At 37.0% G+C, this 72,089-nt stretch overlaps 4 protein-coding genes across 4 annotated transcripts; 3 read left to right on the forward strand and 1 right to left on the reverse strand.

Moving 5' to 3' along the window:
• Positions 1-18,747: 18,747 nt before the first annotated feature.
• FCER1A (Fc fragment of IgE receptor Ia) lies at positions 18,748-24,290 on the forward strand. Its single transcript, XM_032260779.1, has 5 exons — positions 18,748-18,842; positions 19,270-19,290; positions 20,353-20,607; positions 22,048-22,305; positions 23,814-24,290. Exons 1-5 carry the CDS (start codon positions 18,779-18,781, stop codon positions 23,996-23,998), a joined length of 783 nt encoding a protein of 260 aa, XP_032116670.1. The 5' UTR covers positions 18,748-18,778; the 3' UTR covers positions 23,999-24,290.
• Positions 24,291-28,058: 3,768 nt separating this feature from the next.
• On the reverse strand, positions 28,059-31,202 carry LOC116538400 (olfactory receptor 10J3-like). The gene has a single exon (XM_032260780.1). It carries the CDS (start codon positions 30,605-30,607, stop codon positions 29,666-29,668), a length of 942 nt encoding a protein of 313 aa, XP_032116671.1. The 5' UTR covers positions 30,608-31,202; the 3' UTR covers positions 28,059-29,665.
• A 26,972-nt stretch (positions 31,203-58,174) lies between these two features.
• On the forward strand, positions 58,175-59,107 carry LOC116538402 (olfactory receptor 10J1-like). Its single transcript, XM_032260782.1, has one exon. The coding sequence runs from the start codon at positions 58,175-58,177 to the stop codon at positions 59,105-59,107; it is 933 nt and encodes a 310-aa protein (XP_032116673.1).
• Positions 59,108-68,023: 8,916 nt separating this feature from the next.
• Positions 68,024-68,993, forward strand: LOC116538430 (olfactory receptor 10J1-like). The gene has a single exon (XM_032260818.1). It carries the CDS (start codon positions 68,046-68,048, stop codon positions 68,991-68,993), a length of 948 nt encoding a protein of 315 aa, XP_032116709.1. The 5' UTR covers positions 68,024-68,045.
• The last annotated feature ends 3,096 nt before the right edge of the window (positions 68,994-72,089 follow it).

The raw sequence follows: 72,089 nt of genomic DNA on the forward strand, positions 1-72,089 counted from the left end.
GGAAAAATAAACTAGGCTTTTTAAATTTTAAAAGTGCTCATAGAAGGAAAATCATGGGTACAGAAGGATATAAATGTAAAAGTTTTTTTTCTCCTTCTCTACATTTTCTTGTCCAGAGGTAAAGATGATTCATGGGTTTTCGTTGTTGGTATTGCTGTTTCTGTCCAGACATATTTTATGTACAATCATGCATATTTTTGTATCATTTCAATTTTACACAAATGGAATTAGGCAGTACATACAATTCACAACTATGTTTTCCCATGTATTATATCTTGACTACTTTCCATAATAGTACAGTGATCTATCTCACTCTATTTCCAATGGTGCATACTATTTCATTATATAGATTAATATAGCTGTACTATCATCAATTCTATTTTTGATTACTTTAATTCTTAGAAAATATTAATTCCTATCAACTAGATATTTATCTCCTTGCAACTTACCACCTCCCACATCATTGCACTTTCTATTTTCTCTTCAATATGATAGTATTTCAAATATTTGAAGATCATTATTATGTCTCTGCTAAATTTCATGTCCTTCAATCCATTACCACAGCAAGGCAAGCATGAAGAAATATAATATTAATGGACATGAGATGCAATATAACCAATCAAATACTGCAAACTATACAGGGAAAATAGTAAGATTTTGAAAAATGCACATGGTATTTCATTTTCATTTACTTCTGCCAACAGCACTTGCTGCTTCTGACCTTGGCAATAGGAAGGAAAAGGAAGCACTTTCCAGATAGTAATCTTTAAAAGGCAGGAAAGGATTGAGTCTATTCAGAGAAAGCAGGTGAAAAAACTTTGTGTTCAAGAGGCATTTACAAGGGAAACACAAACACACAAAGTGAGAAAAATCCAGTTCTCTCTAACATCAAAGAGAGCCTCAAATTGTTGCTATGTTCCTTGAGGCCAGGGGCATTGGTTCATTTGGCCCGAGACGTGGCCCAGGGAAAAAAATACAGTCTCTTAAACTGCAGATTTCAGGAGCTGCATATATTTAATTTCCCGAAGGAGAAGAGAATCCCTCTTGCTCCAAGTCTCCTGAGACCATCCCTTTGCAAATTCCTCCCAGGCTACCAAGAGGTAAGGAAGATAGAACCTGAAAGGTGGTCTCAAGGGTTTCATTAGAAATGTGGGTCACTGGTGAAGATGTTTTCATTTGCCTACTGACTGTTGGGGATTGTTGGAGTGTAGAAACTAATACTGCATTGATGATGATGATGATGATGATGATTATACTTTAACTTCTGGGGTACATATGCAGAACGTACAGGTTTGTTACATAGGTATACACATGCCTTGGTGGTTTGCTGCATCCATTCCCCCCGTCATCTACATTAGGTATTTCTCTTAAAGTTAGCCCTCCCCAATCTTCCTGCCCCTTGCTGTCCCTCCCTTAGACCCTCACCCCACAACAGGCCCCTGTGTGTGATGGTCCCCTCCCTGTGTCCATGTGTTCTCATTGTTTAACACCAACTTGTGAGTGAGAACATGCAATGTTTGGTTTTCTGTTCTTGTGTCAGTTTGCTGAGAATGATGATTTCCAGCTTCATCCATGTCCTTGCAAAGGACGTGAACTCATCTTTTTTATGGCTACATAGTATTCCATGGTATATATGTGCCACATTTTCTTTGTGTATTATATCTTTGATGGGCATTTGGGTTGGATCCAAGTCTTTGCTATTGTAAACAGTGCCACAATAAATATATGTGTGCATGTGTCCTTATAACAGAATGTTTTATAAACCCTTGTGCATATACTCAGTAATGGAATTGCTGGGTCAAATGGTATTTCTATTTCTGGATCCTAAGGAATCACAACACTGTCTTCCATAATGGTTGAACTAATTTACACTCCCACCGACAGTGTCAAAGCGCTTCTATTTCTCCACATCCTCTCTAGCATCTGTCGCCTCCTGATTTTTTAATGATTGCCATTCTAACTGGCGTGAGATGGTATCTCAATATGGTTTTGATTTGCATTTCCCTAATGACCAGTAATGATGAACTTTTTTCCATATCTTTGCTGGCTGCATAAACGTCTTCTTTTGAAAAGTATCTGTTCATATCTTTTGCCCACTTTTTGATGGGGTTGTTTGTTTTTTTCTTGTAAACTTGTTTAAGTTCTTTGTGGATTCTGATTATTAGCCCTTTGTCAGATGGGTGGTTTGCAAAAATTGTTTCCCATTCTGTTGGTTGCCAGTTCACTCTAATGATAGTTTCTTTTGCTGTGCAGAAGCTCTTATATTTAATTAGATCCTATTTGTCTATTTTGGCTTTTGTTGCCATTGCTTCCGGTGTTTTAGTCATGAAGTCCTTGCCTATGCCTATGTCCTAAATGGTATTGCTTAAACCAGGAAGAAATCGAATCCCTGAGTAGACCAATAACAAGGTTTGAAGTTGAGGCAGAAATTAATAGCCTGCCAAACAAAAAAAGTCCAGGACCAGACAGGTTCACAGCAGAATTCTACCAGATGTACAAAGAGGAGCTGGTACCATTGCTTCTGAAACTGTTCCAAACAATACAGAAAGGGGGAATCCTCCCTAACTCATTTCATGAGACCAATATCATCCTGATACCCAAACCTGGCAGAGACACAACTAAAAAAGAAAATTTCAGGTCAACGTTCATGATGAACATTGATGTGAAAATCCTCAACAAAATACTGGCAAACTGATCCAACAGCACATCAAAAAGCTTATCCATCATGATCAAGTCGGCTTCAACCCTGGGATGCAAGGCTGGTTCAACATATGCAAGTCTATAAATGTAATCCAGCACATACACAGAACCAAAGATAAAAAAACACATGATTATCTCAACAGATGCAGAGAAGGCCTTTGAAAAAATTCAACAGCCCTTTATGCTAAAAACTCTCAATAAGCTAGGTATCAATGGAACATATCTCAAAATAATAAAAGCTATTTATGAAACACCCAAAGCCAATATCATACCGAATGGGCAAAAACTGGAAGCATTCTCTCTGAAACCTGGCACTAGACAAGGATGCCCTTTCTCACCACTCCTATTCAATATAGTATTGGAAGTTCTAGCCAGAGCAGTTAGGCAAGAAAAAAAGAAATAAATAAAGCATATTCAATTAGGAAAAGAAGAAGTCAAATTGTCTCTATTTGCAGATGACATGATTGTATATTTAGAAGACCCTATCATCTCAGCCCAAAATCCCCTTAAACTGATAAGCAACTTCAGCAAAGTCTCAGGATACAAAATCAATTTGCAGAAATCACATGCATTTCTATACACCAATAACCGACAAACAGAGAGCCAAATCATGAGCAAACTCCCACTCACAATTGCTACAAAGAGAATAAAATACCTAGGAATACAACTAACAAAGGATGTAAAGGACATTTTCAAGGAGAACTACAAACCACTGCTCAATGAAATAAGAGAGGACACAAACAGATGGAGAAACATTCCATGCTCATGCTTAGGAAGAGTCAATATCATGAAAATGGCCACACTGCCCCTAGTTATTTATAGATTTAATGCTATGCCCATCAAGCTACCAATGACCTTCTTCACAGCACTGGAAAAAACAACCTTCAACTTCATATGGAACCAAAAGAGAGCCTGCATAGCCAAGACAATCCTAAGCAAAAATAACAAAACCAGAGGCATCACGCTACCTGATTTCAAAGTATATTACAAGGCAATAGTAATCAAAATAGCATGGTACTGGTACCAAAACAGAGATATAGACCAATGGAACAGAACAGACCCTGGAGGCAATGCCACATATCTACAACCATCTGATCTTTGACAAATCTGACAAAAATAAGCAATGGGGAAAGGATTCCCTGTTTAATAAATGGTCTTGAGAAAACTGGCTAGCAGTGTACAGAAAGCAGAAACTGGACCCCTTCCTGACACCTTATACTAAAATTAACTCCACATGGATTAAAGACTTAAACATAAGACCTGACACCATAAAAACTCTAGAAGAAAACCTAGGCAAAACCATTCAGGACATGGGCATAGGCAAGGACTTCATGACTAAAATACCGAAAGTGTTGGCAACAAAAGCCAAAATAGACAAATGGGACCTAATTAAATTCCAGAGCTTCTGTACAGAAAAAAAAAACAAACAAACAAAAAAAAAAAACAAAAAAAACACACACACACACACACACACACACACAAAACCAAAAACCAAAAAACAATCATTAGTGTAAACTGGCAACCAACAGAATAGGAAAAAATTTTTGCAATCTACCCATCTGATAAAGGGCTAATATCCAGAATCTACAAAGAACTAAAACAGATTTACAAGAAAAAAACAAACAAACCCATCCAAAAGTGGGCAAAGGATATGAGCAGACACTTTTCAAAAGAAGACATATATGAGGCCAACAAACATATGAAAAATTGCTCATCATCACTGATTATTAGAGAAATGCAAATCAAAACCACATTGAGATACCACTCACACCAGTTAGAATGGTGATCATTAAAAAATCTGGAGACAATAGATGCTGGAGAGGATGTGAAGAAACAGGAACACTTTTACATTGTTGGTGGGAGTGTAAACTAGTTCAACTATTATGGAAGACAGTGTGGCGATTCCTCAAGGACCTAGAAATAGAAATTCCATTTGACCCAGCAATCCCATTACTGGTATATATCCATAGGATTATAAATAATTCTATTATAAGGACATATGCACATGTATATTTATAGCGGCACTGTTTACAATAGCAAAGACCTGGAAGCAACCCAAATGCCCATCGACGATAGACTGGACAAGGAAAATGTGGCACGCATACATCATAGAATACTATGCAGCCATAAAAAATGATGAGTTTGTGTACTTTGTAGGGACATGGATGAATCTGGAAACTATAATTCTCAGCAAACTGACACAAGAACAGAAAATTAAACACCACATGTTCTCACTCATAGGTGGGTGATGAACAATGAGAACACAGGGAGGGGAGCATCACACGTTGGGGTCTGTTGGGGGGGGCAAGGGAAGGACAGCGGGGGGGTGGGGAGGTCAGGGAGGGATGTGGGGAGAAATACCAGATGTAGGTGACAGCGGGATGGAGGCAGCAAGCCACATTGCCATGTATACCTGTGCAACAATCCTGTATGATCTGCACATGTGCCCCAGAACCTAAAGTACAATTAAAAAAAAAAAGACAGCAGCATATACATTAAGACCAAAAAATAAGAATTTAAAAAAGAAATTGTTTGGGCATGCATCTATAAAAAAAAAAAAAAAAGAGCAATGAACCAAAAAATATAGTCATTGACTTCAATAAGGATGTGATAAGGAGCTAGACCAGGAAAGATGCAATTTTCATTTATTGTGATGCACGCTATGATAAGGTAAGAGTGGAATAATATGGGAACAATAAGTAATCTTCTGGCATCCATTTTAATATATAAATTGCTTACATCCACCAGAAAGTGAAAGCCATAAGGAAATGACTGGTCTGGTACATTTACTGTTAAAAATGAATGCATCACATTCTAAGTTATTTTGTAAGTTTGAGTAATGTCTCAGAGACTGGTCAGCTCCAGTGAGTTTACCACCGAGATCTAGGGCTTGCATGGTACAGACACAGTCCCTGGAATCATGGGGGCTACACCAAGATTTTTCTAATTACTAAATTCATTGGGCTATTCTTAGTTCTTTCCCTACTTGATAAGCGATGCATTTAACACTATTAATCACTCTCCTTCTTAAAATGCTCTTCAGCCTCGGTTTTGTGACACTGCTGTCTCCTGGTGTTTCTACTGGAGAGGAGTTTACCAGATGTGGTCATTTAGAATGTCGTGTGCATCCATCAGTCTTCACGGCAGAGGGGATGGTGAATGTTATTTACTCTGGTGATTCGGTTAACCTGGGTTGTCAAAAGAGCCCTACTGCACTGTTGTCATTTCAGCATGTGATCAACCCAAATATTTAAGATAACATCCACTCACTTTATCACATCATTATCATTTAATTCTCTCTGTGTTACTATCTGGTATATTTTGTTCAATAATTTGTTCACATTTTTATTGCCTTTCTACCCGGGTTGGACTATAATAATCCTTAAAAGCGCTTGTCCTCTCATCCTTTCCTCAGTCCTGTATCTTCAACTAAAGCAGCCACAGAAACAACAGGAGCCTCATAATTTAGTACTGCATTTTCCAATAATTAATTGCTTAGATCTGTAATTCTCACAAAACATTCTGTGGGGTTGGGGCTTCTCAATCTCTAAAATGAAGCAATTTAAACTGATTATATCTATAGTATTTTCCTTTTTAAAACTTTTTCTATACTTTAGGACTCATGATAAAAACTGATTAGGAAACTGGAAATAACATGTCTTCCCCAAGTCACTTATAGCAAATATCCCATGGTTACCATCAATCCTACCATCTTTCCACTATTCTGCCTTCAACTCCTTTCTTTGATTTCCACTTTCAAATCTATCGGGACTTCCTGCTGCTCTTTCTTTTCTGCCAGCTCAGAGTCAGAAACACAGAAGGCAAGGTTACTATAGATCTTGAACTGTCAACCTGGCAGGCCAGGTAGGAGAATGAAGGACTCATCAACTAGCCAGCAGCAGTCACTGCTCTTTGGAAGCCACCTTGGGATCAAATTGTCCAAGTAACTGAGCTATTACCTTCTTGAAACCCTGCAATTCTAATAATCAGAAAACATCTGACTATTAGATGTTGGATCTGCAGAGGGCCTTAGCACACTTGTAGTACAATCTTTTCATTTCATACACACAACTATGTTGAAAGAAGTCTCAACTCGTGAGGTGTAAACATGAAATCCTCAATTTTTAAAATTACTGCTACTACTGTGGACCCATTCTTCTTGGATAGGAGTCTCCCTTAATGACTACTTAGACAAATTCCATAAGCTTTTAATCACTTTATGTTTCTAAAACAGTCTCATTGGAGTTCTTAGATGCAATCAAATCTAATTAATTCTGATTTGATAAAATTAATCCATTTAATTTTTCTTCTATTCAAAATTTTTTTCAGTCTCAGCATCCTCCACCCATCTACCACCGAGCATATGTTAAGTTTATGGCTCAAGCAACTTGTCATGTTTTGGGAGGTAAAGGGTGATGGCCACACTACTCACATGTCTCCCTCTTCCCAATATCAGCTCCTTCCTTGAGAGAATGAAGAATAAAGCAACTCTCCATGGTGTATTAGCTGCCAACTCCTTGTTTTATTTTAACTGCCATTCCTGTGTGTGAACACTACCTCATAAGTGGAGGTCAGATTGGGGTAGTACAACAGTTTTGCTAGTTGTCATCATTTCTCTAGCATTATTCATTGTTCTTTCTCATTTGGAGTGATTCAAATGTAGGTGCTCTCATGGGAATACCTTTACAGGTTCTTCAGAAGAACCTATGTCCTATGCATCTGCACAGCAAAAAGAATGACCTATTCTTTTATGTTTCAATCAATTCTGCTTTCCTTGGTTCTTGTTGCAGGCTGCCCACTCCACAGCTTCTTGTTATTAAAGTTCCTCTCATCTAAAGAGTGTCCCCTTTGAGGGAGAGGGACAAAATGGCTTAAGTTCTTGTCACTTTCCTTTATGCCCACCTAACCCAGGGGGTACTTAAGTAAGTGCCACACAGTGGAGGCTAACTTCTAGCACCCTCTCTCTCAGCTCCATCACTTCTAACCTGCCTTTTCATCCATCGCTAGCAATGTTAGATTCTCTATCAGTATCTTGCTTCATACAGCTTAAGGCAGAAGATGACCATAAGCACTCGACTTATTGGAGGGAATAAGTCAGTTATCCTAAATGTTGTGGCAAAAGTGTTGGAGCACCTTGTTGAATGACTTTCTTCCCCATGTTTAAAACCCCTACCATTCAGACCTCTAAGCTTCAAATCTTGGCTTTGCCATTCACTAGTTGTATAATCTTAACTTCTCTACCTCATTAAAAATAAGGATTTTAAAAATACGCTGATAGTACCTATTTCATAGGATTCCTGTGAGTATTAAATGGGATAAATGACAATTCCTGAATACAGTGAGTGTTCAAATAATATTAACAATCACCATTGTTGCTCTTCTGTGCTCATTTTTTTGTTAGAACACATCCTAGTTTCTCCATTATTATTTCTGCCTACAGAAATCAAGTTTTTAATAAAGTCAATGTGGTTTGGAGGAACTCCCTTTTTTTGCATTTTTGTATTCAATATAGTATTCCATATATTGCTATGCACATGGCAGCTGCTTAACAAATCAAAAAATACATTGCAGTTTCTCTGATATAATGCATGTTTCTGAAATGCAAATTAGCCTATATGCTATTGGCAAGCCAAGGAATAATGTCAATATAACGCTGAAGTTGGTTGAAACAAGATTTTTGTTTCTAGCAAGTTAATACTTTGGACTACCAAGGAACAGCTAACACAAATCTTACTATCACAGTGGAACATGGCAAGAAAGAGAATATTCTACACGATAACTATTCACTTCAAGGTTTTTCTTGCCTTAGTTTTACCACAAGTCTATCTTGAGCATGTTTATTCTATGGTTTTCCCTTGCTTTCATGTATTTTCTCTTTGTCATCTTGTTTCACCAACCATTGAAAAAGATCAAATCCTATATTTACTGTTAATTTTATCACAAATTGAACATATCTTTTAAACTGCATAGTTTATTTAGTAGAAATACTAATGTTTATGTTAGTGCTCTGGTTATAAGTTTTGCATAAACTATGATAGTCTTTTTTTCTCTCAAAGACTTGATATTTTTAGTGTATTTTTGCAGAATGCAAAACAACTTTAAAAAATAAATATGTGTTACATGTTATGGCAGAAACACCTGTGTTATGCTCAAGGAATATTTAAATTAGATCAGTGAAAACCACTTCTCCCTTCTTGATTATGCAAAGACTTAACTTCTTCAATTATTTAACTTATACTTCCCTCATTCCCTCTGTGCTTACTGAATTATTCCTATTAGGTAACAAATACAATCCAGCATCTTATATAAAACAAAAATCTCCCCTTATCCCACATCTTCCTATCCCACCACCCTATGGCAAAACTTCTCAGAATACTGTCTGCACATGTTGTCTATACTTCCTCGCTTCCTATTCACTATTTTTTTTTTTTAGCCCAGTTCAGTTTGGTTTTTATACATATTACTCCACTGAAATTGCCATCGTTAAAGTCCCAAAATCTTCCATATTGCTAGATTCAAAGGATACTTGTATTCTCTCATTTTACTTCCCCTCTCAACATGATTCAATATAATTAGCCATTTCCTCTAGAATTGTACTCTTTTCTTAGCTTTAGTGACATAATTCCCTGAGAGTTTTCCTACCTTACCAGTTGTTTTCTCTAGTCTCTGTTCTGGGTCTTCTGATACCCATTTTCAAGATACTGAAATTTCTTAGAGTTCTGCTCTGAGACTTTCTCTGTTGCTTAACTTACCTTTCTCCCTCTTCAGCTGACCTCATCTCACTCAGTGACTTTAACCTATGCCGGTGATTCTCTACTTTGTATCCCTAATGCAGACATGTCTACTGGCCTTCCAACTTTTTTTTTTTTTGTAACTTCATATTTAGCACAAACATTAGATATAATAAAGATGCTTCAAACTGAAATACTTTCAAACTGGAACACTTGGTCGATTTCTCCCCCAGCTCTGGTACTTCCCTTAAATCTAGTACTTCCTCAGATTTCACCACATAATTTTTGTTTACCCAGCTATTATAGCCAGAAATTTAGGAATCATATTTTATACTTCCTGTGCCCTCCAATCTGTCAATAAGTCCCATTAATATCACCCCAATATATATCTCAAGCCCATCAACTTTTCTTTACCTTCACTACCACTTCTCTAGACCATCTATCATCATATTTAGACTCTGAACCATTTCCCAATATCTGCTCAAAAAAATATATTACATGACTACATATCTAGCTATACATAGATAGATAGACATTGAGAGAGTGTGTGTATACACATATAATATACATATACATGTCTATGGTTTGAGTTTTCATACCCTCAAAGCTCGTGTTGAAACTTAATTTGCAATATGGCAACATTGAGAAGGGGGGCCTGTAAGAGGAATTGGTTCATAGAGGCTCTATCCTCATGAATGGATTAATCTATTTATGAATTAATTGATTGATTGAATAATGGGTTATCATGGGAGTAAGACTGGTGGCTCTAAAAGAAGAGAAAGAGAGACCTGAGCTCACGCACTCAGCACCCCCTTGCCATGTGATACCCTGTGCCACCTTGGGACTCTGCAGAAAGTCCCCACTAAAAAAGAAGGTTCTCACCAGATAGGACTCCTGACCTTGGTCTTCACAGCCTCCAGAAATATTTTTTTTTCTTTATAAATTTCAGTCTCAGGTATTCAGTTACAGCCATAGAAAATAGACTAAGACATACATGAAAGCTATCAAACTGTATTAAGCAAGGGAATATATATATGTATAGATATATATATACACACACACACTGTGTGTGTGTGTATGTGCATTATTTTGCGTCACACAGTCCGATGGCTCTTCTTTAGCCTTCAAATAAAATCCCAACACTTTTTCATGTTCTATCAGGCCCTCATGATCTGGTCCCTCTGTGTATCTCCAATCTCGTTTTATGCCATTGGCCTTCCTACTCGCTATGCTTCAGTCCTGATGTCCTTCTCTTAATTTCTACAATTCTCCACAGTCTGTCTTGTTATGGGGATTTTGAACTTCCCACTGCCTGAAATATTCTTGTTCCAGCCTTTGTCTTGTTTCATCCTATGAAGTCTCTGCTTAAAAGTCATTTTCATTGAATGGCCTTTCTTAACCACCCTATCTAAAATAAGTTACCCTGGTATGTCTACAGAGCAACATTATTTACTTTTTACAAACGTTAGTCACAAGCTGTCACTGTTCTGTTTGTTTACTTATTTTCTATTTTCTCCAACAGAAAGTCTACTCCCCAAGGGAAAAGATCTTGTCTGCTTATTATCTCTCTTGTATCACCAGCAAATGACCTAGTGCTCGGAATATAAGTATTTGTTGAACAAAGAAATGAAAATATATGATGAAGAATGTTCCTATGCTGAAACTAAATTTTTGTGTTAGGTTTAGTGATAGGAAGATTAAGTAACAGGTCTGTATCTACATTTAAGTCATTTCTTTATTTGTCCATAATTCAAGCTCAGGGATTGCCTGTTTGGAAAAGTATGTTGTAAAAAATGCTATTAATAAACTTCAAGACATAGTTCACTCATTCAGAAAATTTAGAAAATATAATTAGCCAAAATTCTACCAGCAAACTATGCTCATATGCTAACTTTAATAAGATAGCCCTTGATAATTCCGAATAGTTGTCTTTTTCTCTTAAAGATAAATTGGCATCATGACATTATTGAAATATATAGTTGACTGGTATACATTCAATTTAGGAATTGAGAATATAAAACATTATTTATTTTACATCTCTATTATAGACTTCTAATTAACTGTTGCCCCTTGGGTCATGCAGAGAAGATTTTCTTCATATATCTTTCTGCAACATGACTGTGCTATTACCTATGATAAAGAGAGTGGTTTTGTGTTTGGCAGCCTATTCCACAGCAGGCCCTGTGTCAGTTCCTTCTTCTGTGCACTTGGCTCTATTTGAACAACATTCATTCACAGGTGCAGCATGACTTTAACTTGTCAGTCACTAGAGGCAATTGTAAATTGCAAACAAAAAAAAAAGTAAATGTAGATGTTGAAATAAAGATGGAATTTTTGGTTATGAAATAGTCATCCAAATGATCCATAATATTTATATTAATTTATCACTAATAAAAAATTTACACATTTTCTAAGAAAAAAACTTACAAATTCCTGATTATAAGAAATACTCTTCTGTGGGAATAGCCACCAACATGTCCCAAACTTTTTGTCACTGCAGCTATTTCTAATACTCAGTCTAATGTTCTAATCACAGACACTCAATAGTCATTCGTTTTCTTGAACCTCTACGATAATCTGCAAGTGTTTCCTGCTTTGGAAGAGACAAAGGAAAAACTGTGATGAATATCACTGGAAACTGCATAGGCTCAGGACCTCTATTCCATCTTTCTCTGGCCCTTTTTTCTTCTTCAGAATTTAGCAGAGGTTTTCAATCCTATCAGATCACATTTGATAGCATGCATTTATTCCTGTGTTTGTAAGGCATAAATCTGTAACCGTACTACAAATAGTGAGAATATTGCTGTGAAATTGCAGATTCTATGCACCCCCAGCTACCAGTAATAGGAAATAAATGGTGATCAATGATGCTAGAGAAAAGAATAAATTATATTTCATTTCCCTATAAAAATAACATTATAATATCTCTGATGAAGAGGACATCAAATAGCATGTAACAACAATATGTTGAAAAAGAAGTGGATAGTGGGATATCTGGCAACAAATGAATGTTTACTTTTTGATGGATTTTATAATGTTTATGTCATTTGTTAGCTGGTATATTTTGCAATCTTTTGTGATTAATTTTCTTGTTCTAAATAGTAATTCTAATATCTAATATTGTATTCAACATTTTCTACTCAATTTTTTAAGGAGGACCCCTTAAATTGTAGAAATTTCAGCCCCTCAAACTGAATCCACCCCTGCTATCTACACACACATGTATTTTTTAAATCAATAAAATTCCCAGTTTTAATATAAAGAAAAAATAAAGTGAAATAACTTTATAATAAGAAACTATGTCCTCGATGAATGTGAGTGTTACAAAAACAGACTGATAGGAGAATGAGGTATTGGTGATGCAAATATCATGAACAGTGCAGCTACAGGTGATCTGATTTTCTGAAACAGTGAAAAATTCAAGGATATTGTTTCAGTAAAAGCCAAGAATAATCTTTCCTCAATATACATGGTAGTTTCTTTTCTGTAAAATCCAGTATACATGAGAAGTGCAAATGATGCTTTTGTGTTTATTTTTCAAAGTCATGTTTAAGGCTTAGATAATTATAAAATATCTGGCTGCACATTGAAAAGATGTGCAGAATCAGGCCAATTATTTAGTATGCAAGGCTGCCCTTGGTATTGCAGGGCATTTGTTTGCCTGCTAATGCTACAGATGTCTCCTGTATCCCCATCATTGAAACAAGCAACCCTCAATAAACACACATATTCTCACACATAAATTCATATTTCCTAAAGGCCTTTTGTAGGTGGTAACACAGAGTATGATTACAAAGGTTCAGAATGCCTCCTGCTCCTCCCACTGTTCCCACTCTCACTCATACCCTCTCTCACCCACTAGAAACACATGGGTCACAAAACCGTTTAGCCAGGGTCCTGAAAAATTAGGTCTTCAAAAGTTGCCTATTAAAATGCAAATGTCCTCGTCTGGGCTAAGACCTCTTGTCCTTATCTGCTAACAGCATAAAGGATTCCTTTAAGAGATGCCTGTTTCCATTTTGTAACTGTAACTCTGTAAAGAAGCATAAAATAAACCTGGCCTGTAGTACATTCGGCTTAAGGGCTGACTTAATGGAGATTTCTCTGTCTAGTACCACACCTGGAAATGACCTTCAAACTTCCTAACCCCACCTCTGCTGCAGGCATGCGTGTGTTGGAGGTGTGGGTATGGGTATGTGTGTGATGATGTCTGCCTCATTGACATGACTGCTGCTGTGTGATCCTGGCTGCATCCTGCGAGAACAAGGTTTTGCATTCTGGACCCACCAGTGGCCTTTCAGGTTCTTCATCCTAAGGACAGACCAGGAGCATGGGAAAGGAGACTCTCTCTCTGCTGCTCTCAAGACTAACCAAAGGCTTCTTGCAAAATAATTATAATAGTTGTGAAAACTAACATATGCTCTGTCTTAACCAGTTCACCATATTAACTCATTTTATGCTGACAACCACCCTTAAGGTAGGTACCATTACTATCTCCCTTTCACTGGTGAGAAGGCTGAGGCAAAGAGAGATTGAATAGTCACAGCTGAGACTCAAACTTGAGAGCTTATTCCTAGTCTGGACTCTTAATTAAGCTTGCACTTAATTTCTTTGAAAATATCTATGACTAAATTTTTATTTTTATTCTTTTAATTTTTAAAATTTTAATCTAATATTCTGGTTTTTTAAAAAAACTTTTTTAGCTGGGTATGATGGCACATCCCTGTAATCCCAGCTTCTTTGGGGGCCGAGGTGGGAGGATCACTTGAGCCTACCGGTCAGAGACGAGCCTGGGTAACATAGTAAAACCCTCCCTCAATTATTTTTTTTTTAAAAAGCAAAACTTTTTTATACTCCCACTTTCCTAAGGATCTTCCTCGGTGGGCTTATACTATTGTGCTCCCCATTCTGAAGAAAGTGTCAGCTCACTTAACATCTGTATCAGTTGGAAGACATGAAGGTAAGTTTGAAGCCCTTTGGGCTTCTTGGCTGGAATATACTATTTATAAGGCAGAGGTCATGATCAATTTGTTTGAGCCCACTTTAGTTTCAAAGTGTACCCTTAACTACAAGACACCCCAAAGATGCTTTATCGGCAAAGTGTGAGTGGCTGATTATCTTGAAGACAGGCAGCTGGATATCTAGATGCTCACACCTATGCACTATAAAAGAGTGTAGATTATGCTCAGTTATATGCCTTGGATGTTTTGTCCCCTCCAAATCTCATGTGAAATGTGGTCCCCAATGTTGGAGGTGGGACCTAGTTGGAAGTGTTTGGGTCATGGAGGCAGAACTCTTACGAATGGCTTGGTGCCTCCCCCATGGTAATGAGTTCACATGAGAGCTTGTTGTTTAAAGAAAACTAGTACCTCCCTTTTCACTCCCTTCTCTAGTAGTCCTGGGAGTTTCCATTTATTTCTTTTGGATTTATTACTTTTAGACCCATTCAAGTCAAGACAAGAAGTAACAAACATTAAAGCCATTGACTTTCTTGTGAAAATCTAACAGGCATTCAGCACCTGCTATTGATGCTCTTTCTTGAGCAGAAACTCCTGTTTAGGGTGGCAAAAGAAGTAAACGCAGCTGATACCATGCTGGCCCTAATAACATAAAGGAAAAAAACAAATTCATGTCTTCTTTCTTTTTTTTAGGCATGTCTATGAAATAGACGTAGCTAACATGCCAACAGTGCCAACATTGTGTGCTGAGTTGAGACGTCATTGCCTGCATCAACAAAGATAACTTATAGAACAGGAAGTTGGTTTAGATCAGTGATTTCTTATTTGTAGGTTATGGAACCTGGGAATCCAAGGAATTTCTGCATAAGGGCTATGAATCCATATGCACTTAATCACAATGTGTAGACTCAATGAATAAAGATATCTTTATCTTTCACCTATCTATCTTTAACCTGTCTATCTATCTATCTATCTGTCTGTCTGTCTGTCTGTCTGTCTGTCTATCTATCTATCATCATCATCTATCTATCTGGTCATGAGCATGGGCTCTTAAGCCATATTGCCAGGTTCAAATTCTAATTTCTTTACATGGCAACTGTGTGCCCTTGGACAAGATACTTAACCTCTTCACGGTTTAATTTCCTTATCTTAACTGCATAGAGTTGGTAGGAGGAAGAAAATAGATAAGACATGTTGCATAGTTAACCTTGTATTTGATCCTCAGGGAGAGATGAACGTTTATTAGATCCATAAACATCACGAGCAGACAGGCATTTTGTGCTTTCATCATTTCATATTCGATTTTATATGGACCTCACCTGGTTTTAGAGACCTTTGGAGTGAGAAAGAAGCCAGCAGATTGAATTGGGTTTTCTGCTTCCCAATTCTGGAGAAGGCCACAAAGGCCAACATACTGTATACCCTTAGCCTTGATCCTCCTTCTGCCAGCCATTTCCCAAAACACAGAAGTTCCTGCCAAAAGCCTCTCACCCTAGATCCAGCTGCAGGAGCACCTCAGAGTACTCAGTCCCTATAACTCACACACATCCATTTGTTTCATTTTTATACTGCTGCAAAATGAAATATAGATTAAGGCTTCCAACATCAAATCACAGGTCCAAGTTTGGGCATGGTGATGCCTTTTACGTAGTGAGCATATGTGTATCTAGAATCAGAAGCAAGAAGTGAAACTTAGATACACCCTATTCATTTCAGTGAACCCAGGATCCTGATGTGGACAGGCGGAATATGAGAAATTAGCAGCACGCTCCACCCAGATAACGGATATGAAGCTTGAAGGACTTTTAAAAAATATATATATAAGATTAAAAAAAAATGTGGAATTCAACTGTGTATCAACCCGTTCTTCCAGGATGGCATAGAGCTCTTGTTTAATCTTAGTGTTAATGTATTCCTTCTGAATTCTTGTTCTGTTCTTTTGGGTACCTGTAGTTATGTCCCATGGAGGTTAGGGTATGGCTCATTCTTTCTGATGCTGATGTTAACGGTTTGCTTTTTTTTGGGGGGGGGGGGCATGGGCTGGGAAGGTGGGTAGTTTGGTTTACTTTTTAGGCTTTAATGAGCTGGTTTTATTGGAGTGCTAAATTTTTGCTGTTACAGCTGCCAAAGCACTTCCTTTATTTCAATACTGGACACTTAAGCAAAAGCTTTGGAATGATAAAGCCAAAGTTTCAGAAAGCTTTAGAAATGAAAGTGTCCTCTCTAACTCCAAAGCTTATAAGCTCCGAACTAGGAATAGTACCTCTCAGTGAGCCCTGCACCATCTCCCATCTAAGCAGGAGCTATTTAGACAATGACTTCAGAGGAATCCTTTAAATAGACTATTTGAGTCATGTTAAAATGACTAACTCTGAGGGACAATTTGATTGCAGGTTCACTGTCCTAGGAAAAAGGAAATCAAAATATTCGCTGGACAAAATCTCAACAAAGTGATAAAGTAGAATCTTTCCTTTTCTCTTCCAAGGTTTAGGGATTCAAATATTACCCTCTCACAGTACCTCAAAAACTACATCTTCCTTAATTCCTCCTCCTTCTCTTCTCCAATCCTACCCAAAACTTTTCTGCATTCTGTTCTTTCCTGATTATGCTCTCTTCTTCATAACCATGGAGAGGATTGAGATTGTGTAGATAGATTAAACTAGCATAAGGTGCTCCTTATCAAATAAAGCGTACTATATAGGTTGACAAGAACCTTAATCCAGTCAAAATTCATATTTCTCCTACAAGTCTTTAATTAATAATGGTAATAAAGAAGGCAGAAGTTGTATTTATTGACCATCCTTGACATGCTAGATGCTATGCAATGCATTTTACTTCTTCTTTATCTTATTAAATCTCATAAAATAACCATGACCTAGATCCCATTATCGTCCCTATTTTACAGGTAACCTTTAATCACATAAAGATGAGGAATATTTGAATTTACAGCTTTAAACACAATCAACTTGTACTTTTCAAAATAACTTGCTGTTCCCTTTAAGGTCTGTCACTAAAACATAGCATGTCCTGGGCTCAGTACCTGACCTTTCTTATCAGAAACTTAAATTCCTATTTATTAACTTTTTTCGCCCTATATTTTCTAATTCCATAGAAAGCTAAAAGTTTTTGGTTAGATCTTCATGTAGAATGACTTTGCTTTCATTCAAGAGACTTAATTCCGCAGTCTGTGAGGAAAAGCATGGTATGATAGAATGGTGCCTCAAGTGCTTCAGATGTGAAGTGGGTTTAAGGGTACAGTCCCTGTCGTCTTCAGAGTTTTAGTAAAGATAAGACATAACACTCATGTAAAAGCAATCTTTGCAAATGACAAACCGCTATAGATATTTACAGAGTTTTCATCTCCAGTATCATTATTAATATCAGATCCTGGAAGAAGGTCCACCTTGACCTCAAGCCAAAAAACAGAAGAATTAGTCAAAGGAATCCTGGAGAAACATTCTGCTTTGTATTTAAAGGAGAAAGTGTGATTATGCTGGAAAATTATAACACTAAAAGTAAACAAAAGCTAGGAAGTAAAATAAAATAAACCATATAGCCTAGATCACTGTAAGTAATGGTTTAATGTCTGCCTTCCTGTGTTCTGAGCCAGAGTAGGGCACAGTAGAAAAAAAGGAGTCTCTGAAAATGTTTCCGATTTGGCTGGTCAGATAGCGGATCATCAGTGAATCAGATGAAAATTTGTGGATTTGTGGACTAACTGATCAGCAGGAAATTAAATAAGAAAAGTGTTGGTAGCTCTGGTGAATCTCAAAAGAATTTCAGCAGTTGCTGGCCATGCTTCTGAACATGCATCATATGACTAAGAGTTTGACTTTGGGGTTAGATTTTATGTGTTTGAACCCCAAGTTAGTTATTTGATAGGTGGCACCCTAAGACAAGTTGTTTAACCTCACTAAGATTCAGTTTTCCTATTTATACAATATAGTGATGGTACTTACTTTATAGGATTATTGTGACAAATAAATAAAATATCAGATTTATTTAGCATAAAACCTGGCATATGTTTGGTATTCAGTAATTCGTTGCTGCTGTTTTATTCTGCTCTCCCTTGCACCCCACTTTTCTAAGTTGTAAACTAAATAGTTGTACACTGATTGACAGATTAAGAAAGGCTTGTGACTGTGCCAGACCTATGCCTCTCTCTCACCAGATATATGTGGAGGTGGGATGGGGAGTAGAATAAGGGGGTAAACATTAAATTGCCCAGTCTGGCACCATCCTGAATATTATCTCTGAAGAAAGAAGCAAAACCAGGCACAGCTGATGGGTTAACCAGATATGATACAGCAAACATTTCCTTCTGCTTTTTGGTTTTAAGCCTATATTTGAAGCCTTAGAACTCTAAAGCACAGTCAGTACCAGGAGCCCATGAAGAAGATGGCTCCTCTCATGGAATCCCCTACTCTACTGTGTATAGCCTTACTGCTCTTTGGTAAGTAGAGATTCGATTACCCCTTCTGGAGAGGCCCAAATGAATGTGGGGAGCAGCTGGGGTAGGAACTTTTACTGTTTGGGTGGTGACTTTTTCTAGGACATGTGCAAACTATGGGGCATTTCCCAAGGACTCTGTAGTGGAGGCAAACTAGAAAGCAGAGGCAAGTGGGCTGAGCAACACCTACAGAGGAAGCCAGGCTGAAAGCTTCGTTCCTTGCATTTGCTCTGGCATTTTCCAGGGTGCAAATTTCCTACCAAGGAAATGGGGATAAAGGAGCTCTTTCTTCCCTTGATTCTGATTCCTGAAAAGATGATTGGTTCTTAAAATTCCATGGAGGTAGAGCTCATCCCCACATCCAGATTCTAGTTTTCTGGAGATACAGAAGACTGATGGACACTAACGTATCCTCTCCGGATTTTTGCAGCTCCAGATGGCATGTTAGCAGGTGAGTCCTCTGTTCTCATTCCCTTGGTGTTTCAACATGTCTGGGCATTGCTCTCTTCTCACTATTTTCTTCATCCCAACACTTCTGCTTTCTAACGAGTATGAATCTGCTCCGTGGCCAAGCTACTTTCCCTCTCCACTTTGCCTTGTCTTTCTTCTTTTCCCTGATTTGTTGCATTCTCTCAAGTCACTCTCTCCTCTGTTTCAGTCAACGACCATGTCTGTTGCACATATACACATCTCATCCCCTCTCCTAGACACTTTCACATAATCTCACTCAATAGTTACATTATTATTATTATTGCCATTTATAATTGAGGATGCTGAAACTGAAACTCAGTGATTTGCTGGTGGTTACATGGCTAAGGAACTGGGTTCCAACATAAGTTTATTGGATCGAAGTCCAGTTCTCTTTCGACTATATTATCCCTTTGTTATCGCCATGTATCTACCTCTTTGGTCTCTGTTCAAATTTGCACTGTATCCCCTTGTCCCAGGAAGCCATTCAAGACTGATTCTCTTAGTGATTCTCACTACTTTCCAGAACTGATATATATTTTTCACTCTGTATATATTTACAATTAAATAGAAATATTTAGAGTTTGGAAAACCTTATATTTCATCTAGTCCAATAAGTTTATCCATCCATAATTCACTCATTCATTCACACAATAAACATTTAATGTAGCAGTGGTTGAACATGGCAGGTAGTGTTTCTACCTGAAAAGAGATTGCAGTCCTCATTTACAGCTACTAAATTGAAATTAACAGAAGTAGAGTGAGTGAGTTCAAATCACATAGTGAATTGGTTTCTTTGTTTTTACATCTCTTGCATATGTGTTCCGTCTTTCTCCTGATGTTGGGCATTCCCTGGGGCCACACTACTGTTTTCTCAGTTCTTTAATCCTTCTCTTAGAAATCAAAACAGGGTCCTATCACCGACAGTACAAGGACAGATTGACCGCTGGTTGTCTGAATACTGCTACATTTGTACTTTTAAGCCTGGACAGTTTTCAATGACTTTTTTTCCTTTATATCTCTTCATATTTTTATCTTATTCAAGCCCCTCAGAAACCTATGGTCTCCTTGAATCCCCCATGGAATAGAATATTTAAAGGAGAGAATGTTACTCTTACATGTCATGGGAACAAGTTCTATGAAGTCGATTCCACAAAATGGATCCACAATGGCAGTGTTTTAGATGTGACAACTTCAAGTTTGAATATCGTGAATGCCGACTTTGAGGACAGTGGAGAATACAAATGTCAGCATCCAAAATTTAATGAGAGTGAACCAGTGTACCTGGAAGTCTTCAGTGGTAAGTGCCAGGGATATGGAAATAGAGATCTCTCATGTGAGGAATGGCCCATCTAAAGATGGGAAAAAAACAAGTTATTCCAAGGGTTAGGACACCAGAGTGGGATTCAAGGCCTCTCACTTAGGACCCCGGCATCTCTCTTGTTTCACCTGCTTTCCTTTTGATTACCATATGCCTTCTTTCAATATTTTAGTCATCTCTCAATACTATTCCTCCACCCAATTTTCCTCTGTCTTTTCTGCCTAGATTCAGGTATATATCATGTGGTCAAACAGCATGACATATATGTAAACATTTCAAAGAGCTGTATATCTGGAATAGCATCAAAATGTTTGACTTAAAGTTTTGCTCTGCATAATTCATATGCCATGACCGGAATATTAGGTTGTACTCTTCGTTATGAAACATATCTGGATACATCCCTCATGTCCTCTAGTGTTACTTGAGAACATATTTCACGCTTGTTTCATCTTTATCACTCTCCTACTGCCAACAGTTAGTACAGCATGCTTAGGCACATGTGGCTTAATCAGCAAATGTTGAGTAAACAAACTAATTATTTTGAGTAGTGACAAGTAGGTCTTTTTTAGACACTATATTATTCTCTCAGGTGAAAAGAGATGTTTCGACCTCCATGTGTAAGTTCCAAACACAAACTAAAGCAATGTGGAATAGCTTATTTCCTTGAGTAGGTTCTAGAGAGGTCCTCAAGGATTGGTTTTAAATTAAATATGCTTATTATGCTAGCGATATTTTCTTTCAAAATTCTCCTTTAGTTAATGCTTTTCAATTTTTACAAAAGCATTAACCATAGAATGTGATTCTTGTCTTTCACTGACTCATTACTGACAAATATTTGTTGAGTACGTACCAACTCCTAAGTATCGTGTTGGGCACTGGGAATAGCATGTAGAACTAGACAGGGCCCCTGACCTCCTGGAGCATATCACTGTATGGGAAGAGGACATTAAATAAAGAATTACAGAAATAATTAAATTGTTCATGTTCTGAAGAAGTTTTTGTAACAACTATAATTAAGACTAGAACTGGGAAGTTTCTATAAGGTAAGAGAGGACAAAATAGACACTCTCCTAAGCCAAAATCCCTGAGACAGACTGTTTATTTTCCCCTAACCAATGAGAACTGGCAACAACAGATGTGAAAAGAATTCTGGCTTTCAAGTGTTCCATGTACGGACTCAGCAGGGAGGTCTGAGAGGCTCTGTGGCCCTAGACTGACTTTTCAGGAGGAGAAAGGCTTTATCAATATAGAAGACAGGCTCTAAGCACTATTTTGTGCCTTTTAAAAATTCACTTTATGAGCCAAAAAGTGGGTTAATGATAACTTGTAGTTTCTGACACATGATCTATGCATGGCTCCCTCTGATCTATCCATTCATTCATTTACTGTTAAATAAATAACATAATGAATGTTCTTCAGACTGGCTGCTCCTTCAGGCCTCTGCTCAGGTGGTGATGGAAGGTCAGCCCCTCTTCCTCAGGTGCCATGGTTGGAGAAACTGGAATGTGTACAAGGTGATCTACTACAAGAATGGCGAAGCTCTCAAATACTGGTATGAGAACCACAATATCTCCATTACAAATGCCACAGTTGAAGACAGTGGCACGTACTACTGTGTGGGCAAAATGTGGCAGCTGGACTATGCCTCCGAGCCCCTCAACATTACTGTAAAAAAAGGTGAGTTGGTAAAGGAAAGGAAAGGCATCCGTAGCAGGGGAGGGAAGAGACGACACCTGAGCCTGAGTGGTTGCAGCTTGTAGAAGGGGAGCACCTGTGATACACTGGAAAGGCTACTAGACTTGCAATGAGGAGGCCTGGGTGATAGTATATATCTCAATCTCTAAGTCCTGACTTGTTAAATGGTGATAGTAATACCTGCTCACACCATGGAATTGTTATGAAGATTAATGTGGTAATATTTGTGAAATGACTTTGTAAACTGTTAAGCGCTACCCAAGCATAACAGATTGTAACTACTATTTTGATCTCAAAGTCATCTGTTGCTCCTGTGGAGAACACTTATATATTTATCAAATTGAAAAAAAGTTTCAAAGTTGAAAAAAAGGATGTAAAAAGCATGAGGAGTTCATTCCAGCTTAGAGGGGCTGGGAAAGAAAACCAGCAAGTTAGTAAGCTGTGTGCCTTTGTATTGAGGGAGGAGGGAATGGAACTGATATGGAGAGGGTGGGCAGGTGGACTGCCTCCATGGCCTGTGAGAAAACTGCTCTCTCCAAACTCTGTGTAAGAGAGGGAACCTTTGAAATATTCTCCTTGCAAGGAGAAAATTGGACTTTTCCTTCATGCGCTTTGTACATACTAATATCTAAAAAAATATGAGGTGAAAATACAGAATTAAGCCCTAGCACTTCTCTGTTAAGTAATTTGAGACCAAAGTGCTACGTACTTGTATCTAGGCTTCCGGTATCTTTATCTGTAAAACACAAGATTTGGTCTCGATTCCATTAGAACCATTTAAGAACTTAAAAAAATGTATTGATGATCATGTCTCATCTCTTGAGATTCTGATTTAATTGGTTTGGGGTGCAGCCTGGGTGCCAGTATTTTTCAAAGATCTTTCACATAATGGTAGTGTGTAGCCAGTGTTGAGAATCACTGGTCTAGGTGATCTTTAAGTGATTTTTGGCTGTACTATTATGAGGATCCATAATATGAAAATAATCACAAAAATTAGTACAGTATATAAACAGACTAACAGAACCACAAAATAATAGAATTGGAAGGCAATTTAACTAGTGCAATTTCTTCATTTTGCCTAACAGGCATGTAAGAAATGATGATTAGTTAATCGAGTAATAGGCAATGATGACCACTGCCCTCACTTTATCTCCTTTCCACCCCTTAATTTTATGTGAATGCTGGTCTTGTCAGTTCCAAAAGGGGGTTGTCTTTCCTATGATCTTCCCCCTTGGGCACACTGGCTATAGTAACTGTTAGACAGGAGTTATGAGGAAATGCTCAGGATTCTCTATGGCTCCAGGGAGCACCAACAGAGCAACTCAACCTAGTGTTAATCTGAGGGTTTTCTTTATGCTTCTGGATGCCACATCATGCTAAAAATGAAGGACCAATGTTGGTCCTTCTCTTAGGGAAGATGAACCTCTGAACCTCATTCTTCAGTTCCCAATATGAATTATGGTTCTTGTTGCATCTGTGTTCTACTACAGCTCAGCGTGACAAGTACTGGCTACAATTTTTTATACCATTGTTGGTGGCGATTCTGTTTGTTGTGGACACAGGATTATTTATCTCGACTCAGCGGCAGGTCACATTTCTCTTGAAGATTAAGAGAAACAGGAAAGGCTTCAAACTTCTGAGCCCACATCCTAAGCCAAACCCCAAAAACAACTGATAGAATTACTCAAGAAATATTTGCAACATTATTTTTTTCCAGCACCAGCAATTACTACTTAATTGTCAAACACAGCTTACAATATATATAGAAATGTCTGTGCTGAAAGATTTATAGAAATGCTTCATTAAACTGACTGAAACTTGTTAAGTGGCATGTAATAGTAAGTGCTCAATTAACACTGGTAGAATAAATGAAAGAATAAATAGATTCATTTACTAGCATTTGTAAAAGAGAAGTTCTCAATTTCAATAAAATAAAGCCATGTAACAAAATGCTTCTAAGTATTCAAGCCTTGCTGACTGTTTGTTTTCTTCTAAAGGCAAGAACCATGAAGTTCTAGGTTAGAAATGTCCTCTCTTGACTGTTGTAAGTACGTTCCAGGAATGAAAAGACATAGTAGGATGCCAGTGAGTGCTTTCTCTTTAACTTACTGTATATGAACTTTCAGTTCTTGGCAGAATCAGGGACAATCTCAAGACATAGGAGTCTCAGGACAAAGTATAGTCCAGGATTCTTCTCCGATTGTTTTTACCCCTCCCAAATTTATATCTTGAACTTGTATCTTTATACAGCACCTGAACCAAGAATTTGGGGTAAATTCCAGCGAATAATAATAACCAAAACCCTCAGCTCTGAAAACAGTCCAGGACTGAATAAGATTTTGGGCAAAAAAAAAAAAAAAACTAGAGAGTTTTGGTTTATTTTCCCTCTCATTTTTTGTCCTCATCACATTCATTGGAGGCTCAGTCTTCTATCATGGAGTAAATGAAATTAAGTTTCTACCTACGATTTATTTTTTGAATTTTTTGTAGAGATGGAGTCTTGCTATGTTGCCCAGGCTGGCTGCCAACTCTTAGCCTCAAGTGGTTCTCCCACCTCAGCCTCACAAAATATGGGATTACAGCTGTGAGTCACTGAATCTAGCCAACTGTCTGCCATTATAAAGCCATCCATTAGAAAGAGACTAAACCATACAGAAAAAGACATGAATTCAAATCCTGACTCTTCTACTTTATCGATTTGAAATCCGGGAAAATCTTCTTACGCATCCATAAGCTTTAGTATTTCATTTGTGAAAAAAAAATGATAATAATCATCCTGTCCACCTCTTAGAGTTCTGAGAATCAAATAAGAGGCTTATTTGAAAGTTCTTTGTTAATTGCAAAGATTTATACAAATTTAGGAGCTTTCAGCACCTACATGAGACTAGTCTTTGCCACCACTATCTCCTACCCCCATGAGCCTGCCCACAGAAATATTTATACTCAGGGCTTAGAGAAAGCACTAAGGAAGATGGGCAACATATTGTTAGTGCTGACCCTGGATTCATGGAAATCAGTGAGAGGTCAGAATTCCTATAGGTTACCTGTGTCTTAGAACAATTAATAGTATGAGGGTGAGTGTCTGGGGAGAAACATTGAAATATCCATGAGACCCACAAGTCCTGTTTTTTCCAAGGAATGTTTTTGGGCCACGACGAAGAGGGAAATGACTGAAACGTTTTCCCGTTCTTTTTAAAACTTTGAATAGGGATCTGGTATTCTTTCTTCAAACTCTCCTCCACTTAAAAAAAAATCATTTCAGAGAGGCAAGAAATGGCCAGATTCCCAGTGAATACCCTTGTCACTTAGCTTCATGTAGTAAGTAAGTCTGGCCAATGGAGAGGAGATTTCTCTGGCAACAACAGGCCAGGCAAAGTTTTCCTAGGAGACTCCCTGGTGTCGCTTCAGGATGCTTCCGCTGCCACCTCAACAAGGTCTATCTTAGGTTTTAGCCTTGGGACCAGCCTTTCCACCACACCTTTCTCCCCAGTGCTCTACACAGCACATCAGCATTCCAGGCATCAGGCTAAACAGTAATTTACTCCGTTATTTCAGACAAGGGTTTGAGGCCAGTGATTCAGAGTTAAAAAATGAGAGATATTTGATATCGATAGAAAGTCCAGGATTGATCAGCTTGAGATACATTTTCTGAGAGATTTTATAGGTTCTTGAGAATCACAATTCACTTTTATTTCCCCTTTTTCCTCACTGCAAGATTGAGGGGACTATGGACAAAACACAGATTTGGATATTCAAGCTGCTAACTAGCTGTGATTCAGCCAAGTTATTTGCCAGTCTCTGAGATTCTATTCCTTCTTTGTTAAAACTGGGAGTCTGGTAGAGGTGGTCTCAAAGGTCCCTTGGAGCCCAGATAGTTTGTAATTCGTTACTTTAAGTTCATATGTAGTAATTATCCAGGCACTAAGGCTTAGAATACATTCCCTGAGAAGCTCCAGTGTAATTTTTTCCTTCATCATCCACACATTGGTCTCTTTTTTCACTGTACTCTTCTATGTACAGAATCTAAATTCCACATTTGTACCAGACCTACCCATTTATTTCTACCCATTTTCTTCTTGATAGTCATTCATCTCTTGCTCCAGAGGGAATCTAGAATATAGAGTCAGGGCTTGAGTATTTTGTGAACCCCTAAATTATGGCATTTATAAAGATGCCTTTACACATGAAATATTTTCTCCTATCCCAGAGACGGAGTACATATGTTATAAAGATGGTTGGACTAGAACTAATTCACTCTAGATTCACCCTTGTTGCCCCCTCTATCACCTCCTGTCTCCTACCAAATTGGTCAAGACCAGTTCATAGAGCAAAATTTGCTCTCCCATGGATCACTGTTCCAAATTGGTAGATAAGAATCATCATGAACTCACAACAGTTAGGGGCTAATTTTCTGAAAACCAAGTCAGTACCTCCCCACTGGTGGCCAATGGAAGACAATCCCCTGTGACCACTTTCAGAGTGGTGACTCAGACAAATGATACATCTTGTCAGCATGTTGGGGATTTGAGTACTTGAAGACAGATTCTGCTCTTTCCCTCTTCTCATTAAATGGGAAATGGTGACAATCCAGAGATAAAAGTGTTATGCTGAGGATAGCAGAGGCACCTGCCAGCCTAGGACTCTAGATAATCTTAGAGAGTGGGGCTCTCTTCCTGCTGTAGCTGCTTTGCCCAGCTCTGGACAGCTACTGACCAAGCCCAAGTCTCTATCTGCAACTTCCTCGACCACTGCAACGTTCCCACCACAAAGCTTTTACTCTATGAACGTGCTCACCACAACAATCAGCTTCACTTCTATATTTTACTTATGACAATGACACTCTTCCCCTTCTTGAAAATTGAATGACATAAGTCTGCTTTAAGTCTTTCCTGTTATTTTCAATTTTCAAGTATCATTGACAACAGCCAGCAATCTCTCTGCAAAGTAGCAGCAGCAGGCTGCAATGAAATGGAAACTGCTCACAGATAATTTTTGAAGAGAAAAGAATGACTTCCTATGGATTCTGAGAAAAGTTCAGATTTTAATTTTTTAACCAGTTTCCAAGAAGATAATACTGCACTGCTGCCAACTAAATCGAATCACAGTAAATATAGTTCAATAAATAGAATAAAATTATTTTAAATTAAAATATAGGAGTTACTGATCTGCCTTTACTTGAATATATCAAGACTGAAAAATTTGAATTCTTCACTTACATTAATGGCGGTTTTAGAAATGAGATCCTAAAATGTTGCAGGGTGAGGTCCTCAGAAAACAGACACTGAGACAGAGATTTGAATGCAGCAAGTTTATTAGCTCTCGGTATCTATACTTGTGAAGAAGTGAAGAAAACAGTATTGGGCAAAAATTAAAATGTTGAAATGTGATGTAGCCAAGCAAAAACCTCTGGAGCTGGGAGAGCCCTTTGTGGTTGTCTTAAGGCGAAGCAACACCCTAAATAGACGAATCACTAGAGGTAGTATATCCCTAAGTAGGGAGCATGACCTTGGAAGAAGCGGCTGTTTAACAAGGTGGGTGGATTGCCTGAGGTCAGGAGTTCGGAACCAGGCTGGCTCACATGGTGAAACCCTGTTTCTATTAAAAATACAAAAATTAGCCAAGTGTGGTGGCAGGTGCCTGTAATCCCAGCTACTCAGGAGGCTGAGGCAGGAGAGTTGTTTGAACCCAGGAGGTGGAGGTTGCAGTGAGCTGAGATCGTGCCACTGCACTACAGCCTGGGTGACAGAGCGAGACTCCATCTCAAAAAAGAAATAAATAAAATAAAACAAGGACAATCTTGAAGGGGAACTCAACTGACAGCCATTAGCGCAAGGTACTCCCAGCAGCTGGAGGAATGCTTGTGTGGGTCCTGAGGGAGTGCAATCCAGGTGATGTGCTACAGCATTCACCAAATACAACTTCAGATAGAAGACAGTGTGGCACTGGCCAGCAGACCTTTACCCAGTGGCTGCTAATTACATCAAGCAGAACTACTAAGCATGAACTACTAAGAAATAAACTATATCATTTCTAGAAATCTGGAGACTAAAACAATGATATCTTTTATCCCCAGTCAGACGTCACATGACAATTTTTTGGCAAAGCAAGACATGTTAACTTAAAGAATTTATTTCAAATGAATTGTCCCATTTTCAGCATCCTGCAGACTTTCAGAAGTGATATCTTGCCTCTGCAGGGTCACTCCATTGGATTAGATGGATTGTGGATCCTGGAGGAGTGTATTTGAAACTCAGGGTATGCTTGTTCTTCAGTATAGAAGGCCAGAGTGCAGTAGAAAGATGAGAGACAGAATATCCTTCCTTGCACCAGAACATATATTTTCACCTTCTGTGATGCTCAGACATAAAATGCTGTTTATAACTCAGGTTCAAAGTTGGGAGTATAAAAGAAAAAACTTCTGAAAATTTACCCCTGCAGGCTTAGGAGCTCACCGGAAAAAATTTAAGTCATGCATAAGGTTTCCGTTCATTAATAATTCTTTTCAGAAGTTGTAGTTAAAGTACTTACGTTTATAACACTATTACAGAGAGTTTTATGTCAACCTGGCAAAATGAACTATACTTTTGCTGAGCCTTTCAACCTCCATCCTTTTAACTCTTGTGTTGAATGTATGAAAAGTGTTAACCTTTTCAGCATGTTCTTCTTTTCTATCTGAGTTTTCTGATCTGAGCATCTCAGGAGTATGGACAGTTCAAGTCTGTGTTCTCTGTAGTTGATGCTTTTTGGCTTTCCTACATCTACACTCTTTACTACTGGGTCAGTTAGAGCAATTCCATCAGCTTGGAAGGTCTGTCTCTAGCTTTTTTTGGTTTGTTTGTTTTTTGATTTACAAGAAAGCCTTCAATGTTCACAGAAATGCATACGTGTGTGTATCTTCTAACTTATTTGCTAAAAATGTGGCATAAATTATTCTGACACCCTTAACAGTCAACTAGAAAATCTTTCTGAAGTGGTTTCCAAACATTTTGCTCATTAGCTTTATAGAAGCCTGCTGGACTTTATGTTTTAATGGAGTTACATAACTTGAAATACTCTCAGGGTATGTGTCACTGTGTTCATGTGTATGAGAGTACGTCAGGTATGCACAATCCAGGCGTGCAATTTTTTTTCTACATTCATAAGTGTATGCCAAACTATTTTCTAACTGTTCTAGAGCAGGGCATAGAAGATCATGATAATCTCAAACAGAAACTTCCAATTTTAGCACTCAGTTCAATTTAGTCTAGTCTTCTTGATCCAATACATCAGGGCATTATTGAAAGAGCATTAAATATTAACACATTTATAAACTCAAAGATAAAGCCTTTACAACCTTTCCTCATTAAGGAGACAGGGGCTTTTGCCCCACGGCCCTGCGCAGAGCATCTTTGACTTCCTTGTTCCTCAGGCTGTACACAATGGGGTTCAGCAGGGGAGTGATGACAGTGTAAGTCACTGAGATGAGTCTGTCCTGTCCCAGGGAACTCTGGGACTTAGGCTTCAGGTAGATGATGGAGGCACAGCCATAGTGGATGATGACCACTATGAGGTGGGAGGCGCAGGTGGCAAAAGCCTTCTTCCGACCCTCAGCTGAGGCAATCTTAAGAATGGTAGAGATGATGAGGACATAGGAGATAAAGACCAAGCCCATAGGTAGCACAAGGACACAGACGCTGACAACAAAGTTGATGATCTCATTGACAGTGGTGTCTGTGCAGGCCAGCTTCAGCAGCGGTCTCACATCACAGAAGAAGTGGGAGATGACAAAGGCATCACAGAAGGGCAGGCCAAACACAGATGTTACCTGGACAATGGCCATGCCCAGGCCAATTCCCAGTGAACCAGATGCCAACTGGACACAGGCCCTCTTACCCATGATGACTGAATACCTTAGGGGGTTGCAGATGGCCACATAGCGGTCATATCCCATGACTATGAGCAGGAAGCAGTTGTTGATGCCAAAAGTGAGATAGAAGAAGAGCTGAGTGGCACAGCCTTGAATGGCAATGGGTTGGTAAGGATTTAAGAGACCAGAAAGCATACGGGGAATGATGGCCACAGTGTAGCAGGTCTCAGAGATGGATAGCATACTTAGGAAGAAGTACATGGGGGTGTGGAGATGATGGTACAGGCGAATAATCATCACGATGATCACATTGCCAGAGAGAGTCAGCAGGTACAAAGTTAGAAAGACAACAAAGAAGGCAAGTCTGTGCTGCCACCTGAAGCTGGAAAAACCTTCAAAAAGGATCTCAGTCACAAAAGTAGAATTTGGCTTTGCCATAGAGGTAGGTCTAGGTGTGAAAGAGCTGGGCAGAGGAAAGAAAGGTGTGATGAGTTAACCATGAAACAGAGCAGGTTGGGCCAAGGCATTCATTGAAGATCATGTCCATCCTGTGAGCAATGCCCTAGAGCTGTTGTTGGCCATTTGCTCAGAATAACCATCTGTGCCCACCTTCTTCTTTGGAAGCATAGAAGCCTATTGTAGGACCGTGGGATTGAGAGCAGAGATAGAGTTGAGAAAGCAGTAATAAACTAAAAGAGGTCTGTAGAAACAACTCCCTGGTTCTATTTTTGTTTTTTTTAAAATCATATATGCAGAGGTATATGATCCAGAGGTGTGCTTGCTCTGAAGTGTGATCATATGGAGGTCAGAGGAGCATCCATACTGTTTTACATCATTTTACCTTCCCAGCAACTGTACACAAGGGTTCCAATTTCTCAACATCCTCACCAACACTTGTTATCTTTTGATAATAGTTTTTTAAAAAAATACTAGCCACCCTGTTATGTGGTGATAACGCATTGTGGTGATGATTTGCATTTCCCTGATGATTAGCGACACTGAACATCTTTTCATATACCTGAATTAAAATCATAATCTATAAGAGATATTTGCATTTCCATTCATTACAGCACCATTCACAATAGCCAAGTTGTGGAAACAACCCAGGTGTCCACTGACAGATGAATGAATTCAGCCTTAAAAACAAAAAAAGAAAATCCTGCTCTTTGCAACAACAGAAATGAACCTGGAGGGCGTTAAGTGTTATAAGCCTGTCACAGGAGGACAAACATTGCACGATTCCACTTATATGAAGTATCTAAAATAGTCAAAGTCATAGCAGCAGGGAATAGAATGGTGGTTACTGGGGAACAGGAAAGGGGAAGTGGGGAGTTGTTCAATTCATGTAAAATTTCAATTAGGCAAGATGAATTAATTCTAAAGGGCTACTGTACAGCATAATTCTTATAGTCAACAATATTATAATATGCACTTAAAAATTTGTTAAGATGACGCCATCTTAACAAATCTCATGTTAAGTGTCTTACCACAAAACAAAACAAAAAACAAAGGGACACGAGGAAGTGTTTAAAAGTGATAGATATGTTTATTACCCTAATTATGATGATGGTTTCACGGGTGTACGTATATTGCCAAGCTCATTAAGTTGTACGCATTAAATATATGAAGTATATTATATATCCACTGACTTCAATAAAGCTGTTTAAAAAAAGAAACAAACAACTACCCGGCCATTGAAGAAGTGGGTCGAGGTCAAGGAAGAAGCAGGCGATACATCAAATGTGCTCAGCTCTAGAGTTCCTTCTCAGCAAACTCCTGAATTCCCAAAGATCCAATGAGGAATAGTGAAGGATAAAAGATGCGAGACTGAGATCCTTTTAACACCATTAGCAGTTTTCAATGCCAAATGTCCCATGAGAGTCCTGAGTGTTTCTCCTTCCCAGAACCCTAGGTCCTGGTCTTTGTTTATTTAAGCCCTGCATCTAAAATCCTCAGTGACAGTCAAAGAGTAAAAAAGGGAACACTTCTACTGAATTTTTTTTCTAGAGACCTTGCAACAAATATCTTCTAGAATCATGAAAAATGGTTTGATATAGCACTGCAATATTCAGATTGTCTCCTTGAATTCTAACCATAGGTAGAAAAGCTGGCAAATGAATCTGAGGGTGTCTCTTCAAGTAGGGAACAGGTTTTTCTAGTATGAGAGCAAAGACAATATTCATTTAACCAGAGAAGGACAAATCACCCTATTTTCACTTCAATCATGCATATTCCAAGCTATGCTGGGGATAGAAATAAGCTGATCCACCTTCTTTTTGTCTTATCTCAAATAGACCCAGCATGAGAGATTGTACTGGAACAGATTAACCTTGCTCCTTATGCCCACATGTACTCCTAATAATACTCACCATACTTAACCATTATCTCCATTCAGAAAGCTGAGGACTGTTCTGATTACCACCCTTCCCTTTTCCACACAAAGACAGTGCCTCCTGAAATTCTCTCTTCCTGTCCCCTCCTCCTCATGCTTTTTACCAACACTCTGCTACTGACTGCCATCACCATCCTCTATGATCACCACAATGGCCTCCCAACTAATCTGTCTCATTTTGGTTGATATTAGTCTAAGTCTTCCTCCCAGATGTTGATATTACACTGTTTTCAAAAACCTGTTCATGGAGCTCTCCTGCATAAATTCCTCAATAGCTCTTCGGAATCTTAACCCTAATATTTAACTCATTTGTTAATTGAGTATTTTAGTATTTCATACAGTTGCCATGAAAACTAAATGGGTTACTTGTTTGAAGAGTCTGATCTAGCGTTTGACATATAGGAAACTCTCAATAAATACCAGTGTTATTAGAAGTTACAGTTATTTCTTTTTTGTTTTCCCCAAATTAGCAAGCTTAAATTTCTAAGATGATCAGGGGTAAGGGTGGAGGCTTTTCAATCTAATATTCCTGGATTTGTAAACAAATATGTGATTATCCTAGTCTTAACTTTATAATTTCCCTTCCAGTTGTTCATATGGACATTTTTATGCTCTTTTAAAATCTTTCTTGAAGTGCGTTGACCAAATCCACGCACTGCTGCATGTATTACCCTAACACAGGTGTGGATTAAATTGAATGTAATTTTCAGTTTTGCCTCTAATCCTCTAATCCCTTTCTTGAAGATGCACCATATTTTACTTCTCCCTCAGGTCATAGTAGTTCATCCAACGAATATATCTAGAAACAATCTGCAGTGACATCTAGATCCCTTGCCTGGGTTATAATTTATAGCGTGGAGCCCATCATTGTAAAATCACAGTTTCTTTATACTTGCCTACAGTAAAATTAGTTCACATTATTTTCAAAATATAATTTCATTTGATCAACTAGAAGATCTTATTCATGTCTGTGGCCTCAAATATTTGCTTCCCTCTTCTCCAGATCATTAGTTAAACTGATAACACCCCCCAAAAATGCTATCCCAGCTCCATCCAAGAGAATAATCAGTAAAGGGATGCAGAGTGGAATGGGGAAATTTAAAATGTAGTCAAGGATAGGGTTACTTACCTAAGGTCTAGGAAAGTAGGTGAGGAGGGAAAAATGAGAGATAAAAAAGAAGAGAGGGTGCAGAGAGACCGAAACCTCAAAATTCAGGTAATCTCATTGACTTCGAAATTTGTATTGCCTTTCCTCACTTTCAAATTACAAAAAAGGTGAAACAGTCCTGTTCCTGACCCAATCCCAGATGAGCGTACTGTTTACAGTTTTTTCTTTGGAGAAGAAAACTTATTTATCCTCGTCTCCTGAATTTTAAAAAATCTCCCAAGCATTTTTATTCTATGCATGCATCAAAATACATGTACCCTGTATATATGTACAACTATTATGTATAAATTTTTAAAACAAAATAAGCCAGGCACAGAAAGAAAAATATCATATGTTCTCATTTATATGTGAGAGCTTAAAAAGTTGATCTCATGGAGGTAGAGAAGAGAATGATGATTACTAGAAGCTGAAAATGGTGAGGTTGTGGATGAAGAGAGGTTGGTTAACAGGTACAAACATATAGGTAGATAGAAGGAATCCATTTTGATGCTCAATGGTCCAGGAGGCAATAATAATGTGTTTCATATTTCAAGATTTCTAAAAGAGAAGATTTGAAGTGTTCCCAATACAAAGAAATGATACATGTTTGAGGTGATGCACATTCTAACTATTTTGGTTTTATAATTACACATTGTATGTATCAAAACAATCACATGTATCATATAAATATGCGAAATTATATATTAATAAAGCAAACTTTGAAATCTAAAACAAATAGTCTCCTGTGTATTTCAATTTGCTTAAACTAAAATTGTTGTTGGTTTTAACAAGCAAAACAATTTCTTCAAGAGTTCAATGTGTAGGGAAGCCACAAGTATAAGTACTGTGCCAGTGCTAAGGAAAAAAAGATGACCCAAGATGGTCTTTTTTCTCATCAAGCTTAGATTCTTGAACAGCCTTTGGTAGAGGATCCAGTTACAGCCTTCCAAGTGCTTTATGGCCACCTTCTCTACATCAGTCTATTCATCTACATTTCCAACTTCTTGGAAATCACATTCTTTCTTATAAGAGTCCACGTTCCCCACTGAGCGCGGTAACAGTATGCGCTGTCATAAACATTCCCTATCCCAGCAGTTAAGCAAGAAAAACTTACCACGTAGCCTGTTTCTTGAGTCTTCTAGAGAGTTGTGCTTGTGCCTGAATTATATCCACCACTCTGGAAATTTGACTTCCTGCAATCATAGATTAAGGATTTTTTTTTTTAACCGATAGTTATGCAGTGTTTCTCAGATTTTTGTCAATGCCCTTTCTAAAATTATTTAAAACCCATCAGTTATTTTACTAACCATTACTTTATAGAATCATGTTAATGTACTGAAGAGCCTATGATTTTCCTTAGCAGAGGGTCACTAATATCACACTGAGCAGAGTTATAGTTCTTCCTCCTTTGCTGGCTAATCTTTAGGTAGCACCAAGAATGTGATAACTCAAGAAACTATTTAGAGAGGAAGGAAATAACGCCTATCTCAGTCTTCCTGTGCCTGACACCAGTCGTGAAGTCACATTAAGTTCCCCCAGATTCTCACAAGCCCATCCCCTGGAAGAATTTCATCTTTGGGTCACAAAGCATTAACTTTGGCTTAGCTGTTTTTTAATAAGGTACAAATTGTCTGACCCCAATGCTAGATATCTCTGTCTCCAAAACAACACTTACTATTCCCAAGTGATAATGGCAGAAGACACAATCCAAACAGCAGAGCAACTGGAGACCTCATTACTAAGGCAGCTCGTTTCCTAATCCTGAGAATAACACTTTGAAGAACGGAGTTGGCTTGGCTCTTAGGGACAGTCTCTGGGATGAAAAAGCTTATTTCCCTTATTAGTGCGTGTCATAGTCCTGCTAATATTCATGTCATTTTTTTGTACATTTATCTGGTGCCAAGGCCTATGGAGTAACTTCATACATGAGAGAATAGAAGCAACAATTAACAAGCAGGGTTTACGCATGGAGCCTCATACAGAGGGCTGACCTCCATATAGTCTGACGCTAGAAGTAGTTTAAAGTCTCTGAATTCTATTGATGACCTTTCATACTTTTAAGCTGATCTTTCTCATCTCTGCACTGCTTGCCACATATCCATTCATTGAGGAGCCCTCAGCTCAGTTTGTCCCAAGGCCTCAGCCTTGCCAGGTAACCTTCTGCATATTAAATCCATCTCATTATTCAGAGCCCAAATAGATGGTAATGAGTGTCTATAGTTGAAAGATATGTAAAAGTTGGCACTCAGTTGTACCACATTTCTAACTAATTATATCTTTGCATTGGTCTTAGGTTGCTAACTCAATTGTCAGCTCCTTAGATATCAAGACTTTTAGTCATCCATCTTTTGTTCTTTCAGTGAACCTAGAACTGCTACTTCTAAAAAAAATACTGATTACATGTTATTATATGCTAGGTACTAAACTATGCAATACACAATATTAACTCATTTAATCCTAACAATGAACCGACAAGATAGAACAATTGTACTATTTTTTTAGATGAAAACAGATGCAGAGATGTCATATAATTTCTCCCAGGACACTGAGCTGATAAATGGGAGACTAGGAGTAAAACAAATGAAACCTGGCCTCAGAAGTTGGGCTATGCTGGTAATATTGAATTTAATTTGTATTTGTGTTCAGTGATGGTACTGCGAGTGATAGCAACCTGAAAAACATCTTGGCAATGATGAAAAAACATTAGATTAGTTATTTGGCTCACCCAGGTTTTAGTTCCATTGTTGTGACTAACTTGTCAAGTAATTTTTTTTTCTCATTTATTTTATTGCATTTTAGGTTTTGGGGTACATGTGAAGAACATGCAAAATTGTTGCATAGGTACACACATGGCAGTGTGATTTGCTGCCTTCCTCCCCATCACCTACATCTGGCATTTCTCCCCTTGCTATCTCTTCCCAGCTCCCCACCGCCCACGATCCCTCCCCTATTTCCCCCCAACAGACCCCATTGTGTAGTGCTCCCCTCCCTGTGTCCATGTGTTCTCATTGTTCAACACCCGCCTATGAGTGAGAACATGCGGTGTTTGATCTTCTGCTCTTCTGTCAGTTTGCTGAGAATGATGGTTTCCAGGCCCATCCATGTCAAGTATTTAGACTGACGCTTATCTGGGCCTTGGTGTGTTCATCTATGAGTGATGATATAACACTGTGGTAGTGGTGCTGCTGCTGCCGCTGCGGCTGATCTACCAGATTTTGCCTCCTACTCTGCAGCCTTCACTTTGTTTTATGTTACCTCACAATAACATGATAAAGTAGACATATACATCAACACTATTATCCTTGTTTCACAAATGAAGAAACTGAAGACAAGTGAGAGAACTGGAAGAAGTAACTCCTCACCAGGATTCTTTTCATTCTGCTACTATTCATATCCCTACAAAATTGCAGGATAGAATTAACTTTCCTACACCTCTAGAATAATGCTATAATGACCATAATATATGGATATAGCTACTAAGTCAGTGAATAGTTGAGGAGCCAAGATTCTAGAAAGAAAGAATATGTAGAAATGTTAGCTTGACACTCACTTCTTTGCAGTTTCCTTGAGGAATTGTAATTTGTTATTTGTAGTCTTTGGTCAAAGAACTAATAAACTGAGCAGAGTATCTGGAAATTTCCATATGCTTAAGGGTTATACTGTATGTGAAAAGGTAAAGTGGAAATAAATGAATCCCTCACAAAGACTAAAACTTCAAATTAATTTAATTTCTAGTTAAATCAATATGATCTTGCGTCTAATTACCTGTCAGGAAGCAAAATAAAATATTCTCTAGAGGAAGATAATATAGAGTATCAATTTGTTTTTATAATTTTTTCATATAGTATAGGAGTAGGAAAATTACAGCCCATGAGTCTACTACATGTTTTTGCATGGGCTGTAAGGGGTATAATAGTTTTTACAATTTTAAATAATTGAAAACAAATTTAAAAAATATTTTGTGACCTGTGAAAATTATGTAAAATTCAAATATCAGTAAGCACACACACACACAAAAAACAAATTTTTTGAATCACAACCTCACTCATTCACTTATGTATAATCTGTGGCTTTTTTTGTGTTACTATGGCAGAATTTAATAGTTGCAACAGGGACTTATGTATGATCCACAAACCCTAAATTATTTATTACCTGGCCCTTTTAAGGAAAATGTGACGATTTCTGACATAGTGTCCAAGATGTAACAAAAATGCACCAGACACACCAGGATAAAAGATCAAAGATCTAAGACTCAACAAATTTTTTTTTAAAAAGCACTCAGTGAAAAAAAAGCCCATAAAATAATTATATTAAAGTTACAAGATACAAATTTAAGATAAATATGACTATGGCAGATATATTCTAAGGTGACCCACAATGAGTCACGCCCATGTATTCTCTTCCTCTGAGTGTGGGCAGAACTGTGGCTTGCCTCTGTTCAATAGGATATGGCAAAGATTATGATTATGATGATGATATGTCTCACTCCTATGTTTATATAACATTATATAAGAATTTATCGTAACAGAATGGAGCAAGAATACTTTGTTGCTGGCTTTAAAGAATTAAGTGGCCATATTTTAAGAAAATTTGTAACAGGGTCATGCAGCAAGGAATACAGGCAACATCTAGGAATTAAGAGTAGTTTCAGTTGCCAGCCAGAGAGAAAATACCTCAGTCCTATAACCACAAGGGACTAAATTCTGCTGACAATCATATGAGTTTGGAAATGGATGCCAAACTCCAGGAAGAAATACAGCTCTGCTGATGCTTCGATTGCTGTTTTGTGAGATTCTGAGCAGAGAACTCAGCTAAGCCATGCCTAGAACACTTGCCCAGTGGAAATTGTGTGGCATTTAAAGCTACTAAATATGTAAATTTGTTATGCAGCAATAAAAAGTACTATAGTCATTATTATATTAAAAAAATAGATGACAAATTTTCAAATCACAGCAGAGAATGAGAAATATTATTTAAAAATAAAGTGAAAACACTAGAAGTATAACATATAATAAGCGGAACTAATAACTTAATACATGTTTTAACACCACATTAGAAATAATTGGAGATAAAATCAGTGAATTGGAAGACATATCAGTAAAAAATATCTAGATTGAAACACAGAGAGAAAAAAGTAGTGTAATATGTATAAAAGCACATAAGAAGCATAGAGAACCCTGTGAAAAGGTCTAGCATATGTATAGAGTACCAGATTAATAGAAGAAATAGAATGTATCAGAAGCAATATACAAAGAAGTAGTAGCCATGAATTTTTCAAACTTGAGGAAAACACCAAGACAAAAATTCAAGAATCATCCTGAGTTACCTACCAATAGTATAAATACATATTCACTGATACATAAAATGCATGTAGGCATATCAAATAAAACAACAGAAAAAGAAAGATATAAAGAAAAAGTCTTAAAAGAAGTTTGAGTAAAAAGATACATTATTTTCAAGGACTAACAATAAAACTAGTAATTGATTAACAGCAGAAAAATAGAAATTAATGGAAAGATATCTTCAACATACTGAAAAAAAACAAATGCCAAGCTAAAATTCTTTCATCAGGGAAAATATCCTTTCAAAAGGAAGGCAAAAACAGTAACAGTTTTAGAAATGCAAAAAAAGGAAGAATTTGTCACAAGCAAACCTGAATTAAAAGAAACATGAAAAGGAGTTAGTTAGGTAGAAGAGAAATTCATCCTAGATAGAAACAGAAATTTTAAATAAATTTAAAAAAACCAGAAAAGATAAAAACATGGGCAAGTAAATTAATAATTTATATTGTTCACACTAACAACCATAAGGTCTATGAATTTAAAATATTTATAAATTAAAATACATAACAATAAAAACATTAAAACAAAGATAAATTAAAATTTTATACAGTCTTTATATTTTCTTTGAACTGTAACCTCTAAAATAATCATTAAGGTAATGCGTATGTAACAAATTGACAAAAGAAAAATGGAAAATAAAAATATTTAATCCAAAATAAAGCAAAAAGATGAGAAGGGAAGTATGTAAAAAATAAGAAAAAAAGAAAACAAATCCTAACATAATACATTTAAATCCAAATATGTCAGTAATTTCATTAAATATAATGAATGTAAAAGAATAATACAATTAGTAAACAGAGAGCTTCAGATTGAATAGGAAAAAAATTTGTTTACAAGAGACACATATTAATTGTCAACATACAGAAAGGTTAAAAGAAGAATGGAAGTTAGTTTTCTGAAATAAATTAATAAAATAGACCACTAACTAAACTAATAAAGAAGAGAGAAGAATCAAATAGACACAATACAAAAGAAAGGCAATATCCATCAGAGTATACTATAGACACCTATATGCAAATAAACTAGTAAATCTAGAAGAAATGGATAAATTCCTGGACACATGCACTAATCCAAGACTGAAAAAGGAAAAAGTTGAATCCCTGAATAAACCAATAACAAGTTCTGAAACTGTGGCAGTAATAAATAGCCTAACAACCAAAAAAAAAAATAGTCCAGGACCAGACGATTTGCAGCTGACTTCTACCAGTGGAACAAAAAGTAATTGATACCATTTTTTTCTGAAACTATTCCAAACAATTGAAAAGGAGAGAATTTCCTGAACTCATTTTATGAGGTCAGTGTCATCCTGATATCAAAATCTGGCAGAAATACAACAAAAAAAACAAAACTTCAGGCCAATATCCCTGATGAACATTGAGGCAAAAATCCTCAATGAAATTCTGGAAAACTGAATCCAGCAGCACATCAAAAAGGTTATGCACCATGATAAAGCTGGCTTCATCCCTGGGATGCAAGGCTGGTTCAACATATGCAAATCAATAAATGTAATTCATCATATAAACAGGACCAAAGACAAAAACCACATGATTATCTCAATAGATGCAGAAAAGGACTTCAATAAAATTCAACATCCTTTCATGTTAAAAACTCTCAATAAACCAGGTATTGATGGAACATACCTCAAAATAATCAGATACATTTATGACAAACCCACAGCCAATATTATACTGAATGGGCAAAAGCTGGAAGCATTCCCTTGAAAGCCAGCACAAGACAAGCATGCCCTCTCTCACCATTCCTATTCAACATAGCGTTGGAAGTTCTGTCCAGGGTGAAGTGAAGGACTTCTTCAAGGAGAACTACAAATCACTATTCAATGAAATCAGAGAGGACACAAACAAATGTAAAAACATTCCATGCTCATGGATAGGAAGAATCAGTACTGAGAAAATGACCACACTGCCCAAAGTAATTTACAAATTCAGTGCTATTCCCATTAAGTTACCATTGCAATTATTCTCAAAATTAGAAAAAACTACTTTAAAATCCATATGGAAACACAAAAGAGCCTGTATAGCCAAGAAAATCCTAAGCAAAAAGAACAAACTCAGAAGCGTCACACTACCTGACTTAACTACAAGGCGACAGTAACCAAAACAGCATGATATCAGTACAAAAACAGACACACTGACCAATGGAACAGAATGGATAGCTCAGAAATAAGGCCACACATCTACAACCATCTGATTTTTGACAAACCTGACAAAAACAAGCAATGGGGAAAGGGTTCCCTGATTAATAGATGGTGCATGGGGAACTAGCTAGCCATATGCAGAAAACTGAAACTGGACCCCTTCCTTACACCTTGTACAAAAATTAACTTAAGATGGCTTAAAGCCTTCAATGGAAAACTCAAAATTATAAAAGCCTTAGAAGAAAAGCTAGGCAATATCATTCAGGACATTGGCATGGGCAATAATTCCATGATGAAAACGTCAAAAGCAATTGCAATAAAAGCAAAAATTGACAAATGAGATCTAGGATCTAATTAAACTAAAGAGCTTCTGCACAGCAAAAGAAACAATCAGAGTGAACAGACAACCTACAGACAACCTACAGCGGGGGGGGGGGGGTAATTTTTGGGCAGTCTATCCATATGACAAAGGTCTAATATCTATAATCTACAAGGAACTTAAATTTACAAGAAAAAAACCAAACAACCCCATTAAAAAGCGGGCAAAGGACAGGAACAGACACTCCTCAAAAGAAGATATTTATGTGGCCAATAAACATATGAAAGAAAGCTCAACATCACTGATCATTAGAGAAATGCAAATCAAAACCTCAGTAAGATATCGTCTCACATCAGTCAGAATGGCGATTATTAAAAAGTCAAGAAACAGGCTGGGTGTGGTGGTTCACACCTGTAATCTCAGCACTTTGGGAGGCAGGTGGATCACCTGAGATCAGGAATTCGAGACCAGCCTGGCCAACATGGTGAAACCCCATCTCTACTAAAAACACAAAATATTTGGCCAGACATGGTGGTGGGTGCCTATAATCCCAGCTACTTGGGAGGCTGAGGCAGGAGAATAACTTGAAGCCAGGAGGCGGAGGTTGCAGTGAGCCGACACTGTTCCATTGCACTCCAGCCTGGGCAACAAGAACAAAACTCTATTTCAAAAAAAAAAAAAAAGAAAAAAGAAGTCAAGAAACAACATATGCTAGCAAGGCTGTGAAAAAATAGGAACAATTTTACACCACTGGTGGGAATGTAAATTAGTTCAAACATTGTGGAAGACAGTGTGGCAATTCCTCAAAGACCTAGAACCAGAAATATCATTTGACCCAGCAATCCCATTACTGGTTGGTTATATACCCCAAAGAATATAAATCATTCCATTATATAATCATTCATGCACGCATATGTTTACTGCAGCACTATTCACAATAGCAAAGACACAAAATCAACCCAAATGTCCATCAATGATAGACCAAATAAAGAAAATGTGGTACATATACACCATGGAATACTATGCAGCCATAAAAAGAAATGAGATCATGTCTTTTGCAGGGATATGGATGGAGCTGAAAGCAACTATCCTCAGCAAACTAGCACAAGAACAGAAAACCAAACACTGCATGTTCTCACTTATAAGTGGTACCTGAACAATGAGAACACATGGATACAGGGAGAGATACAACTCACACTAGGGCATGATGGGAGGTGGGGTGTGGGGGGAGGGAGAGCATCAGGAAGAATAGCTAATGTATGCTGGACTTAATACATAGGTGATAGGTTGATAGGTGAAGCAAATCACCATGGCACACGTTTACCTATATAATAGGCCTGCACAACCTGCACATGTATCCCAAAATCTAAATAAAATCAAATAAAATTAAATAAAAAAATACAAAAGAATGGAAAAATATATCATGTGAATACTACCGAAAGAAGGCTGCTGTTTTACAATGATATAAGACAAAAAGATAAAAATGTATTTAAGCTTATTTTGTGGCCTGACATATGGTATTGCTTAGAGAATATTCAACATATACTTGAAAAGAGAATGTATTCTCTCTTTCTTTAATGGAGCCTTTAATAAATATCAGATCTGGATGATTCATAGTGTTTGTTAAAGTTTTCTATATCCTTACAGACTTTTTCTTGTTCTACAAATTACTGAAATAGAATCATTGAAATCTTTAAGTATAATTATTGATTTGTCTATTTCTCCTACCTAATCTGTATTTTTTGCTTCATGAATTTGGGGCTCTATTCTCAGGTGTATATAAACTTATTAATTGTATATTTTTCTAACATGCTGACTCTTTTATCACAACAAAATATATTTCTTTGTCTTCTTCCTCCTCCTCTTACGTTTTTTAATTTTTATTTATTTATTTATTTTATTATTATTTTTTTACAGAGTAACTCTCTGTCACCCAGGCTGGAGTGCAGTGGTGTGATCTCCACTCAGCGCAACCCCTGCTTCCTAGGTTCAAGGGATTCTCCTGTCTCAGCCTCCTGAATACCTGAATACCTAGGACTACAGGCGCATGCCACTGCACCTGGCTAATTTTTGTATTTATAGTAGAGACTGGGTTTCACCATGTTGGCCAAGCTGGTCTTGAACTCCTGACCTCAAGTGATCCACCTGCCTCAGCCTCACAAAGTACTGCGATTGGAGTCATAAGCCACCACACCTGGCCTTATTTCTTTGCCTTATAATATTTCATATCTGAAAGTCTATTTTTGTTAGATGTTAATACAGTTGATCCTTGAACAATATGAGGGTTAGGGGCATCAACAGCTGCACAGTCAAAAATTTGAGTATAACTTCTGACTCCCCCAAAGCTTAACTGCTAATAGCCTACTGTGGACTGGAAGTTTTACCAATGACATAAGCAGTTGATTAACACATATTTTGGATGTCATATGTATTACCATATTCTTACATCAGAGTTAAGGAAGAGAAAAGACAATATTAAGAAAATCATAAAGTAGAGAAAATGTATTTGTTATTAAGCGGAAGTGGATCATCATTAAGGTCTTCACCTTTTTCATGTTGATTAGGCTGAAGAGGAGAGGAGGGATTGGTCTTGCTGTCTCAAGAGTGGCAAAGGCAAATGAGGTTCATGAAGTAGAAGGAAAGGCAAGATAGGCAGGCACACACTGTAACTTTACAGAAATACATTGTAATTTTTCTCTGACACTTCTGCTTTATTTATTTCTCTAAAAATGTTTCTATATGGTATCAATTCTTCTTTCACCTTCACTTTAATTTCAAGGCTCTATTATCCATGTTGCAAAAAAAAAAAAAAAAAAAAAAACCACAAAAGCAAGCTTGAATCATCAGAACCCTTCTGCCAGATTGTCTAATGTCAATATGTTTTCTGGCACTAATTCCTCTGCATCTTCTTCCACGACTTCGTCCTCATTGACTGGCACTGGTTCAAAAACGCTCATCTCCATTAAATTGTTTTCTTAATGGAAGACATTAATTCCGTTAATTCCTCTGATATGTGTCTATTAGCTCTTGAATTCCTCTGAGATCCCTATCTTGAAACCCTTCACCCTGTGCCTTTTTTATTTTTCCATATCCACAATTCGTTTCATGATTTTCTTGATTGGCTCTGTCATAAATCCTGTGAAGTCATGCACATCATCTGGATACAATTTTCTCTTGCAGAAATGTATTGTTTTAGTCCCGATGGGCTTTCATGGCGCTTTCTGTAACAATGATGGTATCTCCGATGGTGTAAACCTAACAGGCTTTCATGATGTACTCTATATTGTGGTTCTCTCCCACCAGCATCGAAAATCGTTTCCACAGAACACTGCATGTAGTGAGCCTTAAATGTTCTTATGACCCCCTGATCTAGAGGCTAGAGGCTGAATTAGAGATGTTGTGTTTGGGTGCAAGCTGACCACTTCTATGCCTTTTGTGTTGAACTCATGGCGTTCTGAGTGGCTAGGGAAATTGTCCAACATCAAAGAATTTCAAAAGGCAGTTCCTTACTGGCAAGGTACATACTGACTTTAGAGACAAAGCAACAATGGAACCAATCCAGAAAGAGGGGTTTTGTCCAGACCTTCTTGTTATACAATCCAATGACTGGCAGCTGGTATTTATTTTTTCCCCAAGTCTCAGAAGCTAGCAAGCTTTAATAGATAAGGGCAGTCCTGATTATAAACTCGATTGCATCTGCATGAAAAATTAGAATATGCTCATCTTTCCTGCCTTAAAACCTAGTGTTCTCTTTCTTACTAATAAATGTAATTTGTGACCTTTTTTTCAGAATAGGGTACGTTTACCTACATTAAAAACCTCTTCTGGAAGGTATCTTTTCTACTCAATAATTATTTTCTCAATAGCATCTGGGAAATTGTCTGCTGCCTCTTTGTTGGCAGAAGCTGGTTTTCTTGTTGTCTTGACATTTTTTAAGTCAAACTTTTTTTTTTTTTTTTTTTTTTTTTTGTGATGGAGTGTCACTCTGTCGCCAGGCCGGAGTGCAGTGGCGTGATCTCAGCTCACGGCAACCTGTGCCTCCTGGGTTCAAGCAATTCTCATGCCTCAGGCTCCCGAGTAGCTGGGATTACAGGTATGCACCACCATACCCACCTAATTTTTGTATTTTTAGTAGAGACGGGGTTTCACCATGTTGGCCAGGATGGCTCAAGCTCCTGACCTTGTGATCTGCCTGCCTTGGCCTCCCAAGTGCTGGGATTACAGGTATGAGCCACGCCCAGCCCCAAACTTCTTTCTAAAAGTATCATAACATCCTTTGCTGGCATTAAATTCTTCAACTTTAGATCTTTACCTTCCTTTTACTTTAAGTTGTCATATAATGACTTTGCTTTTTCTCAAATTGTATTAGAGTTCATAGGTATGCCTCAATTATAATAGCAAATCCTGCAATTTCTGAAAAGCTGCATTTTCAATGAGATAAAAAGATATTTTGCGAAATGTACAAGATTTTCACAGCTGCTGGTGCAGCTGTAGTGGTGGTTTCACTAATTTCCTTTTGTTACAACGGTCCTTACACTGGATTCATTCATATCGAAATGGTGGGCAACCACAGCTGCAGACCTCCATCTAAAGTACACATCAAACAGTTCAACCTTTTCTTGTAATGCTATGACTTTTCTGTTTCTTGTGAGCACATTTAGCATTACTAGTGTCACTTTGTATGGGTCCCATGATTAACTATATTACACCAAATACGGTGAAAAATACATAAGAACCACATGAGTTTACTCTCTACTGTGTTATACAATTTACTGGAGAATGAACTGCTCATATGGAGACAATCAGTTTCACGGGGCAGTTTAAGCAGATACTTGCAACACTTGAGCTCACCACAAAAGCAACAAGAGGTGGCTATGAAGTTATTACAATATACAGTAGGTACTATGGTTAATTTTATACAGCTATGATTTACTACTGTATATTTTCATTTGTTTATATTTCTTGCAACTGCAAATGGCAGTTGTGTGCATAAGTTTTGATGCATTTTAACTTTTTGTAATAGGTTCATGTATATTTTTTGATAGTAAGTGATAAACTAGCATTTACATGTTTTATGCATTGATGACATAATTAACTTTTTCTTAATTATTTTGATATTTGTAGGCCACAGTTAGTCCACTTTTTCAAGTTGCCACAAATCTCCAAATAACTTCACAATATTTTTATTGGAATATAGAAAAAATTCCATGTATATGTGGGCCCACAGAGTTTGAACCCATTTTGTTCAAGTGTCAACTGCATACTCGCTTCACGTCTCTTATGCTTACTGTTTGCATGATTTAGTTATTTACAATCTTTTACTGTAAAAGTATTTATGTCTTTGATTATAAAGTCTTTGATCTATGTCTTTGTCTCCTATAGATAAAATATAGCTGGATTTTTTTTTTTTAATCCAATCTGGTAATTTCCCTCTTTTAATCAGATCATTTAATCCATTCACTTTTAATGTAATTACTAATATGATGAATCAATGTCTTCCATTTTGTTATTTGTTTTCTATGTTTCACATATTTGCTATTCCTCTGTTTCCCTTTTACTGCTTTCTTTTCTGTTAAACATATGATTTTTAAATGAAATTAAAGAAAAAATAATAGAATGCAATACACACACACACACAGGCACATTTCTTTATAACCTACATATGTTACATAGATAGTGTGGTGGTAAATTTTATGTGTCAACTTGGCTGAGGTAAGGGATGCCCAGATAGATGGTAAAACATTATTTCTGGTAGTGTCTGTGAGAGTGTTTCTGGAAGAGATTAGCATTGGAATCAGTAGACTAAATAAAGAAGATGCCCCTCACCAATGTGAGTGAGTGGGCATCATCCAATCCATGGAAGGCCCGGAAAGAACAAAAATGTGTAGGAAGTGCAAATTTCTCCTTTGCTTGAGCTGGGACATCCATCTTCTCCTGCCCTCAGACATGAGTGCTCCTTGTTCTCAGACTCAAACCAGGGCTTACATTTTGGCTCCCCAGATCACAGGCCTTAGGACTTGGACTGCATTACATCACGAGCTTTCCTGGTTCTCCAGCTTGTAGACAGCAGATCATGGGATTTCGTTGCCTCCAAAATGTGTGTGCCAATTATTGCAATAAATGTCTTCTTACTTTACACATGTAAATACATAATACACACACAAATACATGCACAAGTATATATTCTATTGCTTCCACTTCTCTGGAGAAAACCTACTAACAGAATTTCTATTTGTTGTTATTTTTTATTCATTCTTTCTTGTAGATATGAATTTCTGCCGGTTTTCATTTCCTTTCAGCCTGAAGAATTCCTTTAGTATATATTGTAAGGTAGGTCTGTTAACAACAAATGTGCTGTCTTTGTTTATCTGGGTACATCTCTATTTTGCCTTCATTTTTGAAGGATGTTGTTGCTAAATGTAGAATTATTTGTTAAAAACTTTTATTTTTTCCTTCAACAATCTGAAAGCCATTTACTTATCTTCTGCTCTTCATTTTTTTTCTGTTCAAATGTCAGCTGTTAATTATATTGCTTTTTCTCTGTACTTGATGAACCCATTTCTCAGGTTGTTTTCAAGATTTTATCTTTGTATTTAGCTTTCAGTAGTTTGTGATGTGTTTATATGTGATTCTCTTTGCATCAGGATTTGTGGAGCTTCTTGTATCTATGTTTTTTCATCAAATTAGGAAGTTTTCAAACATTATTCAAATCTACTTCTTTATTCATTTTCTGGGAACCCTACTACATATATGTTGGAATGTTTTGGTTTGGCTTACAAATCTCTGAGACACTTTATTTTTCTTCATTCTTGTGTTTCTCTGCGTTTTTGAACTAAAGAATTTATATTGATTGATCTTCAAATTTACCATTCTTTCTTCTGCCAGCTCATATCTGCTGTTGATATCATCTAATAAAATTTTCATTTCATTATTTCATAACAAGTGTAGAATTTGTATTTGTTTCTTTTCGTAGCTTGTATTTCTTTTTTTAAAGTCCTTCTGGATCATTGTCGAGATATTTTTCTTTTAATTTATTGAACATAGTTTCATTTAACTCTCTGAACATTTTATAAAATCTATTTTATATGTCTCTGCTTGCTAAATCAGCATATGGGGTCATTCAGAACAATTTCTGTTGACTGCCTTTATCCCCTGACTTTGATCCTCACTTTTCTGTGCCTTTACATGATTATATATGGTTAATAACAGAACATTTTGTAGGAACTCTGGATTTCATTTTGTTTTCAACTGTCATTCTTGTTGTTTGCCTTTTTGGTTACTTTCTCCAACTTAAAGTCAGAATCTGTTGAATGTGCTAGTGTATTCTTGGTTTTTAATTTTATTTTAGCCCAGAGTTCTAGGATTTTTCACATGACTATATAGTTTAATGGTCAGCCATTGGGCAGAAATTGTAAATCAACACCTAGAGCCCATAAGGCTGCACTTCTGTTGATCAACTTGTGTGCAAGTTGTGAATGTCAAAGTTCCAGCCAGTTCTCAGGTCTCACTTGGCTTTCACTTTTAGTGAGGCTTTCTCAGGTCTCCTTTGTTTAAAGCTGGAGTTTCTCACCCAACCTCCCATGAAATACAGATTGACTTTTCTGACACCAAAGCTGCTGTTTTTTAAAAAACCAACTTCAAGCAGATAAAACTAAAGTTTCTACCTACTGACCTAGGGGCATGAGAAAGAGGTTGGGAGCATCCCCAGACCAAAAAAGGAAAACAAAACAAGACAACAGCAACAACAAAAATGGACCTTGCTATTCTTATCTGAGGCTCTACTTATTTCTTTAGCATAAATGTTTCTTAATTTCTTATCTGCTTTTGGTCAATTCCCAGTGTCCTGAAATGGTTGTTTATGATAATTTCATTCAGTTTTACACTTGTTGTTTTGCAAAAGGGAGTTGATTTCTGGCCACCATTACCAGAAATTCTGTCCATTTCACTCTCTCTATGGCTCCATTGCCTCCTAATCCATAACTAGTGTCAAGTTTCAGAAGACCCCCTAATTTATAGTATCAGGAACCTGGGAAAAGTGCGTAAGAATCGATTCTAAATTTGTTCGATAGAAGAGGAAGAAACACAACGTTGAGATAGGCAACGTGTATGGATGTGTATACTTAGCCAGAGATTCCAGGCCCAATGTAACTGATCAAGGAGATTAGATTTGTTCTCGCTATTTGCTCAGTTGCTTAACTGAAATATGGACTCAACAGGGAAAACTGTAACGTGACTGCTGACTGTAATTGAATATGTGAGATGTTGCCATTGGAATGGTTCACTGATTTCAATAGGGAGAATGAAATCCCATTAAGAACCAAGTGGCACCATGTGCCTATCAGATAATAAAGAGTACATGTGGTTAACAAAATGGGTAGCAGTAGGCATTAGAATTGTTTGCTTGAAGAGCTCTTTAGTGCTATATAACTGAACATGGCATTCCTGAGACTAAAATAGAATGAAAAATAGATGTATATAATAGTAACAATATGTTTTTAAAATCTCTAGGACTGGTGAGCATAATCCTGACTTAACATAATGAAGAATCATATCTCTCATCTTAATTCCCAGACTAGTGCAAGTTCATATTCCCTTGAATCGTGATGTCCTCTGAGGATACACCCTATGACATTGCTGTACATATATAATATAAATTCTCCTTGTGGTTTTCTCTAAAGGAACATGCATCCGTTCACCAAGGTAACTGATTATAAGGAATATTCACATTTTGGAGAGATTAGGACACTGCCTCTGAATTGACACTTATCCGTGGATGCCAAACACACTTGTCTTAGTCCACTTTCTGTTGCTGTAACAGAATACCAGACTGGATATTTTATAAATAACAGAAGTTTGCTTGACTTACTGTTCTGAAGCTGGGAGGCCCATGGGCATGGCACTGGCATCTGACAAGGATCCACCCATGGTAGAATGAGGAAGCAAGCATGCCTGTGAGACAGAGAGAAAACTGGGCCACACTCATCCTTGTTATCAAGAACCCATTCCCATGATAACTAACGCATTTTGCTGCTGACAGTATTAGCCCATTCATGGGGGCAAAGTCCTCATGACCTAATCACCTGTTAAAACTCCTACCTCTCAACATTGTTACAATGACAATTGAATTTCAACATGAGTTTTGGCAGAAACATTTAAACCATACCAACAATTTAGCATAGAAGCTCATGAAGGTCAACTAAAAATAGCAATTTTTGGCCTGAATTTATTTCATAACATGTCCAGTGATTCCCAAACACTCCCTGTTTATTTCCCTATTTCTAAATGTATTATTTAAATTAGACACATTTGGCAACATAGTGCACCTCAGCTACTTCAACCCATTTCCTAAGTAATTCACGATACCATCAGTTTTGAGTAGGGCCCAAAATAAGAGAAGGCCCTGAAGTTAGTCAAGAATATAGTGTAAGCATCTTTACCACTAAAGCCTTGCAACTCAGTAGGTCCCATGTCTTCAATGAGAGCTTATTTTTTATAGTGACTGATATGTGTGTTTATAATATATATTTGTGGCAATGTCACAGGGTCTGTTCTTAAAGGGACATGGCCACCTCTTCATTCAAGTGCTCTAGTCTGAAATTGGGTGAGAGGCTATAATGATTCTCCATTGTGGTGACTAAGTGGGTATTCTGTGAAGCTACAATAGGAGGATTACAATGCAGGCCCTTCAGACATCTTAAAAAAGCTTCACTTTCTTTAGATAAACATCTTCTGAGAAATGACTCAAATCACTAATAGGGCTGGTAAAGGCAGGCCTCTTGACCATGTATCCTAGGATGCCTATCGTGAGCTGGTTCTATGTGTGCCAGCAAGCCAAAATCATCTCCATATATACCACCCTATTTCCATTGGAGAACTGCAGCATCTTCCTAATTAAATTGTCTGCTTCCAAATTTGCTCTTCTCCAATTCATTTTTCTCATTTCAACGAGAATTTTTGAAATGCACATCTGATTGTGCTATTCACAGTTTTAAAAGCTTTGCTGGCTCTACATTGGCCTTACAAAGTGGCACAAGACTCTGTATGATCTCATCCCTTATTACCTTCTAACGTCATCTCCCCCTCAGACTGTGTACAATTTTGCCTTCTTTCACTTCTCAGAATGAGTTATTATCATTAATCTCTCAAGTCCTTCACTCATGTTTTTCTCTCTATCTTAAATTTTCTTTCCTGGTTGACCTACATCTATCTTAAAGATTCCTGCTTGAATATCATTCTTCAGAAAAGTGTTTAAAGTCTTCCCAGACTAGAACAACCTGCCTTCTCTGTTACATGCTCCTATAATGGCTTGCATCCTTCCTCGTAGCATTTATTTTTGTTTATAATAATGTGTTTGCCTGTGAGATAATTTGAAATATGCCTAGTTGGGAAGGCTATTCACTGGACAAGGACAAGGACACCTAATCAGGGAGGGAATGAGGGATAAAATCTAGCCCACAGTCCGCTTGACAAGTCATGCATCCTGGCATAGATCTCCCTCTGTCTATAAGCAGGAGTCCCCTCTTGCTAATTGCATAAATACAGACTGCTCACCAAGCAGTGTGCACATTGGCTGCATCTACACAAAGGGTCTCTTTTTGCTAATTTACACAAAGATAACTATAGCTAATCTGTTTATTTCTCTTTTTTTCTTCTTTCTGTTGGTTTCTCTATAAGCAGGATTACCTATAGTTCTGTATGCTTCCCCCCTTGATAAGCTCTAGAGAGCAAACACAATGACTGTTTTTCTAATGCTTGTATCCTCAAAACTCAGCATATTTCCTCACACATAAGTAGATTTCCATTAATATTTATTGGTTTAATAAATGAAGAAATGATTCTCAAACATATAATAAATAGGCCATTTTAGTTTGCATGTTTCTTCTGGGTTCATTGGTTTGATAACAAAATACACTTCACATTCTAAGATGCAAGCTGCTTTGGTAAGTCAATAACCAAAGGCAAAGAGTTCTGTTTTACTAATTGCCCAAATTCCTAATCAGACCCCCGGGATAGAGTTACAAACTCTGCTTCCCTCTGTACCCTGGAATGATTCTCAAGGGGAAGTCCCCAGAGTTCTAGAGCAGATGGATCTGCTTCTCTTTCAGGAGAAAACAGAGTTCCTGGATTTGGGGTTGCAAGAGATTTCAACTCTGCAGGAAGATTTTCCCCAGCCAGAGGCGCCAATGCTCTGAACCGTGAATTAGTCACCATACTCACATCTTCCTTCTGACACTCATCCAGGCTTGCAGCTTTCAAGTTTTCCTACTAGACCTCTGGAGAGGGTCTAATCTCAGGTGTTTTTTTTTGTGTGTGTGTGTTGTTTTTTTTTCATGTTCAAATACACCAGCTAAGAGGAGAATTTCTCTCATTTCCTTTGCCAAGTTTGCAAAAAGTAAGTGGTTATTGACAGAAAAAAAAGGAGAGGAAACTTGATTTTAAATTTTCTTATATACTTCCTTTTTCTCTTCAGTTCTCCGATTATTTTTGTGATATTAGAGTTTTATACTTTCCCTATATCTTGCATGATGGCTGATTGAGACCTGAGGACTTATAAAGTGAAATATAGTGTTCTTATAAGTTTTATGTTTAAATAATAAAAGAATCCACAGAAAATTGTGGAGGGAAGAGTGAATAAGATAACTTTCATAACTCCCAGAACTGTCTTCTGTTACTGATGTCCCTGGCATTTTGAGCCAATAGGCTGAGAGTTAGACATTTTTCGTACAGCGACTGTCTCCTTCTCCTCTTACCCGAATACCTTGCCTGAAAATTCATTCAGTAGGTCATTGATTTGGTGGGAATGCCTGGGATTTGGAGTCAGAAATACCTTTGTTTCACACCTGCTACTTCCAATTACTAGATCTGTGAGTCTGACAAGCACCTTATCCCACTGAGCCTCAAATTCTCCATCTATAAAATGGGAGTATTTTATTTCTTTGGAGAGTAATCACTAGCTTTTAGGCTGGTGTATAGTAACCACATGTTGGTTTCTGCATTTTATTTTCTAACTCCTCAAACTTTTAGAATGTAAGGGCCATCTTCATTGTTCCATCAGCTTTGGGAGTCTATATGCTATGCTGACACCCCTTATTTATCATGCACAGTCCTGGTTAGATTACTGTTCTTGTCTTTTTTCAGCAGCATTGCATAGGGGCATCCAGATCACTACTTTCAGAAAAATGTACTTAACATAATGTGAGAGAGAGAGAGAGTGTGTATGTGTGTGTGTGTGTGTGTGTGTGTGAGACAGAGAGAGAGAGAGAGAGGTGGATGTGAATTAGGATGAGGTTAAGGATTCTAGACAGATAGATACTAGTCTCGCTGCAGCAGAGAACAAATAAAAGGAACATTATTTTCCTCCAAGCCTCACCCTCCTATCAGATGTTAGTAGCTACATCAGGCATGGTGAGTAAATTGGGTAACACTTACGCAGTCCATGTTTCTGCCTCTTCACAGAGACATCAAAAGCAACTCAGAATAAGATACAGTGATTTTCATTTTAAGTATCTTCCTAAAGAAGGTTCATTGACTTTTACATATCAGTGTTACATGTATCAGTATCTCAGCTGAGATAAAGAAGAATTTTTTCTTCTAGTAATGATTTTTTTTTTAATAGTAAAGGACTCAGGGTTTGGGGTCAAGAGAGCTGAGTTTCCAAGTTAGCTCTGCCATGAACTAAATGTGTGATATTTCTTTTTCTTTTCGGAATTAAGTTTTCTCACATTTCTACCACATAGTTATTTCTGATAGATTTATTATTACTTTGAAGAATAAAGAAAACTGTAAAATGTAAAAAAAAATTATATACATTTCTACCATCTTTTTAGAAAAAAGAGCTATTCACAAAAACTCAATTTAAGAATTGAAAACTAACTCAAGAATATTCATGTCCCTTCTTAATCATAATGGTTTGTCAGCATTTATTTCATTGGTTCATCTTTTCCTGTATTGTCCTTTCATGTCTTTTAGCTCTAGCAGCTTCTCAGCTTCTGCAACTTAATGAGCTCTGTGGATCTTATCCTTTCCTGTCTATCTGTATGACAGTTTTTCTGTCATTCTTTTGCTTGGGTGCTTCATATGCTCCATATGCCTACAATTTCCCTCAAAGAAGTCTAGATTCTCACTTAAATACATTTCTTGGTTTCTGTGTGCCCAAAGAGACGTTTCTTTGTATATCTGGAAGAGGTAGGGGTCTCCTTCTTTGGACTAGAAGTATCTCAAGAGCATTCCTTTATTCATTAGTTCATTTAACAGATACTTATCAAAAAACTTAAAATATGGCAAAATTTAGGATAGCTTTAGGGGTATGGAATTGAGTATGATTTCTATAATAAGAAAGCTTAGCCGGGCGCGGTGGCTCAAGCCTGTAATCCCAGCACTTTGGGAGGCCGAGGCGGGTGGATCACAAGGTCAAGAGATCGAGACCATCCTGGTCAACATGGTGAAACCCCGTCTCTACTAAAAATACAAAAACTTAGCTGGGCATGGTGGTGCGTGCCTGTAATCCCAGCTACTCAGGAGGCTGAGGCAGGAGAATTGCCTGAACCCAGGAGGCAGAGGTTGCAGTGAGCTGAGATCGCGCCATTGCACTCCAGCCTGGGTAACATGAGTGAAACTCCGTCTCAAAAAAAAAAAAAAAAGAAAGCTTAAAATCTACTTGAAATGTCAGATAATTCAGTTGAATGTGACAAGTTCTATCATGGAAGAAATGAAATGCAAAGAGAACAAAGGAGGGGGGTATCTAGATGAAAAGGTGGTTGGGACAATGGCTCCAAGAAAGGCTTAAAAAGTTGAACATATTCCCAACCCCACTGCATAAGTAATACATATTTATCATGAACACTTCGGAAAATTTAGGAGACAGTAGAAATTTACCCATAATTACAACACGCAGAACCATGGCCTACTAACATGTAGATGATTTCCATTCAGCCTTTCTCTATGGGACACTCATATAATTGAGACTATTCTGTATATACTATATCATATCCTGCTTTTTCACTTACTATTTTCCACTGAGTTATAAAATTCTCATATGCATTATGTTTAAAGCTGCATAATACATATTTTAAAAATAATGCTGCATTACTTTGTTTACAAATGTTACACATGTCCATTTATGAATCTCCTGAGTGTTTTTTCTATGTGCACATATTTACATATACATAGATATATAACTTTATTTCTTTACAATATTGGGATCATATGACCTTTACTGTTTTGCAATATTTCTTCCATTTAACAATATCATAAGCAGTTTTCTATATGTGTAACATCAAAAGTTTTATTGTAAAATATGGTATGCATTTAAAAACATATGCAAAAACATACATTTTAAGAGAAATAACAAAACAAAACTTAGATCCCCTCTACCCAGGCTAAGAATTAGAATATCATCATGAATCTAGAAGCCTCATAAATGCTCTTTCAAATACTTTAAATATATGCCAACTAGTCACTCTCATGAACTTGAGGTTAAAGCATTTGCCTATTTTCAAAAAATAGGGTATCCCTAAATAATACATTATTTAATCCTGCCTTCCTTTGAATGTTAAATGGGATACACACACATGCTGCTTGCACATACACACCCCATATATATTGAATTTGTATGTAATTACTCAATTATAATCTCTCTATACAATATATAAATGATTTGCTTCTATTATTTAACATAATCATAACTTTGAGATTCATTCATATTGATTTGAAAAAATGTTTAGGAAATAGTGGGAAAAATGTCTGTACATGTTCAGTACAGATGTATTTTTTCTCAATATTTTTGATCTGTGATTGTTTTGAATCCAAGGATGCAGGACCCACAGATAGGAATGGCCCAAAGTATTTTCTTGAAGAATTTTACACCTATATTTTTAAGTGAGATTAGACTGTTAAGTTTGGTGTCAAGATAATTGCAGCTTTGTAAAATGAGGTGGGAAATATTTTCTTTTCCGTTTTCTAAAATAGTTTGTATAATACTGATGTTAATTTATCTTTGACTGTTTTGTAACTCTTATTAGTAAATTATCTTAGTCTGAAGGTTTATCATTTTTAACTATGTTTATTTCTTAAAATAGTTACAGGACTTTTCAGGTTTTCTGATTTGTGATTGAATATTATTTTTTTCTATAAATGTCTTAATTTTGTATGTACACAGTCACTTCTACTGTAAAAAATGCCAGTTTTATTTCTTATCAATTTCTTATCAATTCTTATATCTTTAATGTCCTTTTCTTGCTTTATTGGCCTGGCTAGAAAATTCAACACAATGTATCCATTTTATTGATAAAGCTTTTTATAATGTTACTTTTCATCTTTTTGTGCCAGAAATGTCCATAATTATGTGCTTTTATTTATCAGAGTTTATTTATGTATTCTCTCCTTTTTTCTTGACCAGTTTCACTAGCAGTTTACTTCAAGTTTATTGATTTATACCTTTGTGAATCTTCTCTATTTTATCCTTCTTTTATATTATTAACATCTGTATCATCACGATTTTTTTCTTTCTACTTTTTTCATGGTTTTGCTTTTATAACTTCTTAGGATTGCTGCTGAGCTTATTTTTGGCCTCTTCTTCTCTAATAATCATTTTATACTAGAATTTTCCTTCTGGTATGTTCTAAATTGATTGAACATGTCTTGGTATGTGACTCATATTATTGTTTAATGATAAATATTTTTAAAATTATCATTATGAATTCTTCTTTAAATCACAAATTACATTATCAAACATTTGCATTTTTATAAAATTTTCTTTTTCTTTTCTTTCTGTCCTTTCTTTCCTTTCTCTCTCTCTCTTTCCTTTTCCCTCTCTCCCTCTTTCCCTCTTCCCTTTCCTTCCTTCCATTTCCTTCCCTGCTTCCTTCCCTCCTTCCTTCCTTCCTTTTCTTTATCTTTCTTTCTTTCTTCTTTCCTTCCTTCCTTCCTTCCTCCCTCCCTTCCCTTCCACTTCCCTCCTTCCTTCCTTCCTTCCTTCCTTCCGTCTTTCTTCTTTCACAAGGTGGTCTCACTCTGTCATCCAGGCTAGAGTATAGTGGCACAATTTTTGCTCACTGCCACCTCTGCCACCCAGGCTCAAGTGATCCTCTTCCCTCAGCCTCCCATGTGGCTGAAACTCCAGGCATGAGACACCAGGCTTAGCTAATTTTTGTATCTTTTGGGGAGATGGGGTTTCGCCATCTTGTCCAGGCTGGTCTTGAACACCTGGACTCAAGCAATCAGCTCAACCTTGCCTCCCAAAGTGCTGGAATTACAGGTGTGAGCCACCGCACCTAGATGAAATTTTCTATTTTAATTATACTATAGTCTAAGAATGTGATTATCTTTTAAGAACATCCAGTTTCTAAAAAATTTTGAGACCAATTTCATGGGCCATTGATGATCATTTTTTAAAAAATGACCCAGGTGTACTTAAGAAGAATGCTTTATATCAAAATTTTAAATACAAACACTCAAGTTTTGTGCATCTTTATTTTCAGTCCAACGAGTTAGTCTGCCATGTCCCTGAAGAAAAAAGTTGATTCACTGAGTTTTGAACTGAGTCTTTGCTGTGTTGCATTTCTGCCCTCTGCGGTGTACTCAAGAGCACAGTTATTTTTTGCTAAAAGATAGTGTGGACTTTCTCTTACTCTTTCAGACCTGAGATTCTCAATGCAGAGAGCCAACCACACAGAGGTAAGAGAGTTTGTTTTCCAAGGTTTCTCCAGTTTTCGAGAACATCAGCTCATACTTTTTGTGGTCTTTCTCGCCCTCTACATCCTAACACTGGCTGGCAATCTCATCATCCTGACTACAATCTACGTTGACCATCACCTCCATACTCCTATGTACTTCTTTTTAAGTGTGCTCTCCACGTCAGAAACTTTCTATTCCCTGGTCATTATCCCACACATGCTTTGTAGCCTTGTAGGCCTGAGCCAATCCATCTCCCTGGAGGGCTGTGGGACTCAGCTCTTGTTTTTCCTTGGCTTTGCCATCACCAACTGCCTCCTGCTAGCAGTAATGGGATATGATCGCTATGTGGCCATCTGCAACCCGCTTCGCTACTCAATCATCGTGAATTGGAGGGTGTGTGCTATGCTGGCATCCTCAGTCTGTGTCACAGGGTTCTCACTCTCATTGGTTCAGACTGTGGCCATTTTCAGACTGCCCTTTTGCACCTCACTGATTGAGCATTTCTTCTGTGATGTTCGGCCTGTGTTGGACCTGGCCTGTGCTACCCCAATCATCAATGACATTCTGACCTTAATTATCAGCCTCCTTGCTATCACAGCCCCTGCCACCTTTCTCTTCATCTCTTATGTCCTTATTATTTCCGCCATTCTCAAGATTGCCTCAGCTGAAGGCCGGAAGAAGACCTTTGCCACCTGTGCCTCCCACCTCACTGTGGTCATCGTCCACTATGGCTGTGACTCCACTGCCTACTTCAAGCCCAAGTTGGAGAATACCAAAGATCAGGATCAGTTAATCTCAGTGACCTACACTGTCATAACACCTCTACTCAACCCCATTGTGTATAGTCTGAGAAATAAAGCAGTCCAGGACACTCTGCATAGAGTGCTGGGCAGGAAATCCTACTCCTAAGATGATACTCTCTTCTTAAGTAGTTGCGTGTGCCTTCCAGGTGGAAGCCTATTGGTAAAGTCATAGAGACAGAATTTTATGTGATCAGTGAAGCCTCATACATCACAGTCAGAGCCAAGGCAAAAGGGAAACTGGGAGCTAGCCTCTAATAATTGAGGCTCATTTTCTGACCCTTTTGGGAACAGAATAAAAACACAGGTCACTTGAAACATCTATAGACAGACACCCGTTGGCTCTATTCAACGAGATCATGACAAGGCCACAGTATGATCTAGTGTTGATCTCAAGCTTAAATTTAAAGATACCAGTTCATCTTGCTGAAGTGCAAACCACATTAAATTACTCAACTGAATCTTTTGTCATAAATTGGATGCTTGAACAAGCAGCTACTTAAAAGGATATGTGCAGAAATCTAATTGCCTTGTGTTTTAATGAGATAAGCAGAGCAAGAACGTAGCTGTCTTTTAAGAGATGGGTTTGGAATGAGCTAAAAACTTTTTAGAAAGAATATTTTCAGGGAATCCCCTGCACATTTTCTGCCACCCACATGTGGGACTGTAAACGAAGGGGAACTAGGTGGTGAAAGTGGGGAGTGGTGGGGAGATTGGGTGGAGAAGACTCCTAATCAGCATATGACAGCTATGAGACTTGGGGCATGTGAACAGAGCCTGCCTAACTTGGTGTGATTCTTTGCTTCTTCTGGCTGAAGATAAGCCACATGGAGGAGAAGGCCTCGTGGGGCTGACAGGAGTACCTTCCTCATGAACAAGGTAAGCAGGATCAGAAGAGGAGACGACTCAGGGAGCAGAATGCTATAAAATGCTATGAAATTGGCTAAGAAGAAAGAAACTTTAGGAGCAGGTGCAGATGGGAGTGATAGATGAGAAGGGAGGGACAAAGTGGGGGTCAAGAGAGCAAAAATCATTTTTAAAACGTCTTTCAGATTGTGTCCTCTCTTTCCCTTTGTAGGCCAAGTTGCAAATGCAAAGAAAGACAATTAAATGGAAATGTGAGTCAACATAACACCTTTCTGAAAAATTAGGTAATTTCATTACTCCTGAAAAACTGAACAAAGTCAACAGTAAAAGCTTTTGACATGAAAACTTCCATAAAATTAAAGCAATGAAATAAGAAGCAGATTAATAAAAGACTATTTACTATTCCTCACTTCAAAAATAAAAATTAAAAAAATTGGGTGAATTTTACACTCAATTTGTGGGACAAAATATATAATTAAAACTATAATGATTAACAGTTGAAATTACTGAGCAAATCAATGTTACAATACTAAGATATTTATAAAAAGATACACAAGAAATATGAGTACACAGGATTCTCATTGTAAAATATTTTTAAAATGCAGAAATGTCAAATAAAATGTGTAAACCAATTATGAATTATATATGCAAGTGCATACAAAAGTTGCTTTAAGAAAGTTCTGCAATTCATTCTACTTTGTAATTCTGAGCTCCAAACCTGCTTGATAAAAAAGAAAAGTAATCTAAATCTTCTAAACCTTAAACTCAAGCAATTAGTGATTAATGAGTCATGTTATGAGTAAAAACAATATAATTAAACGTTCTGCTTCTCCCCTTTCTTCTACTTCTCCATCATCTTTGGGGTGAATCAACTTTAGGTCAAGGTTTCTAGCTTTCTGGAAGAAGAACATTGTCCAGGGTCATTTTTACCACCTTAGATTGGATTCTTTTTATATACACAAGCCCAGGGCCATCTCTATTGCCATTAATTGAGATGATTCCAGTCTTGCTATGGTCCTTATCAGTATAGCCCCTGCACTTCACATCCTCCTTGTGACCATTCTGAAGCTACCCTAGGTCCTCTGGCCTTCTCTCTGCCACTTCTTGAGGGCACCTGGACAATCAACTGCACCGTTGATCCTGTAGAGGAGTGGAGGCAACTCTGTGAGGTATCATCAAGTTATCACCTGGTTCCTTACTGACCCATTTCTACTCCACCAGTATTCAAGCCTTTCCTAAGAGGCTTCTCTGAAAAGTGAGGGGCATAGCTTCTCTGCTTCAATCAGATCCCTTCCTTCCTTACATCAGGGTTTACCTGGGGTAGGACCAAGAGTGGGCTTTCCACAATATCTAACCAAGGTGCCATCTTCCCCAAAGGCGGAATGACTTTATTTTATTTTGGCAAAAGAAAAAAAAAAAAAAAAAACCCTGAATTCTTTCCTACTCCATAATATACAGTATACATATCATATATAAAGTACCTTAGTACGTAGGCTTTTGATATTCAAAATAATTCTTTGTAAATTAAAAGAGACTTTCCACTCTAGAAAAGTTTGGTAAACTTAAAAGCTATTTCAACTTTCAATACAAATATTTCAGTTATGAGTTTTATAAAAATCTTTTTGAAATTCAGTTAACTTTTTTCTGCATTCTTTTGGGTTTATCCTTCCCTGGGGCAAATGAATGTCCCCTGGAAGAAGAAGAATTTTAAAAAGAAGGGAAGCATTAGATTATCATTATATAACATTATTTCATAATGTTTCTTCTAAGAGTATGTTTTGTGGAAATTCATAAAGCATATGCTTCCCCAGAATGTAAAATTCTATTTAAAAAGTATGACTCTCCAGTAATAGGCAAGTCTTCATCCATAAGGGATGGAGTTCTCACCTTCCTAGACTGGAGGATACTTAGGTTTACCAGCAGTATCTCCCTCCTACATGGTGGGCAAAGTCTTCACCTCCTTCTAGGGCGACATTCCTCTTTTTGCATAGGGCCAGCTCCTCAGTGTGTCCAATACAACCATTGTGAAGTTATCAAGTCCTGGGTTTTTCTTTGATAGGAGACTTATTACTGTTTCAAAATCATTACACATTATTGGTCTGTTCATGTTTTCTATTTCTTCATGGTTCAATCTCGGTAGGTTGTATGTGTTCAGATATTTATGCATTTCTTCTAGGTTCTCCAATCTGATGGTGTACTGTAGTTCACAATTCTCTTTACTGATCCTTTGTATTTCTGTGGTATGAACTGTGATATTTTCATCTCCGATATTATTTATTTGTGTCTTCTCTCTTGTTTTTCTTGGTTGTTTTAGCTAAGGGTTTGTCAATTTTGTTTATCTTCTCAACAATCCAATTTCTTTGTTTTGTTGAACTTTTGGATTATTTTCCTACTCTGATTTTCCTTTATTTCTGCTAAGATCTTTATTTTTTTTCTACCTATTTTGGGTTTGCTTTATTTTTGCTTTCCTAGTTCCTTAAAGCGCATCATTAGATTGTTGATTTGGAGTCCTTGTTTTTTGGGGATATAGGCATTTACTGCCATAAAATTCCTTCTTAGTAATGCTTTTGCTGTATCCTGAAGGTTTTGGTATGTTGTGCTTTCATTTTAATTTATGTTAAGAAATTTTTAAAGTTCCTTCTTAATGTCTTTGCCAACTCATTGGTAATTCAGGAACATATTCTTTAATTTCCACATACTTGTACAGTTTTAAAAGTTCTTGTTACTGATTTATAATTTTACCCTGTTGTGATCAGAAAATATATTTGATGTGACTTGACTTCTTTGAATTTTTCAAGACTTGTTTTATGCCCTAATATGTGATCTTTCCTGGATAATGTTACATGTGCTGATGAGAAAAAAAAAGTACATCCTGCAGTGGTTAGATAAAATATTCTGTAAATGTCTGTTAGACCCACTTAGTCTAGACTGGAGTGTAATTCTGATGTCTATTTGTTGATTTTCTGCTTAGATAATCTTTCAAGTGCTGAAAGTGGAGTGTGGAGTGCTGGAGTCCCCTACTATTATTGTATTGTAGTCTATTTCTCTTTAGATTTACTAATACTTGCTTTATATATTTGGGTGCTCCAGTATTGGGTACTATGTATTTATTATTATTACATCCTCTTGCTGAATTGACTCTCTTATCATTATATAATCATCTTCTTTGTCTCTTTATACAGTTTTTGACTTAAAATCTATTTTATCTGACATAAGTATAGCTACACCTGCTCTTTCTTGATTTCCATTTGCATGAAATGTAAATTTCATCTCTTCCCTTTCAATAAATGTGTGTCTCTATAGATCAACTGAGTCTTGTAGGAAGGATATAGTCGAGTCTTGTTTCTTTATCCATTCAGCCACTCAATGTCTTTAATTGGAGAATGTACTCCATTTACATTGAATGTTATTATTGATAGGTAAAGCCTTACCACTGCCATTTTGTTATTTCTTTACCAGTTGTGGTGTAACTCCTCTCTTCTTTTCTAACTGTCTTTCTTTATATTGAAGTTATTTTTTAATTTATAGCTTTTTATTTATCTATTATATGTTTTTGCATTTTGATTAGCATGAAACTTATATAAACATCTGATAGTTACAACCTGCAGTTAAAAAGTTTTATTTGAACTTAGCTTTGATAACAATAAAAGAAACAAAGAGAAAACAAAATAAAATAAAAATGTGTACAGACTACCTTCTGCCCCATACCTGTTGAATTTCTGATGTCATAATGTAAAATTTTATACTGACTATATCTTAAATTGCTGTAGTTATTGTTCTTAATTTGTCTTATTTTCTCTCAGTCTTCTTAATAAATGTAGAAGTGGGTCAAACACCACCATCACAATATTAGTATAACAATCATGTTAGCATTCTTTCCTTTGGGTTTGAAGAATTTTCTTCAGCAGAATACTCATTTTTCTTAAATGAACATGGATTATTCTTCAGAATAGATCACATGTTAGATCACAAAACAAGTCTTAATAAATTTGAGAAAAATGGAAACATATCAAGTAATTTTTAATACCACAGTGGAATGAAACTAGCACTCAGTAACAGCAAGGAAATGGACAAATTTATAATTACATGGAAACTAAAAAACACGCTATAACTATTGGGTCAGAAAGGAAATAAAAAAGAAATCTAAAAAATATGTGGAGACAAATAAAAGCAAAACTAAAACGTGCCAACACTATAGGAAGCGACAAAAGCAGTACTGAAAGAAAAGTTCATGACAGTAAATGCCTACATTTCAAGAAAGACAGGTCTCAGATACAAAAGCCTCACTATAAACCTCAAGGGACAAGCAAAAGAACAACAAACTAAACCCAGAGTTAACATGAAAATAAAATAATAAAGATTAGGGCAGAAATAAATCCAACAGAGAATTGAAAAGCAATAGAAAAATTAACAAATCTAAAAGTTATTCCTGTGAAAAAAATAAATAAAATGGACAATCCCTTAGCTAGACTAAAAGAAAATAAGAGACAGAAGACTCAAATAAATTGAGAAATGAAGGAGACATTACAACAGATGTCTAAGAAATAAAAAGGATCATAGGGATTTCCATGAACGCTTAAATGCCAAAAATTATATTTGTATAAACTAGAAAAAATGGATTAATTTCTAGAATTATACAACCTACCAAAGCTAATCAAGAAGAAACAGAAAACTTGAAGAGACAATAAAAATCAGTAGATTGACTCAGTATCAAAATCCTTCCAACAAAGAAAAGCCCAGGATCAGATGGCTTTATGAATGAATTCTAGCAAACATTCTTATATTTGCTGTAAACTTTTTAATTTTATTTTTTAAATTTAAAAGTTACCACAGGCTGAGTGTGGTGTCTCTTGCCTGTAATCCAGTGCTTTGAGAGGCTGAGGCACGAGGATCACTTGATGCCAGGAGTCTGAGAACTAGGCAATATAATGATATCCCATTTCTAAATTGTTTTTAAGTTAGCTGAGTATGGTGGCACACACCTGTAGTCCTAGTTATTCAGAAGGTCAAAACAGGAGGATAGCTTGAGCCCAGGAGGTTGAGGCTGTAGTGAGCTATGATTGCTTCACTGCACTCCAGCCAGGGAAACAGAGCAAGATTTTGTCCCCCCAAATTATTTCAAGTTATGACAAATGGGAAATTTAAAATACAAATAAAAAATTGAGTATCAGGAGCATTTTTCAGGTTTATTAAGATATGAATGCAGGAAGCTTATTTTTGGCCAAGTATGGAAAAATTAACTTGGAGGAGAATTGGCAGAATTTGTGAAGAGAGAAATGCAAAATTAAAAAAAAAATAGAATAAAGTGCCTAGGGTTGTGGCAGGAAAACAAGTATGGAGATAACCCCAGATTGGGCTCATGAAACTTGGAGCACTAAAGTGGTCTCCTGGCCTTCTAGAGAGGTTTCTATTGTCTAATGAGTTTTGATTTTCCATTTCTGAATCCCAGAGGACAAAAACTGGCCAAAATTTAGTTTTTTAGTTCAGAGAGAGAGAAAAAAAAAAGCACAGCTTATAACATTGAACAAGGTTCTTACTATAGAGAGCTGTATAGTTTCCTGGAATCCAAGACAGTGCTTTTAGCTAGAGCTTGCTTAGGCTTTGTAACCATGGTTTTCCAAGGCTCAATGGTATAAAAATAGAATATTCATTTAAAAAATAAAACATGACAAATAAGCCACTGCTATTTCTACTTGCAGTGAAAACTGCCTCAAGACTCCCAAAGCACAAGTCCATGTAATCTGGTAAATGTGCCCTACACATAACGAGGTCCCCTGCTACTGGCTGTCTGCCTCCTCCTGCTCCCAGGGTGACTCTCAAGAGTGCTCAGTGAATGACACTGAGAAACCCTGAAACCCTGAAAGCTACCCATCAGAGAGCCTTTCTTTGGCATCAAAAGGTCCTCCTCAAGCTGGAGGAAATATCCAGTATCCAAAGAGCTCCCTATAACTTTCTTTTGACCTCCATCCCTAGACTGGTCCTATGGCAGATGGAAGGACTATATTCAGATGCCTTTTCTTCATGATCTTGATTGGTGAATATTTGTGATCAAGGATTCACATCTCTGATCTCTACCTCAATTTATCTGTTGAGCCACAGATTTGCAGAAAGAGAAGTAAGTGATTTGGAAAGAGACTTCAATGGTTAGCAGAGGGAGCCATATAAAAATAAAATAATGCATGAGTTGTTTATTTTTTTATCATTGCTAAAGGGCAAATTATATTAAGCTGGAAAGAATCCTGATGTCTATGAATATTTGGGTTTTCCTTGATTTATTACTTTTGAAGATCTCCTGTTAATCCTACGGAACTAGAATTTCTCAGGATTAAAGAATATCTTGATTAACATGATAATAAGAAATGTGGCTCTGCCACTTATCAGCTATGCATGCTCCCTTGTCTGTATTCTTATCTTCAGACAATCCATAGTCCACAGAGACACAGTTTAGAAAGCTTCATAAAGAGTGTTTACAGTTACTTACCATGCTGCACACATCACAAACAACTTTTCCTGTCAAGAAATGGTCCCTGATGTCTAACACAAAATTTATTTTTTGCAACCTCATCTGATTTTCTTTCATATCATGCACTAAGGAGTTTAAGCACAACCATGCACCAATTTCTTATACTTTCTTGTACATTTTCTTATGAAAAGGGGTATATTTCTGGAAATAGATAAATTGAACTTAATTTTAAAAGCACTAAAGAAGCTTACCTTTGAAATTTACCCAATAGTAAATCATTTTGTGATGTGATTCATTTGCTTTACTTCCAACAAATTGTACTTTTGAAGCAATTCCATCATTATATTTCTGAATTTATCTTTTATACAACGACCCTATTATGTTATTATACAGTGATTACTGATAAGGTAAGGCTACTGGAAAAGTTGCACTACCAGTACATTTTTCAATTACTTGTTAATAATGTCATATTTTCTCATAGTGTTATAATTTCAGTGTTAAAATTTAGACCAATTATTTAGTTGTTTGTTGTATCATACACCTAGACATCATAAAAGATCAAAGATTAGAAACAATTATGCCTTCTCTTTGAAGAAAATATCATTGTAATGCTCCAGTATTCTACTTTGTAACGGACAATTTGTGTGAAGGAGCAATGACTTGTAATGATTCTACCAGCAGATATGTGTGCCCTACAGTGGAGTGGCCAACCTGGGATCATAAAAAGAGGGGATACACGGTCCCTGTCTAGCTGTGGAGGAGACAGTTTTATAATGCAGTTCTGTGTAGTAGAAGGAACAATGGACATAGAGTCAAAAGATATGAATTCCAGTCTTGGTTTAGTCCTTTGACACCTGTCTATCTAAAAATAATTCCCTAATCAGAGCTGTTCTTCAGTTTTTGCATCTAGAGAGAAACAGTTCATCTTTGTCCTCCCCGCTCTGTTGGATGGTAATGAAATTAAATAATGTATGCAAAAATATTTTGTAATCACAATTTCACTGTAAGGTGCTTACAATACAAAAATTAAAAAAAAAAACAGTAAACAGTTCTGTGCTACCCACATGTGCAGGGATATATAAGACACAAGAAAAGATAAAAAGGTTTTCTAGAGGACATGAGTTTTATTTGGCTTTGAAGAATGAGTGGTGTCTAGGGAAGAGGAGTGTAGAACAGAGTTGAGAGGAGCAAGATCATCAGAGTGAAAATAATGGAATGAAAACCCAGTGTGGAAATTACAGTAACACAGGCTCTGTTCAAACTATAGAAGCTCAAAAATCATCAGGTAGCTATGGAGCCTGGAGTTCTGCATGATGCCATTGAACTTGAATTTATTCAATGTTGTTTTTAAAATTCAAATATGATTATTATAATTAGTATGCAATTTCTCCATCCACAATTCTATGATGTTATCACCACTACATCCATAAAGAGGAGGAAACTGGTCTTAGAAATGATAAGTTCTTGCCCAAGATAAGTTAGCATATGCTAGAACTAGGAAATTAGTTTATAACATTTGACTTTAAAAGTCATGTACTTTCTTCTGAATGAGAAAAGAATGTTTCTCCACTCTCTACTCCTAAAATAAATAAGCATGAATGTGAATACAAAAAAGCAGAGACCTAAGATATATTAATCACAGGAGTTTTCCCAGCTTACTATTTGACAGAAATCAACCATCTAGATTCCTTACATTTTTCTTTCTTTCTTAGATATCATGTGTGATTTAATGAAGAAAGAGAATCACTCTTTGGTGAGCGTGTTTATTTTTCAAGGTTTCTCCAGCTTCCATGAGCACAAGCTCACCCTCTTTGTTGTGTTTCTTACACTGTACATATTCACCCTGGCAGGCAATGTTATCATTGTGGGTATCATTAGTATTGATCATCACCTCCACACCCCCATGTACTTCTTCCTCAGCATGCTGTCAGGTTCAGAGACTGTCTACACCCTTGTCATTATACCAAGGATGCTCTTTAACCTCATAGGCCTGAGTCAGCCCATTTCTTTGGCAGGTTGTGCCACTCAGATGTTTTTCTTCATTACTTTGGCTATCAACAACTGCTTCCTGCTCACAGCAATGGGGTATGACCGCTATGTGGCCATCTGCAACCCCTTGAGGTACTCAGTCATCATGAGCAAGAGAGTGTGTATGCAGCTGGTGTGGGGGGCCTGCAGCATTGGCCTAATTGTAGCAATGACACAGGTGTCAGCTGTATTCAGGCTGCCTTTCTGTACTACAAAGGTGCCCCATTTCTTCTGTGACATCCGACCTGTGATGAAGCTCTCCTGCATTGACACCACAGTCAATGAAATCCTGACGATGATCATCAGTGTGCTGGTGATCCTGATTCCCATGGGCTTGGTTTTCATCTCCTACATCCTCATCATTTCTACCATCCTCAAGATCGCCTCTGCTGAAGGCAGGAAAAAGGCCTTTGCCACCTGTGCTTCTCATATTACTGTGGTCATTGTCCACTATGGCTGTGCCTCCATTGCCTACCTCAAACCCAAGTCAGAGAATAACCTAGATCAGGATCAGCTGATCTCAGTGACCTACACTGTCGTTACCCCCCTACTGAACCCTGTGGTATACAGTCTGAGGAACAAAGAGGTCAAAGACGCTCTGTGCAAAGCTATAGGCAAAAAAACTGTAACAGAATAGGCCCATTTCAAAGAGCGTCTTAGAATATTTTCTAGAGAGGAAAAAGTGGAACAGTGTGCATGGTCAATAGAGTTAAAACTTTGAAGGCTATCAAGCAATGGTTGGGAAAGAGGAGGAGAAAACAAAGGGATTTAGCCACTTGAGAAGAGGGGAAGGTTCTCCAAAGTACTGCAAGCCTCCATCTCAAAAGACAACAGGGATATTATGGGGTATAAATACAGAAGAACTCAGTGGTGTTGGAAAGTAGATGGGTTGTGTGCGCAGCCTGGGACAGAATGAAATCAGGAGAGCAGTCAGAGTTAATGAGAGGTGGCTGCTCCAGGGTAAGGTTAAAGCTTTAAATATATTCTATAACATTCTCTTTTGGATGTGGTGTTTCCCCTTACCCATTTAGAGCTAAGCAGATTTTACACCTAATTGAATTCATTCTTTTATGGGAAATTTAAGGTTTCTAAAAAATCAATTTTGACACTATAAATAAAATGAGTATCAGAGATTATAAGCTACTACAAAATTTAGCAGCCCTTGAAGTCTGGGTCTTTCTCATATAAGTTCCAAGTTGACCATATGAGAAAATGGAAATCTAAGTTTTCAGGATACTGTTTTAGAAATATTTTTGGAAAATAACTAAAACCCCTTGGTGATCTAGTTAAAGAAAGAGGCAGCACCAAATACTCATATTGGCATTTATTTTATGAGAATATACAAAGGTTGTTGGTGATGTTGTATGTGGGTGTCTGAACCCAGGGTAAAGAAATTAAAATTTGCCTTTAGAAATCCTCACAGAACAGAAAGGAGGAACTAGTGGATGAGAGTCAAAGAGGGAATCTAGAGCATGGATTAATGTAATGCAAAGATTGGGAGGATTAAATGGGTAAGGAAAATGTAGCCATCTGGTAACTCAGTAACTCAACAAAAGAAAAAGACTCATCAAACCATCAATCCTACACACCTAGGATGTGTACTAATACACCATCCTTCACCAGCTATCTCCATTTCCAGCAACTCCTTTCCCTACATTCTGTTATCCACATCCACATAGCCCACAATCCAACAATACCTAGTGACCAATGGTTTCCCATTTTATTATAATGCCTTCATACAGCTTGTTGTTAATGAAAATCTCTTACTGATACCCTCACTGGGCACTCCTCAGGGCATTCTCTGGATCACTTTGAAACAACAACCTGAATACCTTTGTTTTTATGAACCCTCTAATGAGATACCCACAAAGAAAGAAGGCCACTCCTTCTACTCCTTCATATCATAATCTCCAAACACATATTGATATAAATGACCATAATGAACATTTTCCATGATGTCTTTATGGAGGAAAGCATGAAATGGGTAGTGTGTGATGTTGTAACTGGGTGAAGTCTTACCTAGGTGGACAGTTACACTCACTGTTTAATGTCTCGTTTGTACCAAATGATGAGTTTTTCACAGGATACATTCTCCTTTATGTTAACTTCAAAACTTAGGGCTGTGTTCAAATATCTTAATTTCTCAAATAGCCCATTATGGCTTAGTCTTACAAAGATTCAACTACATTTTTGAGAAAATTTATGGTGAAATGAATGAGAATCCAAAAAAAAGTTACCCTGTAATTGCCAATGGTCACTTTTACTTTTATTTAGTAAATAAAAAATATCTCCTTTTTATTTCAAACTGTAGCCTCAAAAATGCTGCCCTATACCTTCAACCTTCTCAGTAATAGATAATATATATTTGTAAACTTAGCTACTTAAAATATTAGGCAGAAGTTTTGAGAGATTAGCAGAATGAAGCGGAAAGAATATCACCATTTGAAGAAAAATACTCTATTTTCAGGCCTGGCTCTATGTTGTATATGCCATACTGTATATATTTGAATGAACTATTCAATTTCCTCAGCTTTCTCACCTATAAAACTTATATTAAAAGTTTGTTGTCAAACATATGAAATAAGTATAAAAAGCCTTTAAAAATGATGAAGCAAGCTCAGATCTTTTTTATTCTTGTTAAATAGCTATACTACCCATAAAGTGAATGTTTCCTTATCTGCAAAATGGAGTTACCAATCTTTACTCATCTTTACTCTGTTTTTTTCTGTCAGGTTATTGTAAGAATCAACAATGCTAGAATAGCCACAGTAGAAATTGCTGTGATAACCACAAAAGGTGTTAAGAATTATCATGTATTATCATCATTATCATCACTGTTATTAGCTAAGATAGTCCAGATATTTTTACCTCTCTAATTTTTCTTGGCCATTTAATCATATTTTACCAATTGATTTTTGACTCCTACCTTCCTCTCACATATCTCTAACTTCTAATTGCTATTGCATCTTTCAATAAGTCTGCAGGTCATATTATTTTGGTTCCTTATAAAAGAACATTTCCAAAACTTTGCATTACTATCTTTTGTTAGCAATTCCAGAAGTTAATGCCTATCCTCCTGCTCCAAATTGAGCATCTTTTTTTCCCTACTAGATCAGTGAATGCTAATCTCTTTATCATGAGCCATGGCCTCCAGTACAAAAATGCATGTTATTACATAACCCAGTATGTGTGTATACACACATATACAAACTAAAATGCAACGTTCACAAAACAGTACTTAGCTTTACTGCATGCAATGCATTCTGATGTTTCTCATTCTAGTCTATTCCGTTCAATCGTTTTTATTTTTGTAATAATGTTAATGAATAGAAGCACATCTAATATACATTTTGACCAAATGCTCAATGGTTGAGAGTTAAAAATCTGTGCTCAGCTGAAGTCAATGCTGAAGCCCAATATCAGCAGGCTGTTTTCCTATACTACTAAAATAAAATTGAAATCTTATTTTAAAACAATAAAATGTAATTATTAAACAATCAGTACTCAAGTTCAAACATTTTAATTCTTAGAGGAAGAACATTTAGTCTTCATTGTCAGTTTCTAGAGTCTTCTAGCAGTCATTAAAACACATATTCATTATACAAGGTACATGTTCACATTTCAACTGAGAAACTGAGATTGGTAGAGCAGCAAAATATCTTGGGGGGGAAAGTACCTTATTTTTCTCTAACTTTTTTGTCTTTATATTTTTTGTTAGCTATGAATTACACAT

Source organism: Sapajus apella, unplaced genomic scaffold, assembly GCF_009761245.1.
Source record: "Sapajus apella isolate SASKATOON/1434 unplaced genomic scaffold, GSC_monkey_1.0 scaffold119, whole genome shotgun sequence".
NCBI classification, from domain to species: Eukaryota; Metazoa; Chordata; class Mammalia; order Primates; family Cebidae; genus Sapajus; species Sapajus apella.

Excerpts from the sequence above, each read along its gene's own strand:
- LOC116538402 (XM_032260782.1), top strand. The coding sequence starts at position 58,175 with ATGCAGAGAGCCAACCACACAGAGGTAAGAGAGTTTGTTTTCCAAGGT.
- LOC116538400 (XM_032260780.1), bottom strand. The coding sequence starts at position 30,607 with ATGGCAAAGCCAAATTCTACTTTTGTGACTGAGATCCTTTTTGAAGGT.
- LOC116538430 (XM_032260818.1), top strand. The coding sequence starts at position 68,046 with ATGTGTGATTTAATGAAGAAAGAGAATCACTCTTTGGTGAGCGTGTTT.
- FCER1A (XM_032260779.1), top strand. The coding sequence starts at position 18,779 with ATGAAGAAGATGGCTCCTCTCATGGAATCCCCTACTCTACTGTGTATA. Across the intron at positions 18,843-19,269 it reads TATAGCCTTACTGCTCTTTG|CTCCAGATGGCATGTTAGCA; the intron begins GTAAGTAGAGAT and ends GGATTTTTGCAG. Across the intron at positions 19,291-20,352 it reads TCCAGATGGCATGTTAGCAG|CCCCTCAGAAACCTATGGTC; the intron begins GTGAGTCCTCTG and ends ATCTTATTCAAG.